Genomic DNA, 69,049 nt, shown 5'->3' with positions numbered 1-69,049 from the left:
ACACATCACCAAGAGAACCAGTTAGTACAAGTAGGATGGAGGCTCAATTCGGAAAGGATGATTTCCGATATCCTAGAGCTAAGAGTAGCATGGATGGCGCATCTAGTCCCTCTTCTTGGGAGAAAGTCCATACTGGTTCAGACAGACGACAAGGCGCCAGTGGCCCATGTTTAAAGCCAAGTCGGGGCGCACAGCAGGTCTCTGACCAGCGAGGTGCCCCAATTAGTTCATAGGCCGATAATAATTTGATCAATCTTCGGTCTGCCTACAGCCCAGCCCCCAGGATTCAGCTAGCCATTCGCCTTTTCAAGACCTTTCAACAGCAACAATGGATGATTACTAGGACCGCAGATTTTCCGTTGGATATACCAACAACGGTGTACTCCCCATTTAGATCATAGAACTTCCAAAAGGGATATGTTTTCTCTAATGATTACTCTGATACTGCTTTTTCTCCAGCTCCTGACATTGGTGAAGGTCGCTATCCTGGTAGTCATGCTATTCTGGCAAAGAAGACAATGGTTTCCACTATTAGTCAAATGGCTCAGTACAGTTCCCACATGCGGACAACCTCCTATATCAAGACGACTTCTTTCACCCACGTCCAGGGATCCTGGACTTGAAGGCTCGAAAGTTGGACAGAACAGACTGGGTGACCTCATTTGCTCACATGGTTTCACCCAGACATTATTACAGGCAAGAGAGTCATCCACCTACTAATAGGTTTGGAAGGAGGTTCACAGAACTGGAAGAATCCAGCCATTTCAATTCGCTAGGTCCTGGGGTCCAAAAGATTCTACTCTTTCTACAAACTGGTCTGAACTTAGGCTTAGGTCTTAAAGCACTCTGAAAGTTCAGCTTGGAGCCTTGTCAGCTCTGACGGGCACACACTAGGCACGGAGTCTCCTCGTAGAACGCTTCCTGAAAACAGTCAAAGCCTACGCCCTCCCGGGAGGACCCACACCCCATATGGGTGTCTGACAGTTGTCTTAACAAACCCTTCCTTTGCTCCCACTAAAGAGTGTGCATTGGAAGACATTACCTGGGAACCTACCTTGCTGATTGCCATCATGTCAGGGCATAGAGCATCAGAAACGCAGCCTCTAGGGGCACAGAAATCAATCCTACGTCAACTTTTATTCCCAGACAGGGTAGTCCTACAGCCTATGCACCGGTATGTCCCTAAAGTGCCTGCAGTCTACCATCTCAGCCAGGAATGGGTTCTCCTGACCTTCAGAGGAGACCCAATCTCCTCAAACTACACGATTTGGATATAGCCAGATCCCTGAGGCGTTACTTAGAAATAACACAACAGTTTCGCAAGGATCAATGTTCATTCGTTATTCCCAAGGGCGAAAAGAAAGCAATGTCGCCTTCCAAGCTAGTTGTCAGGGAAGGTTCCCCCCGCTGGTGTTACTGCCTGGTATTTGGCGTGCAGTACTGTGGCCCACCACCAGGTGTCTCCCGACAGTCTTGGACTGTCGGGGGAGTTCTTCCCTGGTGGTGCTATGTTATCCTTGGGCTGCAGTACTGGCGTCCACCAGCGGGGGATTCTTGGCAGTGTGGAGCATAAAGCCCTTCCTGCGTTCAGGTGTGACCTGAACGCAATTAGCAAGCATATATATACCCGGCGTGTGCAATCAGTCCTCGGCCTGGTATCTGTCTATTTACCTTGATCCTGAATCCTGACCCTGATTTTTGGACCCTGATCCTTGATCCTGATCCCTGCCTGGACTTTCCTCCCTGTTTCCTGATTCCCGCTTCCCTTGGATTTCCTACCTCGCAGCCCATCCATCCGTCCGCTCCCTGCTCTGTTCTGTCCCCATCCTCACCCATCTGCTGACATCCCACGTGTATGACCTTGGCCTGGCTTTGTTTATGGATACGGTACCTCCCTTTGTTTGTATATACTGCTTGCTGTTTATTGTGCACTGGTTGTCCCACATGTTTTGTTCACTTATTTGTAAATAAACACCTTTATTTCACTGCATACAGTCTTGGTCTCCTCTGTGTAGGCACACAGTACTGGTCTACTAAACTCTCCTGACAGTATACCAGGGCCCTCCCTGACCAGACGTGCCTGCATTGAGGAACCATCCTGTTGCGGTGCGTTTTTGAAGATGGATTTCAATGAAATCACTTACCTTTCTCTGCTGGCAGAGGAGGATGAGGAGTATTGTCGCCAGGTTTTTGAGGGATGGACAAGTGACCAGCTGATGGAAGCCATCCGATCAGCCCATTCCATGGTGGATCAGGGTTATATGTCTTATGATGATATTCAGCCATTAATCCATTTATGTGTTAAACCGGCCCTGTCGTTCATCCCAGATGGTAGTGATGATTTCTCTCCTCCCTTCAGTCGTGACCAAGTTGAATCCTTGATATGGTTATTAGAGGATGATCCAGTTTCTTTTGATGAACATTATTCCTCTTGTTCACAGCAGAAGTTGTCTGAGTGCATTAGTTCAGTGCAGTCTCTGATTAAACAGGGTGTGTGTGAATCTGCTTTTGTTCAACCTGTGCTGCAGGCATGGTCAGATCTCCTGATTTCAGCCAAACCACTACATTCCAGCCCTGCCATTAATCACCTGCCTTTCCAAAAATCTATCCACCCATCACCAATAGCAACCCCAGTCGCAGCTCAGTATACACTGCTTCCCACCAGATACCAATACCCAGTCTCTGCTCCCTGTACCTATCCTGCATTCAACCCACCTGTCTCTTCTCAGCTGCCTACAAACCCACAGCAAGCCACTTCTACCATCAGACACCTACCTGTTCAGGAGTCTTTTCTCCCATCACCCATGGCAACCCCAGTCGCAGCTCAGTATACACTGCTTCCCACCAGATACCAATATCCAGTCTCTGCTCCCTGTACCTATCCTGCATACAACCAACCTGTCTCTTCTCAGCCGCCTACAAACCCACAAAAACTTCCTCCAGCTACTGTTCCCTCTTCTCTGCCATATCCCAATCCTCCTTTCCAGTCCGCTGCACCCCTTACCTACAGAGCTTCTGTGGCTAAGCCCAAGAAAAAACGAAAGTTTTTCCCAACCAAGACGATCCTGCCAGTAACCCAACCTGTCTCCACACCAACCAACCTGCTCCAGTCTGCTTGCATGCCAGCTGAACCTGATAACCAGCCTGATTCTGCCAAACCTCTACCTGCTATCCGGCCAGTGCCTCCGCCTGAAGTTCCCGTATGCCAGCCTGATGTTCCAGTGCCATCTGTTCAGCCTGTTCCAGTGCCATCTGTTCAGCCTGTTCCAGTGCCATCTGCCCAGCCTGTTCCAGTGCCATCTGTTCAGCCTGTTCCAGTGCCATCTGTTCAGCCTGTTCCAGTGCCGCCTGCCCAGCCTGTTCCAGTGCCGCCTGCCCAGCCTGTTCCAGTGCCATCTGCCCAGCCTGTTCCAGTGCCATCTGCCCAGCCTGTTCCAGTGCCATCTGCCCAGCCTGTTCCAGTGCCATCTGTTCAGTCTGTTCCAGTGCCATCTGTTCAGCCTGTTCCAGTGCCATCTGTTCAGCCTGTTCCAGTGCCATCTGCTCAGCCTGTTCCAGTGCCATCTGCTCAGCCTGTTCCAGTGCCATCTGTTCAGCCTGTTCCAGTGCCATCTGTTCAGCCTGTTCCAGTGCCATCTGCCCAGCCTGTTCCAGTGCCATCTGTTCTGCCTGTTCCAGTGCCATCTGCCCAGCCTGTTCCAGTGCCATCTGCTCAGCCTGTTCCAGTGCCATCTGCTCAGCCTGTTCCAGTGCCATCTGCTCAGCCTGTTCCAGTGCCATCTGCCCAGTCTGTTCCTGTACCAGCTGCCCAGTCTGTTCCTGTACCAGCTGCCCAGCCTGTTCCTGTACCAGCTGCCCAGCCTGTTCCTGTACCAGCTGCGCAGCCTGTTCCTGTACCAGCTGCCCAGCCTGTTCCTGTACCAGCTGCCCAGCCTGTTCTAGTGCCAGTTGCCTAGCTTGTTGCTTCCATGCCAGTTACCCAGCCTCTTGTTCCAGCTGCTCTACCTGTTCCGGTGCCAGCTGCTCGGCCTGTCGTGCCAGTTACCCCGCCTGACGTTTTGGTGCCAGTTACCCCGCCTGACGTTTCGGTGCCAGTTACCCCGCCTGACATTTCGGTGTCAGTTACCCCGCCTGACGTTGCAGTGCCAACCGCCCAACTTCTTGAGCCACTGCCTGCTGCCCAGCTCGACGACCCGGAGCCTGCTGCCCAGCTCGACGACCCGGAGCCTGCTGCCCAGCCCGATGACCCGGAGCCTGCTGCCCAGCTTGACGACCCGGAGCCTGCTGCCCAGCTCGACGACCCGGAGCCTGCTGCCCAGCCCGACGACCCGGAGCCTGCTGCCCAGCCCGACGACCCGGAGCCTGCTGCCCAGCCAGACGACCCGGAGCCTGCTGCCCAGCTTGAAGACCCAGAGCCTGCTGCCCAGCTCGACAACCCGGAGCCTGCTGCCCAGCTCGACGACCCGGAGCCTGCTGCCCAGCTCGACGACCCGGAGCCTGCTGCCCAGCCCGATGACCCGGAGTCTGCTGCCCAGCTTGATTTGCCCCTGTCTACTTCCCAGCTTGATGTACTTTTTGTCCTGCCTAAGATTTCTGTACCCGCTGCCCAATTTGAGCAGCACTTTGCCCTGTTAAAAGTCATGGACCAACTTGATGTGACTTTATCTGCTGCCCAGCTTGACATCACGGACTTCCCCCAGCAACATCTAATTGGAGCGTCCGGAGGCCGCTCCTTTGGGGGGGGGGGGGGTACTGTCAGGGAAGGTTCCCCCCGCTGGTGTTACTGCCTGGTATTTGGCGTGCAGTACTGTGGCCCACCACCAGGTGTCTCCCGACAGTCTTGGACTGTCGGGGGAGTTCTTCCCTGGTGGTGCTGTTATCCTTGGGCTGCAGTACTGGCGTCCACCAGCGGGGGATTCTTGGCAGTGTGGAGCATAAAGCCCTTCCTGCGTTCAGGTGTGACCTGAACGCAATTAGCAAGCATATATATACCCGGCGTGTGCAATCAGTCCTCGGCCTGGTATCTGTCTATTTACCTTGATCCTGAGCCTGTATCCTGACCCTGATTCTGATCCTTGATCCTGATCCCTGCCTGGACTTTCCTCCCTGTTTCCCTTGGATTTCCTACCTCGCAGCCCGTCCATCCGTCCGCTCCCTGCTCTGTCCCCATCCTCACCCATCTGCTGACATCCCACGTGTATGACCTTGGCCTGGCTTTGTTTATGGATACGGTACCTCCCTTTGTTTGTATATACTGCTTGCTGTTTATTGTGCACTGGTTGTCCCACATGTTTTGTTCACTTATTTGTAAATAAACACCTTTATTTCACTGCATACAGTCTTGGTCTCCTCTGTGTTGGCACACAGTACTGGTCTACTAAACTCTCCTGACACTAGTCCAAGGACGTATCGGGCTAGTGGTCTCCCAGCCTAAGTACGCTGAATGCTCACGAGGAATCCTCGGCAGCATTAGGGCTAAGGTCTCTCCTGAGACAATTTGCAGGACGACTAGTTAGGGCTCTTTCACACGTCCGTTCCGTTCGTCCGTTTTTTGGACATCCGTTAACGGACCGCAATGCTTCCCTATGGGCTAGCGTCCGTTAGCGGATGAGCATCCGCTAACGTCCGTTAGCATCCGTCTGCGATCAGTTCCGTTTTTTTGGACGGAAGAAAACCCTATTTTTCTTCCGTCTAAAAAACGGAACGGACGAAAAACGGACGTTAACGGATGATCCGTTTATCATCCGTTCCGCTAACATCCGTTTTTCTATGTAAAAAGCCCCCCCCCCAAAAAAAAAAAAAAACGGATGAAAAAACGGATGCAAAAACTGATGGAAAAACGGATCAACTGATGAAAAAAAAACTGATCTGAAAAACTGAACGGACGTGTGAAAGAGCCCTTAGTCATCCTTCATTACCTTCATTTCGTACTATAGCCTAGATGCGGCAGTCCTCATCTCTCGAGACTTTGGGAGGAGATTTTGAACTATCAGTTCTGTAAACTCATTTGATTATATTATTGCAGTACCCTCCCTGTAAGCAAGTTAATTACCATTGGTATGCTGCCATGGAGGCACCAGGAAAACGGAAAATTTAATACTTACCTTTCTGTAATTTTCCTTTCCTGGTGCCTACCCATGGCAGCATACACCCTCCCTTTTGTAATCCTTAAAGACTAGTTACAAGAATGCCTGAGGGGGGGGGGGGGAGTAACTCTTTCTTTTATAGAGTTACATGGTCCTGTGGGTTGGACGAGGGCGGAGCCACCAACCATTGGTATGCTGCCATGGGTAGGCACCAGGAAAGGAAAAGTACAGAAAGGCAAGTATTTAATTTTCTGTTTTTTCCTGTAGATTCATTTTTTCTGTTCCCACAGATGTCTGGAGGTTAAGATATACATCCACCGAGGACCCTTTCAGCTTTATTGGTTTAACCATTCATGCCTGTTCAGTGGTCAGTGAGACGTAAGTTCCCCTGAGTCCATTCTCTCTGGTAAGCTCACACTTTTACCGGTGGTGGGTGTGCATATATCACACATGGTGTCATGTTTTTTTTTGCCTGCAAGAGTTACTTGGAAGTCATTGATGTTTTTTCTCCTTGATTATTATATCGGCACTTGGTGGACTTTATATTCATTTACGGACTTTATGTTTTTCACTTTCAATTTTATATGTATTTAATGTTGTAATCATTGTTATTGGGGTTGTCACAGTAAGCACACCACTATAGTGGTATATCCACTCACCATCACATTATTTGGGTTCACTTCTCATTTTTTGTATAAGCGCTACACATAAAATCTCCTTTTTGTTTTAGCTTTTTTTCAATCAGCTGTGTTAGCAGCTAATTTGTATATTGGCAGTGCAGGGTCACATACACCATTTCCAAACATGTTATACTTACCTGCTCTGTTCAAGGGTTTTGTACAGAGCAGCCCCGATCCTACTCTTCTGGGGTGCCCCATTGGCGCTCCTTCTCTTCATTGGGTGCCCCCACGGAGACCTGCATTCCCTGGGGGGCAGCACTGTGTCTTGGCCTAGGCTGACAAGGCCCAGGCCTGGGGCAGCACTTTGCGGGGGGGCTGCTGTGTTTCTCTCATAAAGCGTGTGATGACAGTTCCCTCTCCCCTCCACACAGACGGGAAAGCAGAGACAGCTGGTCAGTTTCTCCTCCTGTGTTGTGACCCCAGGTGCACAAGGATTGCGGCTTCAGAAGTGGACCCAGCTACTGTACATTCTGAATATCTGACTTGGAAAGGGTGACAGTAAGATACAGATCCTCACTGTCTCTCCTTGCAAACCTCATGCTATTGCTTATCTGTGCTACAGCTTTCCCACTTTGTTTCACCTATCCTGTTATCTGAAATAGGACTCTCTGGTAATTAACCCTCTGTGTCCTTGGTGCTAGGGGAGGACTGTGCTTCTCTACTCTGCTTAAATGCACACATGTACACTGCTGCTTACCTAAATAGTTAACTCTTTACAGCTTAATATCTGGTGCTTCTGGTATAAGCCTAGGTTTGGATTTGTGCAATCTCAGAAATAGCATGTAAATTTGCAGCCGCACTGCAGGTGCCGATCACATGCAATGTCTGAGCAATGCGAGTTCAGCCATACAGTTGTATGGCTGAACTCGCATTGGATTCGTACAGAAAAAGATGCAGGGACATGTTTTTCCCTGCACTGGAATCAGATTGCATGGGTGTTCTCACCCCTGCGATCCGATTCCTGTATGAATCCACAGTTCGCACTGGGATCTGTAAACCGAACTGAGGGTGTCATTAACTTTGTAATGACACCAGCAGCAGTTCGCAGAAGGCAGTGTGACCAGCCTGCGAGAGGGATGCGGCAATTGACAGGCAGCGATATGCTGCTTCCTCACCACCTGTATGGGCACTTATGAGGCTGCGCTTATGGGCACTGGTAACGCTGCACAGATAGGCACTAATGGGGCTGCATTGATGGGCACTGGTAAAGCTGCATTGATGGGAACTGGTGAGGCTGCTTTGATGGGCACAGGTGAAGCTGCATTTAAGAGGACTGGTGAGGCTGCACTTAGTACCCACTTTAAGCCCATGTTCACATTGGACCAATTGACATGTCAAATTGGCGGCTATGGCACAGTTCAAATCTGTGTGACGCCGCACTAATTCCCTAAAGTAGTTCCTGTACTACTTTTGGCGACTTCCGGAGCAATTTGAATAGACATCTGTGCATGAACCCGCACAGATGTCTGTTAAATCACCCCCGAAGTTGGACTGTATTGTGTATGAGGCTTTATACTTACCCAAGTCCTCAATCCAGTGCTGTAACCATGTGTAGTGGCTCTCCCAAGCTTCGCTGAGGCAGAGAGAGCCATTGGCTCCTGCTGATGTCACAGTCAAATCCTTTGAATAGAGATTGTGAAGCGGTCGGCCAAGCGCCATGAAGCCCCAGGATTTAATGGTGCAGACAATGTGAAGGGTTCCGTGTCTGGACCCATCCATTCCAGATGCATCTATTATACGTAACCTGACACAATCTTCTCCCTAAATCCTTCACAAGGAGGTATTTTCTAGGTCACAGAGCAGTGTATAGTCAGTCAGACTATTCCAGCTCTCACAAGGTCTAACAGTGAAATTCTCAAGCCTTACACATAGCCTTGCCTAACTGATCATAGGATAACACTGTCTAATTTTCTCACAAAAGAACACTTTCCCTTCATCCCACAAACACAGAAGCCAACTCCTAAGGGGTTCCCCAGCCATCAGTTTGTAATGTTTTGCCATGTCATGAAGTTCAGTTTGTGTAACTTTCCTTAATTCTTCAAATTCTACAGCTCTGGGGTTTCAGTAATTCACTTCCACTTGCTTCAATTCATGTCACCTGTTCCTATGCTCAGTAATAAGAGGTCTGGTACACTTTATTTTCCATTGGGTGATCATCATCAGTAATACCACGTTCCATGTCCTCATCCAATCCGCCTGAAAATGAAAAATATTATTCTTACACTCAGACTTGCATCAGATAAAGGCTCCAAAGAATCTTGAAAAGGTGCTTGAGCCCAGTGCAGGTGCATCTTCTCGCACAATTTGGTTTCCTCAGCCTTCCCAGGATATGGCCAGAAGGCCCATGATGTCACCCTCACCAAGGGTGTAAGTTGAGTAGGATCTTTAAGATATTTTTATTAGGTTTAAGACAAACCAACAAACAGAAAAACTTAAAAAAAAACACCAGACAACCTGGTAATAAACGTTAGGCAATACACTCAACATAGAAAAATAAACTGACATCAGTGCAAAATATAAAGTAGGCACAGTGGTAAAAGGCTCAGGTATAATACCTGGATATAGAAAAAGTGGAGGTCCAGACATTAGAGATCCGTGAGGCACGGCCCATCAATGGTCAAGCAAGAGTAGTACAAATCAGCGCTGGGAGAGAGTTAGCGGACTAGCCAACCATCTACCCCAAATTTTGTGGAAGGTTTTGTTCCGTTTCCGGAGTTCAAAAGTAAGTTTATACAGTGGCATAGCGTCTGCCGATTTTTTTTATTTTTTTAAAAAGCAAGCAGCTACTGATTTTTAAAAAATTGACACTTACCTGTCCAGCGCGCCCGCAATGTCAGCAGCCAAGGCTGAGCAATCGCTCAGTCCTCGGCTGCTTCCGACGCCATCCTCGGTGAGGGAATCGGGAAGTGAAGCCTTGCGGCTTCACTGCACGACTCCCTACTGCGCATGCGCGAGAATTGCGGCGCGCTGTCACTGGTCCCCGCTCTCTCCTGGGAACAGTGTTTCCCAGAAGACAAGGGGGGGGGGGGGTGACGCAACAAGGCTCAATTCCCCGCTGGATTCAGAGCCCGGAAGTGGGTGCAAATACCTGTCTCAGGGATCCAAAAAGTGGAGGTTCACTTTTTGTGTGAACCTCCGCTTTAATAACAGTCTTCCATTCAGGTATTGCTGGCTGTTGCTGTCCCAGGCAGAGTGCATCTGGTATCACTCTGCCTGTGGACAGGAGCTGACACTATACAGGAAGCATTGGCCGCCTGCTTCATTTACAAGAATGATGCTCTGGAATACAGGCTCGGAAACCCGAGATCTGGGCTTGCCAACCAGCCACCCCAGAGCAGGAGGTTGTGGGCTAGGTCTGAGGACTTCCCCCCCGGGCCACTGGGTGGGCACCCCTGATTTTAAGGGGGCTGGGTGGGAGTGGTGGTAAAATCTGTGACGTTTGCAATAAGAAAAAAAAAAAAAAAAAATTATATATATATATATATATATATATATATATATAGGGTTATTTAGTTAACACGTATTACATCAAGTTTTTTTACTGCAAAGTTTGCTTGAAAGGGCAGTGTGCAGAGGGTTCATGCAGTATTTTTAGTGTTGTGGCCACACCTCTTTTGCACCTGGTAGATCATTTGCACATACAAGCTATTGGGATTTGAGCACGGTATACCTTGTTTCTTCTGTGGTGTGATGCATCACCTGGTCAACATTAGAAAAAAAAATAAGACTCTGAGATGAGTTTTAATGGCAAAACTTAAAAAAAAATTACACTGTAGTAAATAAAACATTGTACTGGTCTTTTAATGCAACAGTCAAAAGATACAGGGTGACCCTGTCTTACCCGGCCACAATGCTGGACAGTACATAGAAGTCCAGGCTTTGCCTGTCTTGTGGTTTAGTATTTCATAGGGATGGACTACGGCCCTGGGACCTATATAGCACCGTGGCTGACCTCATGTATTGCACAAGGCGAGCACCAATGCACAGGACCGTCTTTAATGTTGATTGGACCCTTTGGGGGGCCAATCTCTTCACTGCAGAGGAGCATGATATACATATGTCACCTTTATTTACATATGAATGTTGCCAGCCTCAGCTATTTACATATGAATCCTGTCACTATTTACATATGAATGACAGTTATTTCCATGTAAACACAGGGTCTGCAGGTGCGTCACCTGTACACAACAATAACTCAGAGCTGGGCAGCATTGTAACCAGCACTTTACACTGAGATATTAGGACACAGCACAGGACTAAAACTTCAAGGGACAAGGGAATTTAAACTGGGATAGTTGGCAAGTATCAGGCAGCTGCTTTGGGCCCCACAACAATAACAGGGCCCAGGGCATCTTCCCCTATTGCCCTGCCTTAAAGACGGCCATGCCAATACAGAATCCTGTGCCTGCAGCAATATAAAAGGCCATCTCCAGAGTGTGGGGTCCAGGTACGGCTCCCAATATTTACCAATCCAGATACATTTATTTATATATATATATATATAAATAAATAAAAATGAAAGCTATGATGAACACCACAAGAACTCAACTGAAAAGCAGAAGAACCCAAACAAGGGCCACATCATACTAATGGTGAATTATGTCCCTTGTGCAGGTGCTTCTTTTTAGATTTGGCAAAAAAAAAAAAAAAAAAAACACACCACACACAATTTAGGCTGACCCTCACTGTAATCTATAATCTCTAGACTGAGTGTTTGGATATTTTCTAAATTGGTGGAAAAGCATCAGACAGAAAGAATTTAATGGAAGACCATTGCTATAAATAATATATTTTACTATGTTATTTTGCTTGTAAAAAATGTACATTTTAAAAACAAAAGCAAACATTCAATATATTATATGACCGTTTTACATTCATTGGCCACATAACATTGCAAGCAAAAACAAAAATATACAACACTATCTCACACTCCCCCCCCCATGAATTTTACTGTGAAGAGTTTAGAACATTAATAACCCATATTAACCACTTAAGCCCCGGACCAATATGCTGGCTAAAGACCCAAGGGGTTTTTACAGTTCGGGACTGCGTCGCTTTGACAATTGCGCGGTCGTGCGACGTGGCTCCCAAACAAAATTGGCGTCCTTTTTTTCCCCACAAATAGAGCTTTCTTTTGGTGGTATTTGATCACCTCTGCGGTTTAAATTTTTTGCGCTATAAACAAAAATAGAGCGACAATTTTGAAAAAAAATTCAATATTTTTTACTTTTTGCTGTAATAAATATCCCCCAAAAACATAAAACAACATTTTTTTTTCCCTCAGTTTAGGTCGATACGTATTCTTCTACCTATTTTTGGTAAAAAAAAAAAAAAAAAAAAAAAAAAAAAAAATCGCAATAATCGTTTATCGTTTGGTTTGCGCAAAATTTGTAGCGTTTACAAAATAGGGGGATATTTTTTTTGCATTTTTTTACTAGTAATGGCGGCGATCAGCGATTTTTTTCGTGACTGTGACATTATGGCGGCCACTTCGGACAATTTTGACACATTTTTGGGACCATTGTCATTTTCACAGCAAAAAATGCATTTAAATTGCATTGTTTATTGTGAAAATGACCGTTGCAGTTTGGGAGTTAAACACCGGTGCGCTTTAACATTTAGGGATCACTGTGTATGTGTTTACTAGTGTAGGGGGTGTGGCTGTAGGACGGACACAATCGATCGAGTCTCCCTAATAAAAAGGGATCACTCGATCGATGCGCCGCCACAGTGAAGCACGGGGAAGCTGTGTTTACACACGGCTCTCCCCGTTCTTCAGCTCCGGGGAGCTATAAACAAATAGCCGCGCCGTCGTCCCAGATCGCTCCCCGAGCGGACCCGACCTCCGCATGTACCGGGGGGGTCCCGATCGGACCCCCCACCCACGTCTAGGCAGGCACGTACAGGTACGTTGATGTGCCTGTCCGTGCCATTCTGCCGACGTAAATGTACATGAGGAGGTCGGGAAGTGGTTAATGTGCCTAAGCAGTAACAAAAAAAAAAAAAAAAAAAAAAAAAAAAAAAAAGTACCCTTTGTCTTCAATTCCCATTGACAAATAGCAGTGCACTTCATGTTGTAGGCTCTCCCGTGTTTTGCGCTACATAATTGTAAAGGGATGTACACATGGGCCGAAAATCAGGCGGCATCGGCAGGTTCAATATAAACCGGCTGACATGCTGTCGAAGGGGCATGACTGACATAGGTCTGCCGGTCGGTGCCCGATCAGCACTCCTCTCAGCCGATGACACGATCAATCTGCTGGAGCTCCCGCTGAGGTCACTTTTTTTGTCAGGAAAACTTGTCAAAAGTAACTCATGCATATAGAAGAATGAGGCAACAGACAAAATTACCCTTAGTGCTCTGGATAGAGACACATACACACACTATAGGAGGGATACGCTTTGTTCATATCTTATATGTCTGAGGTTTACAACCACTTTAAGTGCTTTACTGAACATAAAACCAACAACTAATCCTTGCATTGTGGATGCAGCACCACTGGAAGGGAGGATTGTTAGGTTTCCTGGAGTTTAGCTTTAAATTATTACCAATGCATAGCAATCTAGTGTTTATTCAACTGAATAGCCCATTATTATGTATTCATCCCTAGTAAGGCTTTGATGGCTCATTTAAAAAAAGAGGAAGCTCAGTCAAAAAACATTTTGTATTGGGTAGTTAGGAAGTTTTAAAGTAAAACATGGCATGGATGAAATATGGAGGGCCGACAATGCCAACTTCTGCTAGATGTTAGGCTAATACATGGTCTTCAATACTTGGAACCCCTGGTCTAAAACAGGTATGCAGGTTTGGAAATTAGTCCTTGCCAGCGATGCAGAGTTGTCCAACATAATAGCCAGGCAACTAGCATTTAGGAGATTAGATGGCTGCTATGCTGTCTGCCCTTGTTGTAGAGATCGCCCCTTAGTGACCAAAGAACTTTCTCACTGTGCACATAAAAAACCTTCCCATTGACCCAAAACAGGTGGTTTTGGCTAGAGTACCACTTTAAGGCTTTCAGTTAAGGCCACCCACCCAAGTCCTCCTAGACTAGTAATTGATGCAATTTCTAGGCAGGAAATAGAAGAAAACTTCTAGGCAGTATATGTTTGTTGCTAATCTCTATGAACAGAGACATGCACACGGTGCCAAGCATTGTTTAGTACACCACGCAAGTTCCATATTGGTGCCACTGTATCAGGCTGCACATTGTAACTGCTGTCAACAGCTTTGCAAATAATTGTTACTTCTTTGTCTTCAGTGGGTAGAGAGGCCTCCAGCTTCCATAGTTTCCATGCCCATGACTGTCCTTCCTTCTGCTTCTCCCCATATAACTCTGCCACGTTCCAGGTCTTCCCTCCATCAAGAGACACATCTACTCGCACAATCTCTCTCCCATCTCCACTCCAGGCATAACCCTTAACAGTCACTTTATTATCAGAATCTGGAGTAACTGTTTGCCCAGCCTTTGGCTCTGTAATTGCAGACTGCACAGGCAGCTCTTGTATGGAAGGGGAAGATTTAAAATCCACTGTATCCCAGTCTATAGATGGGTTAAATCCCTTGTAATCATTCTGCTGCCAATGGCTAGAACTCTCTTCTGTGCTCACCAATATTCGACCCAGCCACTTTACATTGCGAGCACCCACTACTCCTGGAACAATAACCCGTAAAGGAAAGCCATGGTCTTTGGGAATTGGCTCCCCATTCATTTCGTAAGCAAGCAGCACTTCATTTTGCTTGTTCATTGCACGTTGAAAGGAGATGGAAGCTCCATATTTTGTCCCCGTTAAGTCTTTATCCAATCCTTCAAAGTGCACATGTAGAGCTCCAGGTGTGTCCTCTGTGTATCCAGCATCTAATAATACATCTCTTAGCAGTGCACCTGCCCATCCAGCATTACTAATAGCTGCTATACCCCAGTCTAGTCCTTTGACTGGTTTTACTGCACTCATCTCAGAGCGTCTGTTTCCAGCACACTGCAGGGTAACAATAACCTCATGTCGAGGAAATTTTGTTTTCAGATCATTAAGGGACAATTTCAGTGGCGTTTCCCGATTTGTTCCATGGGGTCCATCTATAGTCAATTGGTATTCATCAGGATTTAGGTTAGGCACGGGTAAATGGTTCCTCTTGAAGAATAGCTCATTTGGAGTGATATAATGCTCAGTGAGAATTTCTGGAGGAGGTTCAGCATTAAATGGTTTTGCACTGTTGATCTTTAGAACAGGATGTCGAGATGGATCTTGGGAATAGGGATCAGATAAGTCTGACACCTCTTCCTTGTCATTTGAATCAAGTACTCCCACTTTGTACTCCTGCAGAATTTCCAGAACATGCTCACTTTTGTGCACACCATAAAGAGCCCAGAAAGGTTCTAAAGCTCCTCCACCTGCCAATAGGATTCGGTCTCCTCCAGGATGCAACTCTACAAAATCAGTGATGTCAAACACTTCTCCTGCATATGTCACCCACACCCTGTCAGCCAGCGCTTTGTGTTTCTTTACATCTTCTCTTGTATATGTGGGGAAAGAGTGACCAGCTACAGGGTGCTCCTCAAAATCAGCTTGAGCAACCTAAGAAAATACAAAGTCAAGTTAAAAATGAATTCATGTTGATTATAAAAACAGCTGTAAGGGTAAAGAATGCAGAGGTAGTTGGTTGCATGATCTCCAGGCAGCAGAGTAACGGTAACATCTATTTAAGTTGTTATTGAACAACCGGTTACAGCAAGCAGGGAAAAAATAAAAAAAAAATAAAAGAAGGACAGCCAGCCAATGTGTTTCAGGGATATTGCAATCCCCCTTCATCAGGGCTAGGTACAATGACAGAATGTTAAATGGACTCAAAAAATATTCCCAAGCAGACTGCTATGCAGGCAGAGGATGTTCTCAATAAAGTGGCAAGCTTGCAAGCAGAAATACAGCCATGAGTACAATGAATCCAAGGTAGGTTGAATTACTGATATAGTTAGTTAGCTAGCAAGGAGCCTGGGAAGTAGCCTAGTTCTTTCCTATGGCCAGCTGCAATATTGGCTGCAAAAAAGGCAGAGGTACTGTCAGATTAACCCTGGGCCTGTAAAGCAGCTGCATATGGGCCAGGAGAAGAGCAAAAAACAAACACACAAGCCAAGTTTACTGCAGGGGGTCTGAAAACCTCCTAGACACCAAAACAAGAGCCGTCACTAGACAAAGCAATATAGGCTGCAGCACACTGGGATCTTGGGATCGTTCTCTGGTTCCCCCTTTACTTTTGCCACTGTTCAGATGAGAGAACAGGTGATGGATTAAAACTCCTATAAATTCAAACTTTGTCTTGCACCACGTGATCCTAGAATTAATGTTTTATGCAAGTAGTGTTTCAATTAACACACACACACACACACACACAACACACTATTATACCTGTCCTGGAATGAGTGTGCCTGTGTATACTATATAGTTATGAATGGTACTTACTCTTCTTTGCTGTGTCTCATAAATCAAGAAGCTGCCCAATCCCACAAGTGCCCCAGCTGTGATGACACCCTTTTTCCAGTTATTTGCTCTAGGTGTTGCTCCTGTGCTCTTATATCTTCTCTCTTGTGAGCATATCTGTACCCAAACCACCATCTGCTTCTGCAACCTAGGAAACAATGCAAAGGACAGTAAAATACAATGGTGCGAACTTGCAAAAGCTGAGCAGATAAAGTCTGGAGCAACTGTGCCAAGCAACGTCTAAATTTCAGCTTGTTCAAGTTATGGGTTGATTTACTAAAACTTGAGCACACAATCTGGTAAAGCTGTGCATAGTAGCCAATAGGGGTGCAACGGATCAAAAAACTCACGGATCGGAACGATCCTCGGATCAGGAGTCACGGATCGGATCATTTTCGGATCAGCAACAAACATGAAAATGATTCAGCAGAATCTATTTTGCGGATACATTTTTCCCCTTCACACATTTTCTTTCCTTTGAAATCGGAGGAACACTTGATCAGAAACTACCTGACAGCAGACCAATTGTTTTTTGTGTGACATTTTTGTCATTTTGTACACTACACTTTAAAAGGGGGGGGGGGACATTGGGAAGGAGTGGAAAAATGAAAAGGATTTGTATCTGGTAGTATAAATACCCGTAGACCCCAATGTTTTATTTTTGGAAAGCGCAATTGTCAGTTAAAGCAACGCAGTGCCCAATCGCAAAAAGGGGCAAGGTCCTTAACCTGCATATTGGTCCGGGTCTTAAGTGGTTAAGAAGTACAAAAGTTTAGCCCTAGCAACCAGATTCTACTTTGTTTGCACTGCAGTTTGGGAAAATCTGGTTAGCTCTGGTGAATAAAAATGTATAGCCATTTTATATGCCAGTGTAGTAAAATACAACAAAAAAGCAGTTCAATAGAAATTCTGACCACCATTCATATTTGTATACAAGGATTTTTCCCCCCCACACAACGCCTTGCTGTCCCTTTGAAAAAAAATAAAAAAATAATATAAACCAACAAAGGATAGCACTTTCCCTGAGGAGGAGTTTACTGTTGGGAGTGCAAATCAGCACCTGATAAGATAAAGGCCATAAAACAAATTGCCCTGGCATATTGTGGAAATAGAGGAGATAAGGAGTTGCCTCTAAATAGAGAGGAGAAAGTATTATCTAACCTTAAGCAACTGTAAGGTTCATTGATACCATAGCATGAGCACCCAGGCTTTATTCTGACTTGAGAATATATTTATGAAAGCTAACCAAAAATGTATAGCACAGTAAGGGCTATAAATACTGCGACTTTTCTGCTTCCTTTCTTGTTGCTGAATTTTCTACTGTGGAACAGTCAGAGTCAAGTCAAACAGTTACCGGTACTTGCGTATGAATGCAGCAGCCATCTTTAAAAGCAGAGGTCTGCCCACCGCTGCTGGCTTTTAATAATAGGACACTTACCTGTCCTGGAGTCCAGCGACGTTGGCACTGCAGCTGATGTTCCCATCAGCCATCGGTTGCTGCCGCCTCCATTGTGAGTAAGGAAACCCGGCAGTGTAGCCTTACGGCTTCACGCCAGGAACCCTACGGAGACGTCAATACCTGCGGCTGAGGCTCCTAGAAGTGGGAACAGGATAACTGTTAAAGACAGGTATTCGGTCGTCGTTTCTAGTCTCTGGACTGTGGCGAGCATCTCCATTTTGAACCTTTCTAATGAAGCGGTTCAGATCCATGACCGGCCTCCATGCACCGTACTTTTAAACCATAGATAGAGGGGAGTAAATCCCCATGCCTTGCTGATTGTCTGGGATGGGAATAGCATTGGCTTGTTCCAACACAGTCTACGTAGGCTAATAGGGTCGGCCTTTTTTCTTCTGGAAGAGATGTGGGATCAAACCTGAGCCTGGAAGTACTGCTGAAGGACCAGGCATGGCCTGAAGAGAACGTTTTGACGGTCCAGAAGTCTTGGATTGAGGCCGCCCAGACATGCCGATAGGGGAGAATATGAGCCCCCACCTGGCCTGTCTGAGCAGGCTCAATCTCAAAAAGACTTGGTCAGTTCCCTCTCTCCTGTCGAATAGCTCTTGGCGGATTGCTTGAAGAAAAACTGCCTTGACCTCCAAGATCTGGAGGATTCACGGCCAGGTTTACAAGTAGAAAGGCAGATGCCAATTTCAGCTCCTGAGCGAACTCCTGGTTAATTCAACCGAGACGTTCCCAAGCGTCTCATCCATGTTATCTGTCCAAACTTCCATAGCTTTTGACATTGCGGCCAGGGCTAAGGCTGGCTTGCAGGCCATACCTGCCGTTAGGTAGAATCGATCCGGCTATCCAAGGTATCCCTGAAAGAGACCATGCCTTCCAGGAGAAGGGTCACATGTTTGGCCAGCATCAACACGGCTGCATTCACTAGAGGAGCGGATTCCAAATGCTTGACCTGTTTGGAAGGGGCAGCCACTGGATCTTCCCAATTTAAAAGCTTCTCTGATGGCTTTAACCAAGGGGAACAAGCAGGGCAAAAACAAACCCCACGCAGGGATCTTCCCCATTCGAGTCACTATCCGAGGAAGCGGCATATAGGTGGCTTGGTTAAGAGGACTCCCATGGGCCCTGAACCTGTGTCTCCCTCACTGTGAGTGAAGAGGCTCTCTAGGAGGTTCCTTGGTCTGGCTAGTCTCCCATCTTTTTCAAAGACTCTTTAAACAACCCTTTTGACAAGAGACTTTAGCTGCTGGTCCATACCACCATTCTCGCCTGCTGCTTTGGCATAACATAGAAACAATCTTCGGGTAGGAAGATCAACTAGGTCCTTCGAGGAGGACCAAAAAAAAAAAAACCCCTCGGAGCAAAGATTAGAGTGGAGTCCTATAGGGTAGTAGAGGCGGGGGTAAATCCACATGTATTCTGCCATGGAATCTGTCAGGAAATTACATTTTCTGTCAGAGATCTGTACACCATCTGTGTACAGAATTTCTCCAGGTAGCCTTATTTCCTTTTCAAACTGTAGAGCTGCAATTTTCAACATTTCATTTACAATACGACTGGAGTCATAATTGTATACACCATTTGCCAATTCCTACAAAACGAGGGAGTGTTGTCCAACAGAGGGATGAAGGAGGTACCGCTGAGGACAACAAAAGAGGGCTACTATGGCATGAACGGACGCAGATATTATATAAAAATATAATTTTATTGAATAATTACTGATTGTACAAAATAGACTGGGATATCAAAGAAACATAAATACCAATAAAGCTAATGCGCTTAGTAAAGCAACCTACCAAGAAGGCCGGTCAATGCCACACTTGAGAACAAAGTTCATAGAGGTGTGACACAGGTACCACATGTAAACACAAACAATAGACAAACATAAAAACAACAATAAAGGCGATCCGGACGCCAAATGGAGCGTTTCTGCTGAGGATTCTGGCTAAAAGCAGCCAAGTGAATTACCAAGAGATTAGGTTGTAATGAATGATCAGCAGAAATGGCCCTGCAGGGGGGAACTAGATGAACCTAATAATGGCTGCACCATGTGCAAGTCCTGTCACACAAATGAGGACCCAATGGGGGTCAAATTGAAGGGAACCATCCAGTGAGGAAGACAGTTCCTATGGGTTTGACAGCCTATGAGGAAAACATTGGAATAAACAAAAAAGGGGAAAAAACCGGTATAGTCCCTTTGTGTTTCCCTATAATTTCCTGTATGAGGGAATAGAAGGAGGGAGCTTTGATAGGGCACTGTAGATCGTTCCTACGATAATGCTTTAATCATCAAGATATTTTCCTTGCTCGAGTACAGGGCATGAATGTGCCCCCTAGTTCCTATTGGATATGCAAGTATAAATAGAAAAGGAACGATCTTACCAGCTGCTTGATGAATGTATGTTCAGGGCTACCCTGTGTTGGAAGGTCCTCCCGTTACTGCATAGTATGGTTGTAACTGCTGCTGGCGGTATCGGCGATCCTCCAGATACGTCTGCCGACTTAGATGCAGGAAAGATCAGCTGTTTGGGAAACCGCCTGTTGTTTTGAGGTAAGTTGCGGTTTAACTTCTTCCACAAGGGGTAGCAGGTCTGGATACTTTGACGAAGCTACGCACCCACGTTGCGAAACGCGTTGACGTCATTGGGCGACGGACGCCACCATAGCAACGCCCCTAGCATCGCGGGAACCGATGCGCCTTCGAATCTTGAGGAATCATAGGAGGAGGAACTGGCACGCACGGACCAACACACATGGTTGTGTCCACCGGCCTAACCATCACTGCTACAAAGCTACGAGGCACCTGTACTCCCTGCAAAGTATCCAGACCTGCTACCCCTTGTGGAAGAAGTTAAACCGCAACTTACCTCAAAACAACAGGCGGTTTCCCAAACAGCTGATCTTTCCTGCATCTAAGTCGGCAGACGTATCTGGAGGATCGCCGATACCGCCAGCAGCAGTTACAACCATACTATGCAGTAACGGGAGGACCTTCCAACACAGGGTAGCCCTGAACATACATTCATCAAGCAGCTGGCAAGATCGTTCCTTTTCTATTTATACTTGCATATCCAATAGGAACTAGGGGGCACATTCATGTCCTGTACTCGAGCAAGGAAAATATCTTGATGATTAAAGCATTATCGTAGGAACGATCTACAGTGCCCTATCAAAGCTCCCTCCTTCTATTCCCTCATACAGGAAATTATAGGGAAACACAAAGGGACTATACCGGTTTTTTCCCCTTTTTTGTTTATTCCAATGTTTTCCTCATAGGCTGTCAAACCCATAGGAACTGTCTTCCTCACTGGACGGTTCCCTTCAATTTGACCCCCATTGGGTCCTCATTTGTGTGACAGGACTTGCACATGGTGCAGCCATTATTAGGTTCATCTAGTTCCCCCCTGCAGGGCCATTTCTGCTGATCATTCATTACAACCTAATCTCTTGGTAATTCACTTGGCTGCTTTTAGCCAGAATCCTCAGCAGAAACGCTCCATTTGGCGTCCGGATCGCCTTTATTGTTGTTTTTATGTTTGTCTATTGTTTGTGTTTACATGTGGTACCTGTGTCACACCTCTATGAACTTTGTTCTCAAGTGTGGCATTGACCGGCCTTCTTGGTAGGTTGCTTTACTAAGCGCATTAGCTTTATTGGTATTTATGTTTCTTTGATATCCCAGTCTATTTTGTACAATCAGTAATTATTCAATAAAATTATATTTTTATATAATATCTGCGTCCGTTCATGCCATAGTAGCCCTCTTTTGTTGTCCTCAGCGGTACCTCCTTCATCCCTCTGTTGGACAACACTCCCTCGTTTTGTATGCATTGTATTGGCTACGGCAGTGACTCCTCCAATGGGGGAAGTGACTAATTGAGTACATATGTGATATCATCATAGGTAGCGGGCGGGCACATGCTCAAATCCCCTTTTTTCTTATATGCATTTGCCAATTCCCCCCACGAGGAGCGGTGGTGTCTGGAAAAAAGTAGCCCGTTATGTGACACTTACCTGCAGAAAAAGTCCGAAATGACCCCGTCTTCCAGCGAGTGTCCATTCTTCACCCCTCTTCCTTTCCGGGGCTGTAAACTCCAATTCTGACTGGCCAGAGTTGTGTGATGTCACTCCCGCGCATGGGAGCCACCTGTCAGTGCTTGAAACGGCACAGTGTGCCCTTTCAAGTCAGCGCATGCGCAGAAGAGGCCTTTGTTTGGGGATATTGCAAATATCTCCTAAACCATGGAGGTTTAGGAGATATTTCAAGCACCTACAGGTAAGTCTTAAGCTAGGCTTACCTGTAGGTTAAAGTTGTCCCTGAGGGTTTACAACCACTAACAGAAGCTGACATCTGTAGTGCCCGATTATCGATTACAGATGTTTAACAAACAGCAGATTTACATTATAGCATTTTAAATAAGAACCTTAAAAAAAACATACCCATTAATAAACCCAGTTATCAGGCCTTACCTTTGTGGCCTAGTAAGGCTGCGTAGCACCAATGATGTCATCCCATAAAGTATCTTCATATCTGCAGAGACAAAGCAAATAGAGGCTCAAAAAGGTTATTTTAGTAAAAACAGAATGAAAACAAAAGCTTAATAAGCTCTACGAGATTGTACTGTGCTGCCTACCCAACTTGCTTGTTAACAGAAGTGAGACAAAAAGTAGAAATATTGATGGCTTCATCAGTTTGGGGGGGGGGGGGGTGTCCTCTATTGTTCATTATTAGGTATAATACAGTGAAAGTAAAGTAAGGGGAGTCCCTAGCATTAAACAGAATTACAGGTCTTCCATCAGGTAAGGCAGTTTTGTTCAGGGGTTCAGTTTTAAAGCAAACCTTTTCTGGGAGCACATGCAGGCTGCCATCGCTGCATATGCCATTTGCCCATCCGTCATGTTGCCCCTCGTTGGTCGGTGACCCTTTTCCTTTGTAAATATTTTGTACATCACCGAGATGCACCCCCTCAGATACAATTAACGCACCCCTCAGACATGGTATGTAAACGAATTGAGCATTTTTAAATTTTTCATTTTAACTACTTAAAGCGGAGGTTCACCCTAAAAACATGTATATAACATTACATTCTGCATACTGCCAACATTTACAGTATGCAGTTTTTTTTTTTTTTGCTGTACATACCGTATTATTGCCATTTTCTAACTGGCTTCCGGGTACACACTCCCGCCGGAGTAGGCGTTCCTATGCAGAGGCGCAGTGTCATGTGGGACTTCGCCCAGATGATTGACGTCTTGAGAAAAACTTCCCCTCGGCGGATAAGGCGCGTCACGAGTTTCCAAAAGTAGTGGAACTGCGAGTCGGCTCTATACGGCGCCTGCGCAATCAGCTCTACACGGCTCCTAGTCGGTGCGCAATTCGGCTACTTTCGGAAACTCGTGACGCGCCTTATCCGCCGAGGGTACGTTTTTCTCAAGACGTCAATCATCTGGGCGAAGTCCCACATGACACTGCGCCTCTGCATAGGAACGCCTACTCCCGCGGGAGTGTGTACCCGGAAGCCGGGTGGAAAATAGCAATAATACGGTATGTACAAAAAAAACAAAAACAAAAAAAAAACAAACACACACACACAATTACTTAGAACCTCCAAACATTATATGACTATAACTTAAACCTTGAGGCCCTAGAGCAGTGGTTCTCAACCTGGGGGTCAAATGGACAATTTGCCAGGGGTCACCAAATCCTGGGCTGTTTTTGAAGCCTGCAGCACTCTCAGCCTTTTCACAGCCATCCAGCAGGGCTGTCCCTGGAGCCTGTGGCCACCCAGCTGGGCTGCTCCTGGAGCCCTTGCCTGCCCATTCAGTTCACAGCATGGCTGTGGGGCAGAGACTAGAGGTCAGCTGACTGGTGAGAAATGTGAAGTGGGAAGGGCTGGAGGAGACCCCATCTCCTGATTTCGGCAAAGGTGTCACTGCTGCGAGACACCACAGAGCTGGCGACACATTGAGTAACACTACCTGTGATTAGAGTTGCCATTTAAAGTCCCCACTACAGTTCTCAGATCAGCAGATCTTGATCAAGAGCATCTAAGCTGGCTGATCAGAACTTGCCACCAGCACCCCCCCCCCCCCCCCCCAAGGAGTAAGAGAAGGAATAAAAGTAGAGAATACATGGAAGGTTGAGGAAAAGAGGGAGAGGCACAAATAAAAAAAAGGGAGAGAAAGAATAAGAGAAAGAACAGGAAAGATGACTAGAGGGATGGGGGGGGGGGGGGGGGCAAGAAATTAAGATAGAGATAAAAGTGAAAGAAAGGAGAACATGGAGAGAGTGGTACATCCTAAAATGTACCAGAAGGGGTTTTAATACTGTACAAGTGGAAGGGACCTAGGGATCTCTAAATGTCCGTGGGCTAGGGGCGCAAATTACTTGTCTGGCCTTAGGTGCTGAAAACCCACGCTACAAAAATTCTACTGTTAGGGGTCCCCACAACTTGGGAAATGTTATCAAGGGGTCACGGCACTAGAAAGGTTGAGAACCACTGCCCTAGAGGATTCTGGAGAAGAACAGGTAGATCTGGCTTCAGCCTCAGAGTCTTCACTCTCCACACTCTGTTGCGGAGTGCGACCAACTGAAGCCTTTCTATTTGAAGAAGAAACCTTTGTGGGAGCCTGAAATGTATCAATTCAAGTTTTGAAAGAGCTAAAAGTAGACTTAAGCTCATCACTAACTGAAGTCAGTATTCTGACATGAGGCTACCGGGTCATCTTTTACTAGGCCTGAAATACAGGCGCGGCAAACTGGTTTACTCCATGAGGAGCTCAGTTTACTTTTGCAAACCACACATCTTTTTGGTGGCTGCGCTTGGGCTTTGTCCTGAGTCTTGGCCTGCAAGAGAACAAATGACCCTGTAAATTTTTCCCAACATACCCTCCATTACACCCCGTGCAGGAGAAAAAGAAAATGTGCTCCCTTCACCTAGTCTCTACTAGTTACAAGGGGAAAGACACTCGCAGGCTGTGCAAGAAAGTACCTCCACTTTAGGCTTACCTGTGAGGAGCTGGTGTTGGGGCTTAATTCCGCTGCCTGTGCAGGTATCTCAAAAAAGTCCATCCTGCCCCTGTAGTGGTCCACAGCCTTTGCTGGGTTTCACTTTTCAAACGACCAGCCTCCCAGAGTCCCTGTTCGCGCCGTTCTGAGACCGGAACTTACGTCTCCGGTGCCCGTCGATGACGTCACACGCCCCAGAAGTGACCACTCCGGGAACTTCCTGTGAGCCAGCTTGGAACGCAAAATCCGCCCATCACTGCGCACAGCTTCCTCCTTTCCCTGCATGCTCCAGCCTGGCTGTTTGACAGGCAAAAAGCCGACACTGCCGCTGCTTATGCAGGAACCATGCGGTTTTGCAGGAGGGGGCTCAGATGACATCACGGTGCCGACATTCCCCATGTACTGAGAAGCAGGGACAGCAGCCACAAACCAACTCCCCCGGTGGATGTGCCGATCTGGGACCAAGGAAGAGGTAGGGAAAAAAAACTCATCCCATCGCTCAGGAAGCCATGCTCTTGAGACCTAGGGGAACCAGTTCCAGGAAACATGTTACCCCCTGTCCAGAGGAAACACCAATACTGACATGGGGCCTGGAGGGCCGCAGTTTTATCTGGTGGGGGTAACGTGTTTCCTGTCCTGGTAGGAGGAGCCCTAGGTCTCATGGGCTGTCCTGGAAGATGCTTAGGAGAAAAATATTTACAAACATGTGAGGGGTGTACTCACTTTTGTAAGATACTATATGTGGGCAACAAATACAGCGATTAATCACTCTTGTATGCCACTCCCACTGCTGTACACTATCAGGCCTTGTCCACTGTTTGCCATGGCATGCATAGCAGAACTTGTTTATCAACTATCCCTGGTGGCTCAAATTTTGTCATGCTGTTTTGACGTTTTAATTGTAGAGTCAGGCAGATTACTTTTTATGGGCATTGTCAATATTTACATAGTGTTTATGCTGTTTAAATATTGATTGGCTCAGTTTCTAATAGGAATTTGTAATTTTTCCATTAAAAAGGTGTTCCGTCAGTAAATTTTCCATGTTTTGTTGGCAACAAGTCACAGGGGGTTGGTAACCCTGATCGGAACACAGAGGAGTTTCCTTGTATTTGACAGAAAAAGTGAACTTACGATTTAAAGGCAGTAAAGTTCAACAATAAACTTCTCTCGTTTGCCTTATTTTGGTTTGTCAAATATAGCATTGAAAACCTTGCTATATTTAAAAAACACACACAGAATTTCAGAGCTGTGCACACCTCCTGTGTTATCTTGGGAAGTCCAATTAGCCCTCGTACAGGCAATATTTTGGATTATCAAGTAGGTAGAAGTTATACCCACAATAGTATTTTTACTGATGTCCAAAGCTGCCAGGAAGATTTTTCTTCGCTTTGTCATTTCTGCAATCTGGAAAAAAGAAATCTGAAACCAGATCAGAGACAGCAATAAAGAGTTCATGGACGTGCCATCTTTCCCCTACTGTAAGAAAAAAAACAAAAACAAAAAACCATATATATGTGCTTTTGGAGAATTTACCTTTACTTCCCTTCTGGTGCAGGTACAGTGCCTTGCGAAAGTATTCGGCCCCCTTGAACTTTGCAACCTTTTGCCACATTTCAGGCTTCAAATAAAGATATAAAACACAATTTTCTTTGAAAGAATCAACAAGTGGGACACAATCACGAAGTGGAACGAAATTTATTGGATATTTCAAACTTTAACAAATAAAAAACTGAAAAATTGGGCGTCCAAAATTATTCAGCCCCCTTAAGTTAATACTTTGTAGCGCCACCTTTTGCTGCGATTACAGCTGTAAGTCGCTTGGGGTAGGTCTCTATCAGTTTTGCACATCGAGAGACTGAGATTTTTGCCCATTCCTCCTTGCAAAACAGCTCAAGCTCAGTGAGGTTGGATGGAGAGCGTTTGTGAACAGCAGTTTTCAGTTCTTTCCACAGATTCTCGATTGGATTCAGGTCTGGACTTTGACTTGGCCATTCTAACACCTGGATATGTTTATTTGTGAACCATTCCATTGTAGATTTTTCTTTATGTTTTGGATCATTGTCTTGTTGGAAGACAAATCTCCGTCTCAGTTTTTTTTGCAGACTCCATCAGGTTTTCTTCCAGAATGGTCCTGTATTTGGCTCCATCCATCTTCCCATCGATTTTAACCATCTTCCCTGTCCCTGCTGAAGAAGAGCAGGCCCAAACCATGATGCTGCCACCACCATGTTTCACAGTGGGGATGGCGTGTTCAGGGCGATGAGCTGTGTTGCTTTTACGCCAAACATAACATTTTGCATTGATGCTAAAAAGTTTGATTTTGGTTTCATCTGACCAGCTAAAAAGTTTGATTTTATCTGACCAGAGCACCTTCTTCCACATGTTTGGTGTGTCTCCCTGGTGGCTTGTGGCAAACTTTAATCAACACTTTTTATGGATATCTTTAGGGAATTACTTTCTTCTTGCCACTCTTCCATAAAGGCCAGATTCGTGCAGTATACGACTGATTGTTGTCCTATGGACAGAGTCTCCCACCTCAGCTGTAGATCTCTGCAGTTCATCCAGAGTGATCATGGGCCTCTTGGCTGCATCTCTGATCAGGCTTCTCCTTGTATGAGCTGAAAGTTTAAAGGGACGGCCAGGTCTTCGTAGATTTGCAGTGGCCTGATACTCCTTCCATTTCAATATTATGGCTTGCACAGTGCTCCTTGGGATGTTTAAAGCTTGGGAAATCTTTTTGTATCCAAATCCAGCTTTACAACTTCTCCACAACAGTATCTTGGACCTGCCTGGTGTGTTCCTTGTTCTTCATGATGCTCTCTGCGCTTTAAACAGACCTCTGAGACTATCACAGTGCAGGTGCATTTATACAGAGACTTGATTACACACAGGTGGATTCTATTTATCATCATTAGTCATTTAGGTCACCATTGGATCATTCAGAGATCCTCACTGAACTTCTGGAGAGAGTTTGCTGCACTGAAAGTAAAGGGGCTGAATAATTTTGCACGGCCAATTTTTCAGTTTTTTTTTTTGTTAAAAAAGTTTGAAATATCCAATAAATTTCGTTCCACTTCATGATTGTGTCCCAGTTTTATATCTTTATGTTTGAAGCCTGAAATGTGGCAAAAGGTTGCAAAGTTCAAGAGGGCTGAATACTTTCGCAAGGCACTGTATTGTCAACAGGACAGTAAAGGAGGGGGTGCTCCATCTGATGGAACTCAGGAGAGCAATAAAAACCTGACAATAGTTCTAGCCCTTTCCCACTTTATCAATTAAAAAAAAAAAAAAGGCCTGGGCATTAGCTTTTAAAGTAAATATACAACTTGTCAAGAAAAGGGGTTGCTGAATATATTGCAATAATATAGACCTTGCATGAATTTGCAGTAAAAATGTAACAATGTAATGGACATAGCACTGCTCTCTGCAGTATTCGCCTGTAAGCTCAGGGCAGCTGGATGATGTCCACCTGCCCTCAATCTATCCATCAGAATGCATGTGCCTCCATTGTGGGAACACTCATAGTTTAGTGTTAGGACCACAGATTACAGGGTGCCTTGGCGTGGCTCTGTGGCTTACGCATGCGTTTGCAAATGCGTGCAGACAAAACCCGTTTATAATGCATAGACAGGTTAATTGGTTGTTCTGCGAGCTGGTCGCAAGTAGGCTTGGTTTTTCCCCCGGGCATTCCCCAGGCTTTGTTGTCGGCTGGATGATGTACTTTCAAAAAGGCATGTCCTTGTTGCCCAGGGCTCATAGGAAGTGGGTAGAACACTGGGCACCATTATCCACTTAAGCTCCGAGCCCCTTTATGAGATTTGGCGTTTACAAGTTAAAAACACATATTTTTTGCTAGAAAATTACTTAGAACCCCCAAACATTGTGGATTGCTTTTTTGTAACACCCTAGAGAATAAAATGGCGGCTGTTGCAATACTTTGTCACACCGTATTTGCGTAGCAATCTTACAAGCGCACTTTTTTTGGAATAAAATTACCTTTTTTTTTTATTATTAAAAAAAAACAGTAAAGTTAGCCGATTTTTTTTTTTTTTTTATATTGTGAAACAAATGTTACACTGACTAAATTGATACCCAACATGTCACACTTCAAAGCTGCGCCCACTCGTGGAATGGAGACAAACTTTTACCCTTAAAAATCTCCATAGGCAACGTAAAAAAAAAAAAAAATTAAAAAAATTCAACAGGTTGCATGTTTTGAGTTACAAAGGAGGTCTAGGGCTAGAATTATTGCTCTCGCTCCAACAATTGTGGCGATACCTCACATGTGTAGTTTCCAACACTGTTTTCATATGCGGGTGCTGCTCATATATTTTTTCACCTATCCATTTAGGGCCCTTTTACACGGGCGGATCAGTAATGATCCGCTCCGTGTGTCCGCATTTGCTCAGCGGGGATTCTTCGTAAAATCCCTGCTGAGCTGGCAGCTGACAGGGTAGTCCCCGCACACTGTGCAGGGACCGCCCTGTCTTTCCTCCGCTCTCCCCTATGGGGGATCGGATGAACACGGACCGTATGTCAGTGTTCATCCAACCCGATCCGGCAGACGGAAGAAAAATAGGATTTTCTTCCTTCCGCAAATACGGATCTTTGCGGAGGCGGACAATTACGGGTGTCAGCGGATGGTCATCCGCGGACACCCGTAATCACATAGGGACTCATGTATGTCCCGTTTTCATCCGCAACGGACAGATGAAAATGCAGACATACGGTCCGTACGTGTGAAAGGGCCCTTAAGGTGAAAAAACACCTGTCAGTGACCTTAAAGCGGAAAAAAAACCCTCCTTATCCTTTACAGTCAAGGAAGCCGCTTATGTTTCAACTGCAACGGTGCTCCACATGTGAGTGAGTGAAAAACTTGTAAAGCGCAACTGAATCACCTCTGGGCGCGGTTTCCATTCCATGGGAAAGGAACCCTATTTGACCTCAGAAGAGATGGGTTTTAATCTTTCTCCTGAAGGCCAAGTGGTCCGACTCCAGTCGGATGGTAGTTGGTAGCGCATTCCATAGCCGAGGTCCTTGGACTGCAAATCTTCGATCTCCTTTGGACTTGTATTTGGCTTTGGGTATTTGGAGTAGGTTTTGATTTGTGGATCGCAGAATGCGATTTGGGTTATGGGCTTTTATTTTTTCGCATTGGTATTGGGGGGCGTTTCTGTGAATACACTTATGCGTTAGGCAGAGTGCCTTGAAAGTGATTCTGTCTTTTACTGGCAGCCAATGAAGGGATCTCAGCGAAGGTGAGATTGATTCCCATGTTTTTTTTCCCAGTCACTAATCGAGCGGCCGTGTTTTGAACGACTTGCAGACGAGTGATTTGGTATTTGGGGAGTCCTAGATAAAGCGGGAGTTCACCTATAAAACATTTTTTACCCTTAGATTCCTGATCATTTTGTCTAGGGGAATCGGCTAGTTGTTTTAAAATCGAAGCTGTACTTACCGTTGTAGAGAGCGTTCTTCTCCGCCGCTTCCGGGTATGGGCTGCGGCACTGGGCGTTCCTATTTTGATTGACAGTCTTCCAACAGGCTTCCGACGGTCGCATCCATCGCGTTACGATTTTCCGAAAGTAGCCGCACCGACGTTCGGCTACTCGTGACGCGATGGATGTGACCGTCAGAAGCCTGTCAATCAAAATAGGAACGCCCAGTCCCGAAGACCATACCCGGAAGCGGCAAAGAAGATCGCTCTCTACAACGGTAAGTACTGCTTCGATTTTAAAACTAGCCGATTCCCCTAGACAAAATGAGCATCAATCTAAGGGTAAAAAATGTTTTATGGGTGAACTCCCGCTTTAAAGTGGTTGTAAACCTTTTTTTTTTTTTTTACCTTTTACCTATAGGTAAGCCTTATTTTAGGCTTGCCTATAGGTAGTGGAAGTATCTCCTAAACGTGCACCATTTAGGAGATATTTCCCTTCTAGTCTGCCGAAAATCTTAACTGCGCGGGGAAGAAACAAAACCAAGTGCCGTTTCTTCCCTAGCCTGTGCCGTTAATGGTGGCTCCCGTGCGCGGCAGTGACGTCAAGCAGCTCCCGCGAATCACAGAGCCGGAATCCGCGGCCCGGAAGCAAGAGGGGCCAGAAGATGGACGGTGCCTACACAGGGGACATCGCTGGATTCTTTTGCAGGTAAGTGTCACATAATGCGATGCATAATAGCCCATTATGCTTTTCATTTGCAGGGAGCAAAAGAGGAAGTAAAACCCATCAAGGTTTACTTCCTCTTTAATGTGGCATGTATGTTCCTAGCCAAGAACATTATTTTTTTTTTATCAAGTAATGGGTCAAGTTCCACTTTAACAGAGTGACAACACCATTTGTTCTGTAGTGAAGTTGCACGCCAGTACGATTACCTGTGGAGAGGTGTACATGTAGTTTTAAAATGTTCTTTAAGTTAAGGAATAAACAAAAATTAAGGTCCAACTCCAGCTAAAACCTTTAAAGCAGTTACAGCGAGGGCTTGGACCATTATCCTTATCTTAGTTCTACAGCTTTCTCACCACACCCAAAGCACTATACCCGGATAATAAACACTTCAAAACTAGGTTATGAAGATTAGTCAGTGCAGTTCACAAAACTATTTTACAATTATTCATAATACACGTCAGGAGTTATTTTGTGGTTAGAGCAAGTGCTGTTTAATGTATAGATAAAAGGCATTTTTTGTATTGGACAGAGTGGAAACAGATTAGAACACCTGTCAGGTTTTTAAGACAGCCCCCCCCCCCCTGTTAGAAATACCTCACCCCATTTGTCCCGTTTTCCTTTGTCACCAGAAAAAGTAATAGGGAAAAAACAAATTCTGGTGATAGCCAGGGATCCTCTCACTTCCTGTTTCGGCTATGGCACAGGAAGTAAAGGGAAAGCTCCCCTATGGGACGCAGATGAAATAAGAAACCAACAGGGTTTATAATCCTCCCTTACTCTATTGAAAAAGAAAAAAAATGCTTTTAGTTGCAATTTACTGCTGCTTGAGCAATTCAATGTACAAGCATTAACCAAAAGCTAAATATTTACTAGAATAACCTTTTGGATTCTGCGTTATACCTAAAAAATTCCAACTGAATTGGGGTTAACATATTTTGCAGTTTAGCGCAGAGCAAAGTCCCTATGTTTCTTAGCTCAAACTATGGTTTTAATATGTGGTGCAGTTTCTAAAAAAAATAAATATATATATATATATATATATAACAAGTTCATTAGAAGGCAAGTATTTTCCAATATAATTTAGGACCCATTCACTTCATATTTAATACAGGCTCAATTCATAGGCACATACAGGGGTTGGACAAAAAGATGGAAACCTATGAAGTGACGACATGCTTCCCCTTGAAACCTGAAGTGATGCAACATTCTTTTGCTTCTGCTGTGATGAGACACCTAGCAAACAGGTAAAAAGCTTCACTTTCTTCAATGCTACTAATACATAGTCATGTCAGAGCTTACCGAGTTTCAAAGAGGGCAAATTGTTGATGCCCGCTTAGCTGGTGCCTCAGACTGAAGTTGGCAATTTGTGGTGTCGCAAGAAACAAAGGATATGAAGGCATATGCAGTTTCCAGGAAAACTTAGTCTAAAGAGCATAAGCACGGTCGACATGGTCAACTGACCGAAAGCGACAAAAAAGGACATTGGGGTTGATTTACTGAAGGCAAAGCTACTTGTAGATCTGAGGGAGAGATCTGGAATGAGGGGAAGCTCTGCTGATTTTATTATCCAATCGTTTACAGACAAAATGCAGGTTTTTTCCTTGCCTGTCCCTCTCAGATTTACAGCGATTGCACTTCCATGTGCACTTGTAGTGCAAAGTGGATTTACCTTTAACCACTTGCCGACCTCCTCATGTAGATATACGTCAGCAGAATGGCACGGACAGGCACATGTACGTACCTGTACGTCCTCTGCTTGACGTGGGTGGGGGGTCCGATCGGGACCCCCCCCCGCTACATGCGGCGGTCGGTAAGCCTCGGGGAGCGATCCGGGACGACGGCGCGGCTATTCGTTTATAGCCGCCCCGTCGCGATCGCTCCCCGGAGCTGAAGAACGGGGAGAGCCGTATGTAAACACGGCTTTCCCGTGCTTCACTATGGCGGCGCATCGATCGAGTGATCCCTTTTATTAGGGAGACTCGATCGATGATGTCAGTCCTACAGCCACACCCCCCTACAGTAGTAAACACACACTAAGTGAACACTAAATGTTACAGCGCCCCCTGTGTTTAACTCCCAAACTGCAACTGTCATTTTCACAATAAAGAATGCAATTTAAATGCATTTTTTGCTGTGAAAATGACAATGGTCCCAAAAATGTGTCAAAATTGTCTGAAGTGTCCGCCATAATGTGGCAGTCACGAAAAATAAATAAATAAATAGCTGATCGCCGCCATTAGTAGTAAAAAAATAAAAATGCAATAAAACTATCCCCTATTTTGTAAACGCTATAAATTTGGCGCAAACCAACCGATAAACGATTATTGCGATATTTTTTTATCAAAAATAGGTAGAAGAATACGTATCGGCCTAAACTGAGGGAAAACATTTTTTTTTATATACATGTTTTTGGGGGATATTTATTATAGCAAAAAGTAAAAAATATTGAATTTTTTTCAAAATTGTCGCTCTATTTTTGTTTATAGCGCAAAAAATAAAAACCGCAGAGGTGATCAAATACCACCAAAAGAAAACTCTATTTGTGGGGAAAAAAGGACGCCAATTTTGTTTGGGAGCCACGTCGCACGACCGCGCAATTGTCTGTTAAATCGACGCAGTCCCGAACTGTAAAAACCCCTTGGGTCTTTAGGCAGCATATTGGTCCGGGGCTTAAGTGGTTAATAAATCAACCCCATTGTGCAGAAGTATGGCCTGGAAAAGAAAACAACTGCCGCAAAAGTGACTGCAGAGCTCAATCTCTTCAAAAAAAAAGGGGATTGGGAACATTAATGAACAAGCTGCAATTGCCAAACCACTAGTGACTGATATTAATGCTCAGAAGAGGAGAGAGTGGTGCAACACTCAAATAGTGGACTATCAATCAATGCAATACTGTAATAAGGTCCAATGAAATCGAGCTTCACACTGTTCCCAACCACTGGACAAGTGCACGGGTGGCGAACACATTACCCCAAGCTTACAAACCAGGACGGTCTCGTGCCACCGGTAACGCATGGTGGCGGCACAATCATGGTTTGGGCAGCCATGTCTTGGTATTCTGCAGGCCCAATCACCTTGAAAGTTAGAATACTGCCAGCGACTATTATACAAATTTTGGATAACCACGTGCATTCCATGGTGCAGACATTGTTTCCCAAAGACAGCGCCATTTACCATGAGGATAATGCTTGGAGTCACATGGCTGTTGTCATATCATGGTTTGACAAGCATGCAAACAGTCTCGCACCTTCCCTGGGTGCCACAATTGCCAGACCTCAACATCATAGAGCCACTATAGTCAATTTTGAGAACAAGGTTCGGGCTCGTTTTCCGCCTTTGGCATCTCTGCAAGAACTTGAATGATTTTTTGCATTGAGAGTGGTATCAGCTTCCATTACCTACCATCTAAGACATACATTTGCCAATTTCCATGGGAATTCAGGCCATCTTAAATGCCAAAACGTGGTCTAACTCCATACTAGGAAACAATTTTGTTTTTAACTTGCGTTTCCATATTTTTGTTCAAACCTTGTATAGAAAACAATAGTTTTCTACATGTACTGTTCACACCACAATGCTGTTTTGCAGACATGTAACAATTTTATACAGCGCAACGCACCACATGTCACCACACGGTTTCAATTAGCTGTGGCGCAAACAGTTGAATGGAAGAAATGTAATTGTGACACTTCCGTAAAAAAAAAAATTATATTATATTATATATTAATATATACACATACATACATATATATATATATATATATATATATATATATATATATATATATATACACACACACACACACACACACACATACACATATATACACACACACACACACATACCTGTCCAGGGTGCCCGCGATGTTGGCAGCCACCAACATCGTATTTGCACCCCCCTGAAAAAGGTGCCAAATGTGACACCGGAGGTTCAGTTTGTGTGGACCTCCGCTTTAAGGCTGCTATCACATTCCTTCACCACCCCAAGGATGCTGCTTGCCCTTGCATGAAAGAAAAATGGACGCTGTATCATCGCCACCCATTATCCCATTCTTCGTGTTAGCCCACACTCCAACCCCGAGATGTGCTGCAAAATCATGCACCAATTCTTTGTGAGATTACCCAGGCCTGACAACCTTTGAAACTGTGCCAGGCTCATGCTTACCAAAGTATTTACCCATTCTGAACAAGTAAAAAAAAAAAAAAAACATGACATTATCTAGAAGCATTGCGGAGATTTCTCTCCTCCCCAAACACAGGTCCTGAAAGCTCAGATATTTTTTTTTTTTTAAAAGAGAACAGAATATGGTCAGCCTGCCATCCCCGCTATATGAACACACACAGCCAATGCTTCCAGATTGTTATAAACCCACAGGAAACCCCCTGTTGTGGTCGTTCAAGTCGTTACCATCGTTTTAGCAGAAGTATTCGGCCACTAGCGGGGTGTATTTTTAACCCCCGCTAGCTGCCAAAAAGGGTTAAAACCACAGTGGTTCGGCCACGCTGCCAATTTCAAGAGTGTGCACAAAGCTCCTTCACTGCAACAACGATGCTGCTTGCAGGAGTTTTTTTAACGTCCTGCCAGCGCATTGCTTTGGGCTTTCACACAGACTGTAGAGGAGCCGTTTTTCAGGTGCTATTTTTAGCCCGAAAGCGCCTGAAAAACACCCCAGCGTGAAAGGGGTCTAAAGTGTAGTTCCATCCAAAAATGTAACTTCTGCTTATCCGGATTTGTAGCTGCGGACTTTAAAAAAAAAAAAAATTTGGCAGAACACGTTAATGCAGATAATGAGCATTTAAAGTGGAGGTTCACCCAAAAAATAAATTTTTAACATTACATTCAGTCGAGTGGTCCTAATGACAATCGGCTGTTTTTTTTTCCGTACATACCGTATTTTCACCGCCGCTTCCGGGTATGTCTTCTGCGGGACTGGGCGTGCCCATCTGATTGACAGGCTTTCGACCGCCGCATACTGCGCATCACGAGTTGCCGAACGTCGGTGCGCAGGCGCCGTATAGAGCCGCACCGACTTTCGGCAACTCGTGACGCGCTGTATGCGACGGTCGGGAGCCTGTCAATCAGATAGGAACGCCCGCAAAATGGTTGAAGAAGATGATGACAGCCGCACTCCAAAAAAGTGTTTCTTTTTAATAAAATAGGTCACAAAACTGACATGTCACAGCAAAAATCAGAAAAACACAGCTGACGCGTTTCACACTGTCATACAGTGCTTAATCATAGCCAGATAGGAACGCCCAGTCCCGCAGAAGACATACCCGGAAGCGGCGGTGAAAATAAGGTATGTACGGAAAAGAAAAAAAAAGCCGATTGTCATTAGCAGGGCTGTGGAGTCGGTAGATAAATGTTTCGACTCCTAAATTTTCCGACAATCTAAATTTAAGAGTTGGAGTCGGTGCATTGTTTGCAGACTCCAACTCCAGGTACCCAAAATTTCCTCCGACTCCACAGCCCTGGTCATTAGGACAACTCGGCTGAATGTAATATTTTTGGGTGAACCCCCGCTTTAAACTTTAGAATCACTTTCTATGAAATGATTTGTTACATTGTATGCGTTTTGGATTGCTGGACTTTACCAGTTAATGCAGATGTACAGTATATCTCCATCTAGAGGCAAAATTGAAAAATGCTCATTGTGTAACATCTTTTTATAAATGATCTTTTCTAATTGTACATAGTTTGCAGACATGTTGAGGCTGGTCTGTGCAATTTGTGATATTAGTCGCCTTTATTTTTCATTTTTATTCCCCAGTATTTAATATACCACAGTTTGTTTAGTTAGCATGACCGCTATAAAATATAAAGCCCCTTGTATAGCAAGATATGCTTCAGGGTAGGGGCCCCTTTCTCAAGCCTGTCACTACTATAACAACGAACATGAAGCAGTAACACCTCCTCTCCCGGGGTCTGTCCAGGACTAGGTAATGGAGGATGCCGCTTATTATACACCACTGAGTGAGTCTATCTAGGCTGCTGTACTTCTTGACCCTAGATGTGCTGCTCCAATAGTAACTTGTGTGTTTATTACCATATTATATTCCCTTCTAGATTGTAAGCTCTAACGAGCAGGGCCCTCTGATCATTCCTGTATTAAATTGTATTGTAACTATAATGTCTTCCCTGATGTTGTAAAGCGCTGCGTAAACTGTTGGCGCTATATAAATCCTGTATAATAATATAATAATAATAATACATCATCAAATACATCTTTTAATGCCCTAGGTCTGTGTGTATTAGTTTTTCCTCTTGCTGTATGTGCACAGCTGACAGCTCTCCAATATCTATGACTAACTTTCTAACAACTGTACATTTTGATCTCCTACAGAACTGGTTAAAACGGGTATGAACTGACAGTGCATACATTGTTTAGGTATACTGCCACATTTGTAACACGTTGATAAGACAGATCAAATCTAATATACTGACCTTTAGCAATGACAGGGGCCCTGAGGCCTGTACACTGAATTGGCGTCATCTTTATGTGGCTGGAGCGGTCAGGTACTGTGCACAGGCAGCCTGCACAAGTCTATGGGGATGCAGTAATTGTACATAAACAGCCCCTGATCCTAACAGGTGTGCAGGTGAGCCTGGATGCCCACCCCCTGCCAGACAGTGTACATGAGCATCCAGGCCCTCCATAAATACCTCCCTTGGACCAACAGCTGCTATGTACTGCCCCATAGACATCAATTACAAGAGGCAGCAGTCTGCCTTTTGGGGGGGGGGGGGGGGGGGATACATACAGTATGTGCTTTAGGTACTGGCACAAACCTGAAGCTAATTGGCGTCTATGGGTGGCTGTACGTTGTAGATATGGGTCCAAGGGAAGTTATTACAGTGGATGTTCAAGCACACTGTACCGCCCCCCTGTGGCTGTGTGCATGAGCCCAATGTGGGTGACATTTGGAAAAAAAAAAAAAAAGTGGTTGTTTACCTTTAAAAAAATTTTTTATAAATAAATGAATGACCACAGAATAATCACACTGGTCTACCAAAAAAAGTCACATGTACTGAAAAACACATACATAACAGCAACAGGGGAGTGGAGCGTGCACCTTGTACAGAAAACAGTAACGCTATGCAGGAATGTGCCTCAGGCCCTTCAGTGTAAGGTACAAGGGGGGTCACGCCACATGCTGGCTGCAACCCTCCCATTTGCCAAGATAGAACTCACCTATTTCTATGGCTTTGCTCCCTCGCTGGTTAATTAATGCGATTTCGTCCAGTGAGGAAGCAGCACAGCAAGAGCAGATGGGTGTTCCCAATGTGCTGCCAGTGATAGGATCACTACTGTGACATTGGTTCCCTTTCCGCTTCCCGGGCGTGAGCCCCTTTCACCTCTTTGCAATGGCTGGGGATCCACACACACTATTAAAGCAGAACTTCAGCCAAATTCCAGAAGGTTCTGCTTGTTTGCCTTCCTCTATACCACTTGGCACTGTTATTTTTGGGAGTGGGTACTCGGATATGACAGGTTCCCACTTCCACCCCGGATAGCCGCCACGATCTGAGTGGAAGTGCAATCGCCCCTTTCACCCTCTGGGACACATCACATCCCAGCAGACTACAGGACCATTCACAAACCGCAGTGTGGCTCCTGCATGCTTTAGTGAAAATGCCAGCGCTAGGAATTTGAAACGCAGTGAAGAACGGGCTCGAGTGAGGACAGCGCTGGATCCCTGGACATTTCTGTGCTTATTAATAGTCATACACTACAAAAACCATAGCTGCTGACTGTTAATACACAGGCACTCACCTGTCCCAGGATCCGTGCTCATCCGAGCCGTCCCTTCTCTTGAGCTTCTGTCTCCGGCATCTCAAATGTGGGTACCCAGCTGTGACAGCTTGTGGTTTCACAGCCGTGTGCCCACTGTGCATGCATTGGGAATGGCCCTGTAGTCTTCTGGGACCTGTGACGTGTCCTAGAAGACTGTGCTGAGGCAAATTACTGACCAAAACTGCAGATTTTTCTATAATTTTTACTGAAGAACACACAGAGCTTGTTTACACGCCTGTGTGCATAGGCACATTACAGTTAATGGGCTGTATTTTAACTCAGAAAAAAAAAAAAAAAAAAGCTTTCCTTGGAATTTTTAAGCTGCAGTATGCGAAAGGCCTAAAAGCATTTTTTATGTTGTGCCAGTAAATACCTTATACAGCCCACTTCTTGTTTGTCTGGTAAAAAGCCTAGGCTCATGACATCATGCACAGCTAGGGTTGCCACCTCATCCCTTTAAAACAGAACACATTAATTACACAGGTTCTGGGGCTAATTTAATGCAGATAAGGCAACAAGTGAGTTTAATTACCACCTTAATCAGCCACAGAACCTGTGTAATTAATATGTGTTCTGTTTTAAAGGGATGAGGTGGCAACCCTATGCACAGCTCTCGCACTCTCCTGAGAGCTTGCCAGGAAGGGGAGTCATAAGAGGGCCAACGAGAGCTGGAGGTGTGCCTCTGTAAATCCAGGAAGTGAACAGTTAAAATGGTTGCAGCCAGACTCAGTGGAGGGAGATTTCTGCAGCACATTTGGAAAGAATCACAGTATATATAAAATAACATGCAAAATGGCTGGAGGGAAGCTTCAGAATGACAAAGATATTTTGATAACAAAATGATGTGAGCAGACTGCAGTTCCTCTTTAAATGACAGCCTTGCAATGCATCATGGGACTTGTAGTTCCACAACAGCTGGAGCCCCCATGCCTTAGATTAGACTTTATAAAATGCAAGCAGGCTCTTTATTACAGCTGATACATGAACGCACCTGCTTGCCCATAGCCCTCCTCTTTATCATGTACACTGATCTGCCATGTGTTATGTAACCCTGTGTTGGCCAAAGACTGGCACCTGGAAGATGGCATAGGAGCTGGCAGGCATTGAGGCGAGTATGGCAGCCTTTAGATACCCAGGTGAGTGATGACAATGCCATATGGAGGTAGGAGCAGAGCGGTGACCCCAGCATTCTATAGAAGTATACACGTAGTCACAGTACTGAGCGGACACACGTGTATCTCCCTGCACTGACACCCGCTCAGCACAGACACACAGCGCCACAGGAATGTCCTTCTTATATAACCGCCACTCTCCGCCCTGGGCGCTCTATCCCGGGATAACTTACCTCACTGTACCGACTGACCGTCCTCACCGAGCTCCCCGGCTTCCCTCTCTGCTCCTCCAATTATACGAACCGAGCCGTGACGTCGGTGGGCGGGCTCTCGCACCCGCCCCCATGCGTGTCCAGTCAGTCTGCGGAGGAGATACAAGTGGTGTGAGGGGCCCCGGGCCAAAGAGGGAGGGGGAGGGGTACAAGTTTTCTCTCAGTTCCCAAGCACTTAGCTAGTCTTCTGAACATTGTGAGAGGGATGGAGCAGAACACGGGGGACCTCTGTTTTCATTCCTCCTCATTTGTTTGAAATGTACGAAAAAGCAATAATGTAATGTAAAGTAAAGTATACCTAAAAGGCAAAACCACTTTTGAGAGGCCCAGAAGACCCGCCAGGTTTGTATTGCTGATGGCGCCCCCATAAGCCCAGGCTGTGTCAGGACCAGTGGTGGCTGTTTTTTTGGGGGGGGGGGTCCTAAACAACCACCCACCCCCCACTGTTTGCACTTACCCCCATCGGTAGCAGGCAGCGTCTCCGTGTTCGCTCCTCCTAGGCATCCAATAGGATCGCCTGTCCTTTCAGGCAAACGGGTGACCGGTGTGGAAAACCCACTTCCTGATTGGCCAGGAGGAGGATCAGTGTTTCAACAGCGAATAATCCCTTGTGCCGCTGTGTCCTCGTTTATCAGAAATCTTCCTCCGCCAATGCCATCCCACCCCCATAATCTTACAATGTGGTTTTATAGGACTAGGGTCATGTGATGGGGACACATCAGCTATGCCTAGCTTTTCCATTCATAGAAGTTATACTACACAATCTATACATGAAGGGGGCTGGACCTTTCAATCATCCACCCAACCTCCTTTCATAGGCGGGGGTCGTGCAGGGATTTTTGACACCCTAGGGCAAGGGATGTCAAACTCAATTTCCATGTGGGCCACATCAGCATTATGATTGCTCTCAAAAGGGCCGAGTTGTATCTGTAAGATTAGATGTCCAGCGCATCCCCTCCCCTTTACATTAGATGTCAAGAGCCACCCCACCATCAGAAGTTGAGTCCCCTTACATCACAGTGCATCCCCCTTTCCTTATACTGCTGCTGGAAAGAAGATGGATGCATTGATTAAAAGCAAGGGTCTGGAGTAAGACCAGAGGAGGGCTGGAGCTTTTCTGCAGCTGCAGAAGGGGTGTGAGGGCCACATGAAATGGCCTGGAGGGCCGGATTCAGCCCGCGCCTTGTATTTGACCCCTGTGCCCTAGGTAAAACTTAATTTTGCAGCCTCCCCCCCCCCCCCTGGCCCCACCTTTTTCTTTTATAAAGGGTTTTATTAATATCCATAGCAACTATACAAGTCAACAAGTCACACTGGATACATTATAGATAGACATAACAGAGAAACAACAAAAAAAGCATTTTACAAAGAAGATAAATATGATAGTAATAATAAAATAAAAAAGCAAAACAAAACAATACAACAAAAAGTAAATGAAAACCAGATACATAAAGGCATGTAAATAGGTGTAGGTCCCAGAAAGTCACAAAAGCATTATCCACAATTCAACAGATAATTATAGGTTCCTACTGCACAGCAGGTATAAACAATACTATGTAGCTATCCATGTACCCAACTCAACAAGACCTATGCCCTGTGGCCTGCTAAGTTTGAGAGAAAAAACAAAACAAAAAAGAAATAAATACAAATACCAGAAAAAGAGGAAAGAATAATAAGGGACAGAAATGGGAAGGATTGAGGAAGGGGGGGTTCCCGCGGCAGGGAGGCAAAGTATTTCAGATCTGTAGTAGTGTGGTGTCAAATCTCAAGGGTTTAGAATAAGCAACCCAAGGCTGCCAGACCCTGAGAAACTTATCATGGGTGTCTGAGAGAATAGCCGTCAGTTTTTCATTGACCATATCATCCATACGGTTTTTAACTGCCTCAAAACCAAGTATTGGAGTCTTCCATGCCCTTGCTCTGGTTAGTTTAGTTGCAGTAAAGAGGTGCATAGCCAACTGGCGTTCTGGCCGGAGCAAATCCACTATCGGTTTACAGAGAAGAGCCTCGTATGGGTCTCTTTTAAGATCGGCATGGAGCACGATCCGAAGGAGAGAGTAGACTCTGATCCACAGTCTGCACACCCTCGGGCAAGTCCACCAAACGTGCGCCATGGTACCCTCCTGGGAGCACCCTCTGAAACACAAAGAAGAATAGGCCGGAATAAAACGGGCCAGCCTAGCTGGCATGTAATACCCAGACCCCACCTTTTTAATAAAGCCCCCATCAAATGCAGCCCACAGGCGCCCATCAATGTTTGCTTGCTTCTATTCATTTGGGAGTCGGGACACAGTCCTCCGCCGCCACGTCTCTGATTCTATGTGGGAACGGAGCGGCGGCTGCCTGCTGATGCTGAGACTTAGTTGCTTGCTGAGAGAGTAGGGGCAGCAGGGCACAGGGCACCTTAGGCGGCTTCCTAGTTTGCCTAGTAGTAGCAGCAGCCCTGTTCATAGGTCACTTTCATCTATAGAAGCTACATTTTAGTGCTTTTTTTTTGTGAACTTGGGCTTTACTAGTACATATTTGTAATAGTGAACAAATGACAAAATGTAAAAGAAATCTAAAAAGTGTATAATAACCATGTACTGCCAATGAAGTCCAAAATGCTCTTGTGCTCCAATCTTCATAAAAGTGCTCCAAACATCAGTCTGTGACCCCCCCCCCTCCTCCCTACTCACCAGAAATCATGGACTCCCAGCTTTTCAGTCTGGGGGTCAAACAGTCTTGTAATCTGGTGATGGGCAATGGCGGACACAGTCCAATAGGAATCTCCCCCCCAACGTGATTCGCCAGGACTCAAGATGTTCACCAAAATTAGAACAAGAAAGGGGACCAATAGTGAAGGGGACCATCCGCATGGAAGAAAACCATTGGGCCGTCAGAAAAAAAACCTTAAGACCCACGTCTTCTGAAGGATTAGGACGACACTGGATGCAAAGTGCCTTGAGGCGATTTAGTTCGCATTTGTAGCGCTATATAAGTCACTCACTCACACTCACTCTGAAGTATTGCAAAGCTGGATAAAATATTGTACTTACAGGACATCAGTAAAATCAGGCATGGAGAAAGCAAGTAATCTAATCTGGGACCGCCGTAACCAGCGTGCGTTCCACCACTACCAGAAGGAGCATCATTCAGACTCCGGACCAGGAAATTACATCAACACGTTTCGCCCTCCCACAGGGCGTCATCAAGGATATCATTTCCGGTACACAAAGACTATACTTTTATATCAGAGGGAAGCAGCCTTCCTCACAGATAGCCAAAAAACATTTAGATAACGCCCATCACATATACATATATTACGTATACCTGAGGAGGGAGGCTCTAACCTCTGGCAACCAATACAATTAGAGTAACAGCCATCACAATACAAATATGTTAAAAGGAGAGCCAACAACGTCACTTCATTAACCTCACACATTTAAAAACAAATGAATACAATACTTCCTAAATTTTATTTCAATTAAAACTCCACATAAAATGAGAAATTAATAGTAGTTAAAAAAAAAAATGCGGGAAGAACCACTAGAAAGTTAGGGATAAGGCTTTGTGAACATCAAGAAAGATTATAAACATCACAGCCTATCCAGCCACTTTAGGCTGTACCACAGGAGGGACCCTAGTGGTCTGACCTTTTGTGGGATAGACAGAATGGAGGCCCACTGGAGGGGGGGGGGGGGTAATCTAAAAGGTCTATATCTTAGAATGAAACACAGTTGATCCATCGCCTAGAGCAGGGGTCTCCAAACTATCTAAACAAAAGGGCCGGTTTACTGTTATTCTGACTTTATGGGGGCCGGACTGTGGCTAGTGGGAGCAAACAATGCCCCATCATTGGTTTTAGTGGAAGGAATAGTGCCCTATTAATATCGGTGGGAGGAATAGAACCCCATCCTTGGTGTCAGTGGGAAGAACAGCGCCCCATGTTTGGTGTCAGTTGTGGATGCAATAGTGCCCCAAGGGCCTGATCGAGGCAAGGAAAGGGCCACATCCGGCCCCAGGGCCGCAGTTTGGAGACCACTGGTCTAGAGACTATAAGTCCCCTAGGATTGAATATTGAGCTAGATTTAAATTGTTTTCTTTCCAATTGGTGAGTTCTTTTACATCTAGTTCTGATTTCTATTTGTATTTACATTTTTAGTTTATTCTTTTTATTATTTAAACATTTTTTCATTTTTTTTCCATTTTTTCATTTTTTATGGAGCTTTAATTCAAATCTAATTTAGGAAGTATTGTCTTTAATGTTTTTAAATGTGTGGGGTCCAATGAAGTGACACTGTTGGCTCTTCTTTTAACAAAAAAAAATAAAAATTATAATAAATAAAAAAATAATAATATATAAAAAAAAATCGAAAATAATAAAAAAGAATAAAAACTAAAAATGTAAATACAAATAGAAAATCAGAACCAATACAGTTAGAGTAACAGCCATAACGATACAAATATTTGTACTCCTCGGGTATACATATGTAATGGCCGATACGACATTCCCTCCGGTGGCAGTGGAACGCACGCTGGGTGCGGCATTCCCAGATTAAATTACTTGCTTTCTACATGCCTGATTTTTACTGATGTCCTGTAAGTACAATATTTTATGCACAATAAATAATCCAGTTTTGCAATACTTGACTATTGGTCCCCTTTCTTGTTCTAATTTTGGTGAACATCTTGAGTCCTGGTGAATCACATTCAGGGGAGATCCCTATTGGACTGTGTCATCCATTGCCCATGATCAGATTAAAGTCTGTTTGATCCCCAGACTGGGAGTCCATGATTTCTGGTGAGTAGGGATATGAGGGGGGGGGGGGGGTGTCACATCCCAGAGTGAAGTTTGGAACTCTTCAGCACGTTTATGAAGATTGGAACACACGAGCACTTTATTTTGGACTTTATTTGGGACTTCATTGGCAGTACATAGTTATTATACACTTTTACATTTTGTCATCTGTAGCGCTGTTATTATATTTGACTGTTTTTGGTGATTAGCACTTTGTGTACAACAGCTGCATTCATGTTTTGCATCTCATTATATTATATCTTAGCTTCATAGCGCAAGTTATTTATCATTGTTCGCTATTACAAATATGTAATAAATATTTTTTATATATTTTTATATAATAAATTTATTTTTTAATTTATTTGGGACTTCATTGGTAGTAGTGTACATAGATATTATACACTTTGGCCCAGATTCTCAAAAAAGCGCCTATCTTTAGGTGGGCGTAGCGTATCTCAGATACACTACGCCGCCGTAACTTAGAGCGGCAGGTCCCGTATTCAGAAACATCTTCCGCTCTAAGTTACGGCGGCGTAGTGTATCTGATATGGCGTAAGCCCGCCTAATTCAAACTAGGCTGGTAGGGGGCGTCTTGTATGTAAATGTTTTGTGACCCCCACGTAAATGACGCTTTTATCGAACGGCGCATGCGCGCACATGCTCAGTATCACGTCGAATTTTCAAATTAAATTACGCCCGCTTAATGCCTAGTCGACATTAACGTAACTTACGTCCAGCCCCATTCACGGACGACTTACGCAAACGACGTAAAACACGACGCTGTTCCGACGTCCATACCTAACATGACTTACCCCTGCTTTATGAGGGGTAACACAACGCCGGCGTATGTCTTACGTAAACGACGTATCTTGATACGCCGGGCGCACGTACGTTCGTGAATCGGCGTATCTAGCTCATTAGCATATTCAACGCGGAAATCTACGGAAGCGCCACCTAGCGGCCAGCGTAAATATGCACCCTAAGATACTACGTGTAAGAGACTTACGCCGCTCGTATCTTAGCCGAATTTATGCGTAACTGATTCTAAGAATCAGCCGCATAGATACGACGGCTCTCATTTGGACTTACGACGGCATACATGGCGCTACGCCGTCGTAAGTCCTTTGAGAATCTGGGCCTTTTAGATTTCTTTTACATTTTTTTATTTGCAAGTGCTGTTATTATATTTTACATATTTGTAATACTTGCTCATTCTTCCCGTTTATCCCCTTAAACAGGTACAGAAAAAGAAGTATTGATGTGTCTGAAATATAGTGTGTTCTTACCTTCCTCTTTGAGATGACAACAGATCTGAAATTCTTGGCATGTGTTTTCCACCCTGCCTACGTCAATAGAGATGGATTCCAAAGAACACAAATCTCTCCTCATCTCCACAATGACTTCATGTGCAGAAACAAGAGGACAGCACAGCATCAGCTCACAAGGTTTTTTGCAAAATCAACAGAATATTTTATGAAACAGATATAACAAAATGCTTTCAATGGTTATTTACAGAGGAGCGGAAAAAACAAACCGATTTTGAGGGATTACGTATATTTTGAACTCCAGAGTAAATCTGGATCTCATTTGCTGGAATCATTTAGGAGCCTGTGCTAGCAAACGTGGAACACTGCCAACCCTATTCATGCCCCATAAGTATAACAGCTGTAGATTTTCTACACCCCAATGAGTCTATACTACTTTGCCTACCAGCCAAGAAAGCAAGGGGTGTCAACAGGTGGACAGAGCCAGGGTTTTATAATATTTTAAACCTCATGTAAGCAGATGGATAGTTTGCTAAAGCTCTGTATATACTAAACACTTCTATTTTTTTCTCAAACTAAATCTATGGTAACAGCATATATTTTCATTTTAAAACATCAGCATTGTAAAAATACAAACAATAGTTATTTTTAACAATCCAATATAAGTTTTCTTAAAAAATCTCCTTTCATCTTGTAAGTGCTGTTCATCTACTGGCCATCTCTTTCCACAACTTCCTAGATTCCCTGCATGCTTTGCAGCTTCTCCTCTGCCCATTCATTTGGTTTCATTTTGATTTCTAAGGACTACATATCCCATGGTACCTTGCTACCTTCAAGCAGTGATTCCTGTACTGACTCTGGCTCCTGAATCTCCTCCTCTGAATGCCTCTGTATTTCAGAAGGCAGGCTCTTTGAAATGTGTGACACATTAACCACAAGTCACAGAATTCAAGAAAGTAAATGTGTGGGGGATCTTCACAAATTTTAAGATTGTTCAAAAAAAGGGTAGGCTATAAATAATTGAAATTCAATGTGGAATGAATCAATGACATTTTTACCATAAATACACTTTTTAGATTTTTTTGTATGCACTCCAGTGTTGCCTGCACAACAATACTCTGGACCAGCTTCCTGACATTTACAATGGTGGGCCATGCTTGTGCAATGTCTACCCCAGGGGTTCATGTGACAGGGTGACAACACAGCTGAGAGTCAGTTGTCATCCCATAACAGAAGCGTCTACGACAGGGGTCTCAAACTGGCGGCCCTCCAGCTGTTGCAAAACTACACGTCCCATCATGCCTTTGGAAGTCATGCTTGTAATGGTCAGCCTTGCAATGTCTCATGGTACTTTAGTTTGAGACCCCTGGTCTAAGACCTTCATGGCAGAATTACCAGGTATTCATTCAAAGAAACCTGAAAAATTATAAAACAACTTTTGAAATTAAAAAAAGTTACAGGATCTTTAATTTCAGTCATTTTTTGTAATTTTCATATTTATTGTCTCCAACCTGGAAATACTGCCACTAGGCTTATTTTTCAAAAGTTAAGGCACTTTGGGGGTAATCCACAAAGATCCGGCGTAACATAAATTTTCCCATTTAAGTTACACTGCCTTAATTTCTACCTAAGTGCCCGATCCACAAAGCACTTACCTAGAAATTTTTGGCTGTGTAACTTAAATTCCGCCGGCGCAAGGCGTTCCTCTTTTCATGGGGGCGATTCCCATTTAAATTAGGCGCGCTCCCGCGCCGGCCGTACTGTGCATGCTCGTAACGTAATTTTCCCGACGTGCATAGCGCAAAATTACGTTATGCCGAGCTTTGTGGATCGCGACGGGTCAATAAAGTTGCGTCGGGGAAAAAAAAAAGATACGGCGAAAAAAAAAAATTCAAAACAAAAAAAAAATCGCGTCGCTGGACAGAAAGGTCTGCTTTTACATGGTGTAAACAGTTTACACTTTGTAAAAGCAGCCCTAATTTTGCGTTTGCAAACTAAAACTTACGGAGAAAAAACGAAGCTGAAAAGCTTTGTGGATCTCCGTAAGTGCTAATTTGCATACCCGAGGCGGCATTTCGACATGAAATGCCCCCAGCGGCGGATGCGGTACTGCATCCTAAGATCCGGCAGTGTAAGTCCCTTACACATGTCGGATCTTCTGCCTAACTATGGGAAACTGATTCTGTGGATCAGTTCCATAGTTAGAAACAGGGATACGACGGCGTAACAGCAGTTACGCCGGCGTATCCCTTTTGAGGATCTGGCCCTTTGTCTTAGCCATGTGACTACAATTTAGAAATCTTAATGGATTTTTAAAAATAAGTATACTAAGAGCCTTTTTTTGATGGACTTTGGGATTGTGTTAATGGCATGATACTGAGATCATCTAGAATTCATTGACTGGTGTATATGACCTGCAACAAAGAAACTGGCCCCACGCCAATAACATCAGACTTCACCAAACTTTATTGATCCAGGACACAAAATGCCATCCAGACCAAGCCTCACTCAGTGTGGACTCCCTGTGATCTTGCCAATGTCATTGGAGTGTGGCCAGTTTCTTTGTTCCTTGTGGGAGTGTGGACCAGCTCCATCAGCCAGCAGCTATAGCCAGAGAGATGGATAGACTGCTGGCCTGTAAGTATCTTCTTTTGGTGTTTTGACCTACAGGTAAGCCTATAATAAGGTTTACCTGTAGGTAAAAAAAAAAAAAAAACTCTGAAACCTGTACGGTTTAGGAGATATTCCCCTTGCATGCAACCGCTGACTTCAACTGTGCATACGCTCTGAGTTCCCCTGGCTGAAAGTCCGGCAGACACCGGACTTTGCCAGAAAGAAGTCTCCTGTGCGCATGCGTAGGAGTGACGACATTGCTGTTCCGGCCACTCACAATGCCGGAGCCGCGATACCTCGGCGTGACCGAGATCATCTACCGACGCCTCATTCTAAAGGTAAGTCTTTCATAATGAGTTAGTATGTACTCATTATGCCTTTTGCCTTACAGGTTTAAACAAAAAAAAATGCAGGTATACAACCTCTTTGAGATAAGAATTTAGATTTTTTTAAACTCCCAAAACAAATGCATTTTCTCTGTTATGGTATAAGCTGGCACCCTTGGCAGCACCTTAAAACTAGAATAAACAGGATGTCCTATTCTGCTTCATGCACTTGGCTGAAGAAAACTAGCAAGTCTAACAGAGGCCTCACCTCCACATCCACAGGCAGACTGTAGAATAGTAGTGTACATGCAGTTTTGTCACATGCTTTTATCATCCTTTCCTCCACCGTCTATGGCCATCATGTAGTCCATGGCACAGGTCCTGTTGCAAACACGACCAGAAAAAGATTCCAGGTTTACCTTTTAACACCTGTGTTACTTTGGCCATGGTGCTTAAAGTGGTTGTAAACCCTAAAAATAAAATAAAAAAACCCTGCAAGACAAAGGCATAATGAGCTAGTATGCATAACATACTAGCTCATTATGTATTACTTACCTCAGATCGACCCCTCCTCCGGCAGCAGACATCTCTCCCAAAGCTTACTTCCGGGTATTGTGGCTCTGGCACGGTTATTGGTTAGAGCCGCAATGACATCACTGGTAATGGCACGTCTATCTGAAGCAACAGCACAACGATAACTTCAGCACATGCAGGGGACAGGGGATATCTCCTAAACCATGCATGTTTAGGAGATATCCAGGGTAGCTACAGGTAAGCCTTAATATAGGCTTACCTGTAGCATATAGTGTGTTGTAAGGGTTTACAACCACTTTAAGTTAAGCCTGGTACACACAATTAGGTAGATTCAGTAAGAGTTAGGCCGACTTATCAGTAGATAAGCCGACCTAACTCAGAATCTACGCCGACTTATGTTTAAGCGTATGCTCAAACAGAGATACGCTTAAACATATCTAAGATACGACGGCTTGAGCCGTCCTATCTTAGATTGCAATATTTTGGATGGCCGCTAGGTGGCGCTTCCATTGCGGTCGGCGTAGAATATGTAGATGAGGAGATACGCCAATTCACGAACGTACGCCCGGCCGATGCAGTACTTTTACGCCGTTTACGTAAGAGATAGGCCGCGTAAAGTTAGAGCTAGGCCCTATTGGAATAGTAATGTCAAGTATGGCCGCCGTTCCCGCGTCGAAATTCAAATTTTTTACGCCGTTTGCGTAAGTCGTCCGTGAATCGGGGTTTACGTTGTTTACGTCCACGTCTAAATCAATAGGCCCGTGCGGCGTACTTAGCCGCAATGCACACTGGGAAATGTAGGCGCCCGGCGCATGCGCAGTAGAATAAAAGGAAAAAAAGTGAGGTCAAACGCCATTAACATAAAACACGCCCCCCTCAAACACATTTGAATTAGGCGCCCTTACGCCCGCCGATTCAGGCTACGCCGACGTAACTTAGCAGGCAAGTACATTGTGAATCATGTACTTGCCTCGCTAACTTACGGCGGCGTAGCTTAAATTCCTTAAGCTACGTCGCCGCAAAGTTACGCCAACGTACCTGAATCTACCTAAATGAGATTATCGGAGAAATGATTGTCCTTTTTTTTATTTATTTTTTGCATGCTAGTCTCCAGTTAGAAAATGAAGAGGTTACTAAAGTAAGAAAATTCTCATACTACAGACTAAAAATTTGCAAGTGATATAATGTATTGTATTTGCGAACAAAATCGTACAATCTGGTATCATACGAGAAACATTTTCGTGTTTGTCCCTTCGGATAATTTTCGGACAAAATGATTTTGTATTTTTTGTACTAGTTTCTGATCGTGTGTTAAGGGCCTTTAGTTAGTCTACCTTCAAAGCTCTTTTATCAGGACGGGTAACTGGATGGTGGTTCAAAAGAACATTGAACAATGCTCAATACAAGGAGTAGGAGGTCTTTCCTTCAAACATGTGGGAAAGGATTTATTGAAGCTATCTTTCTAGCAGTGAATACTAAAATTGTGGTTTAACTAGTAGTAGTTTGTCACATTGAGCTGGATTTGTTCTGTAATATTGATAACATTTTGTTCCTTATTCAAGCCACTGCTTGTACCTTATCTAATCATTTACACACACACACACCATTATCAGACACCTTCAATCAATCACCACAGACAGGTAGATGTTTACTGTCCAAGAACAGGATGGGTGGTGCGAGAGTTTCTGGAACCACAGCGTTCTAGTTACATAATCCCATTCTTGATGTCGGGAAGTTTGCATAGGTGTTAAACATTCACATGGCTGAAGATATGAACCAAAAAGCCAGTGTAGAGAATTGTGTCTGTTTCGGCTTGCCTGGTCTCACAATCTATGGTACCGCTCGAAGGTCTAGGGAAAAAAAAAAGCTCTGAAGCAGGGGGGTTATAAAAATATTGCGAGTAGTTATTAACCACTTCAGCTCCGGAAGGTTTTACCCACTTCCTGACCAGGCCATTTTTTGCCATGCGTTGCTTTAACTGACAATTGCGTGGTCATGCGACTCTGTACCCAAATAAAATGATGTCCTTTTTTTCCCCCACAAATAGAGCTTTCTTTTGTTGGTATATGGTCACCTCTGCGGTTTAAATTTTTTGTACTGTAAACAAAAAAAAGACCAACATTTTGAATAAAGAACAATATTTTTAACTTTCTGGTATAAAACATTCCCAATAAAAAAAAAAATGTAAAAAAAATCTAATTTCTGCATCAATTTAGGCCAATATGTATTCTGCTACATATTTTTGGTAAAAAAAAACCCAATAAGGGTATATTGATTGTAAACGTTATAACTTTTGCGCAAACCAACCTATGGGCTATATTTAGGGACTTTTTATTTTATAGTTTTTACTAATAATGGCGGCGATTACGGATTTTTAGCTGGACTGCGGCAGACAAATTGGACACCAAGTGACCGTTTTTGGGGACCAGTGACACAAATATAAATGACACTGGCAGGGAAGGGGCTAACACCAGGGTCGATCAAAAATTTAAGTGTGTGCCTTGGAGGTGCTTTCCAACAGTGTGGGTGGCGGATACACTGGAGGAAAAGAGAGATTGCGTTTCAGCTTAGCTGAAACACAAGATCTCTCTTTTGCTACCTGACAAATCAGCAGTTTGCCTTGTTTACATAGGCACACGCTGCTCCGTCTCTCCAGAGAAAGATCAGCGGGTCGCTGCAGCCATCACGACAACTGATTGGTGCCCGCTGCGTCCAATCACAGCAAGAGTGCCGTACGTGCGCGCCCCCTACACAAAATCACGTACAGGTACGTGATTTCGCGCAGCCAGCTACCCTGCCGCAGTATATATGCGATGGGATGTCTGGAATCGGTTAATCAATGGAACGTCTTAGTAAGTGCAATAAGTAGAAAATAAATGTAATCCAAACGTTGGTGGGACCATGCCTTGCCATTCACAAAGCCAAAATTCTCTGAGGTATGCATGTATGGAAGCTACTTGCAAAGTAATTCTGTGGTAACTTATTCCAAACACCCTGGAGATCTTGACACAGTTCCACTGCACACTTAAGCTGTTATTTGCTTTTGCATCTGCAAGTAATCGAATAGCTTGCGGATATTGGGCCATACCATCTATTGCAGGATTCACCTCATTTTGTACCAAATAGTATTTTGTTATGATTTTGTCCATGGGTTTGGGGTCATTATGCTGCAGAATGTAGTAGAGGCCAATCAAACTTTGGCACACACACTGCTTCTGTTAAAGCATGTGTCAAACACAAAGCCTGTAGGCCGAATCCAGCCCTTCAGTCCATTTCATGTGGCCCTCACACCTTTCCTACAGCACCCCCTTGTCTCCACCCCACCTTGTCTCAGAAGTCGGCAGCAGAGAGGACAGATGTCCTCTGCGGAATCCTGCGCTTCTCTACGCAGTCACAGAGAGGCTTATCCCTGCCCCCCTCCCCCGTTTAGCAGTCGGCAGCAGAGGATGACAGAACTCCTACAGATCCTGCTCCTCTCTGTGCAGCCGTAGCACCCCCTCGTCTCTGCCACCAGTGGTCTGAGCATTCTGTAGACTCAGGCAGCTGACTCCTGCCCTCCCTTCAGACCCTGCACTTTCTGCTTCCCAGCTTTGCCATTAGCTTCGTCTCGGCAGCAGCACAAGGTTTAGGCTGCATTCACACCTGAACACGGCATACTGTACCGTGATTTGCCGTGACAAAACGCGTCGTTTTTTTAAGCCTAACATACGCCGGAGGGGTGATTAACATTGTCGGCTATGCCGAACGCCGCCTGAAAAAAAGGGTCCGGGACTTGTTTTGAGCTTCAGGTGTACAGCGTGAAGATGTGAACCATCTCCATAGCCGACAATGTTAAATCACCCCTCCAGCGTATTGCAGGCTGCAATAGCATCGGGCTTCAGGCGTTAAAACGCCTAGGTGTGAATGGAGCCTAAGGGGATGCACTGTGATGTAAGGCAGGCTGGGGTACTCATGACTTCTGATGAATAATACAATTCTTTGCCAGTTGAAAAGGAGGCTCACACACGGACCAATAAAGTTTCTTGTGGATGATACCAGCGCTGTGCTTTTCAGACTTGCATAATCAGGAGTGTGAGTGAGCTCTGCCAGTCTGTACCAAACCGGCACAGCTTAAGTCTTAAAGAGGAAGTAAACCCTGAGTTTCTTCTTCTATGCAAAGTAAAGGCAAAATGTACTAGTATGCACCACATACCACCAACACATTATGTGACATTTACCTGCAAACGAAGCCTGTGCCATCCCCGCTGGAGGCAACATCCATCTTTAGCCCGTCTTCCTTCTGGGGCTCGCGGACTCCAGCTGTTTGACTGGCCAGAGGCACGTGACGTCACTCCGGCACATGCCTGGGAGTTTAGGAGATATCCCCTGTATGTGCCGATGTCATCGGAAAATGCGCAGTAAAGCAAACTGAAGCAACAGCACATATTCTGGAAGGCTGTCCACAAAGTTTAGGAGTGTGTCTATGGGAATGTATTTCCATTTTTCCAGAAGCGTATTTGTGTGGTCAGGTTAGTCAAGTTCCTCCACCCCAAACTCGCTCATCTGTGTCTTTATGGACCTTGCTTTGTGCACTGGTCCAAATCATTTGGTGGGGGGGGGGGGGGGGGATATGATGTGGGGATGTTTTTCAGGTGTTGGGCTTGGCCCCTTAGTTCCAGTGAAGGGAACTCTTAAGGCCCGCACACACGATCGGATTTCCCAACAACAAATGTGTGATGACAGGGTTTTGTCAGAAAATCCAACCGTTTGACAACAAATGTTGTATAGCATGCTTTAAAACTGCCCGACAACAAATGTGTCTTGTCAGATTATCTGATCGTGTGTACACAAGTCTGTCGGAAAAAAAAAAAGGACAAACACGCATGCTCAGAAGCAATGCTAAACATAGCACAACATTAGCAGAAGTTACCCAAAGGCTGGCGCTAAAGAGCTGAAAAGGCCACGTAGTTTTGTGTATATTGGCTGAAAATATTCTGCCGTCTGTATGCATACCAAGTTCATGGCCAACTCCCTTCGTACAAAATTCGACAGATTTGTTTGACGGAAATCCAATCGTGTGTCAGCATACCAAGATATTTTGGACAATTTCATGCTCCCAACTTTGTGGGAACAGTTTGAGGATGGCCTGTCACAACATGACTGCGCACCAGTGCTCAAAGCAAGGTCCATAAAAGACATGGATGAGTGAGTTTGGGGTGGAGGAACTTGACTGGCCTGCACAGAGCCCTGACCTCAAGTCGACAGTACACCTTTGGGATGAATTACAGTGGAGACTGTGAGCCAGGCCTTCTTGTCCACACCAGTACCTGACCCCACTAAGGCTGGGTTTTCCCGTCCGTCAGCCGCATACGATTTATATGGAAAATCGTATGCGGCTGAAACGGACGGGAACGTATGGAACCGCACATAATGTCAATGGAAAACGCACATAATGTTAAAGGAAAACGTATGCATTTGCCATACTGTTTTAAAAACGGCCGCAAAACCGTGGTTGAACACGGTTTTGCGTACGTTTAAAAAACGTTTTGCCAGCAAATCGTACGCACCCGGATGCATACGATTTGCAATGCATTGTCTATCTATACGTTTTTCAATACTGAAATCGTATGCGGCTGACGGACGGGAAAACCGTAGTGTGAACCCAGCCTAAGCGCTTCTGGAAGAAAATTCAAACATTCCCATAGACACACTCCTAAACCTTGTGGACAGCCTTCCCAGAAGAGTTGAAGCTGTTATAGAGGGAAAGGGTGGGCCAGATCAATATTGAACCCTATGGACTAAGACTGGGATGCCATTAAAGTTCATGTGCGTGTAAAGGCAGGTGTCCCAATACTTTTGGTAATACAGTGTATGTTTTGGATTAATTACCTCTTACCGCCTCCTTCAATGCCTGTGCATTTCTTTGTTCATCAAAAGCCTAAATCTGTCTAAAATAGATTATCTCCTGATGCTGCCTCTAACCTTGTAATTTGCTATAAGGTTACAGTGATGCAGTCTGGCCACTAGGGGCAGAGGACAATGAACTGGAGACGGGAAGAAATGCTTCCTCTTCCTTATCTCAGCCGAGACAAAGTCACTTGACTGGAGATTGCGGAAAGCTTTAATGCTAACAAAGCCTTTCTGAATCAATATACTGTTGCTTCTTATGTCAGGATTTGTCAAACAGACTTGAAAAATGAATGAAAAGTCCATTTTTAAAAACTTACTTAAAGAGGGGGTTCACCCTATAAAAAAATTTTAAGGGCATTTTTTTTTCTAGCATTAAATTAAGCATAGTAGCGCGAGCTACAGTATGCCTTTATTTATTTTTTTTGCCCCGTACTCACTGTTTAATCCTATAGTGAAGATTCCGACTCCCCGCGGGGAATGGGCGTTCCTATCCAGAGGGAAGATGATTAACGGCCGGCTTTGGCGCGTCACGCTTCTCCAGAAATAGCCAAAATAGGACTTGGCTCTTCACGGCGCCTGCGCCTAGTCTGTGCGCAGGCGCCGTATAGCGCCGTGAAGAGCCGAGGACTACGCCGGCTATCTTCAGGGAGCGCGACGCGCCATAGCCGGCCGTCAATCATCTTCCCTCTGGATAAGAATGCCCATTCCCCGCGGGGAGTCTGAATCTTCACTATAGGATTAAACAGTGAGTACGGGGCAAAAAATAAAAAAATAAAGGCATACTGTAGCTCGCGCTACTATGCTTAATTTAATGCTAGAATGTTGTTATTGAGGGTGAACCACCGCTTTAAAAAAAAAAAATTACATTCAGTCGCTCCTTGTGGGGTGGAAATGTTCAGTTAATTCACAATATGAAGCCCCATTCAACCTTGTATTCATATCATTTGCTTACACCCTCAAATGAACAAAGATTACTACCCCCACTTCTTGATAGAAACATAAATCAAATAGTTAAAGACGAAGTTCCCTTTTACAAAAAAAATAATGCACACCGTTTTGCAGGTTAAAAAAAAAAAAGTGCATTTGTTATTTTTCAAACAGAAGCCTGGAAACATTGGTGCAAAGATTGACACCCTAGGCAAAACCTCATTTTGCCGGCCCCCGGCTCCACCCCTTTTCCATGCCAATGTAAACCCCACCTTTTTAATAAAGCGCCCAACAAATGCAGCCTCACCAGCGCCCATCAAATGCAGCCTCACCAGCGCCCATCAATGAATGTTTGCTTGCTTCCATTCATTCAGGAGTCGGGACACAGTCCCCCGCCGCTGCTGCGCCTCTGACAATATGTGCGAACAAAGCGGCGGTAGCCTGCTGATGCTGAGAACTTGTGGCTTGCTGTAGCGAGAAGAGTATGAACATCAGTGGTCGGGCGCCCTAGGCGGCTGCCTAGTTTGCCTAGTGGCAGCACCGGCCCTGCCTGAAAAGCATTGCACTTGCGATCAGCAGAGAGAGACATATTCCAAAGGTGCACTTGTCCTTTAAGCCAGTCTGACTTTTATTCCTCTTTCAATTTTTTTTTTAACTTCTCATTCTCTTTTAACCACTAGAGAGCCGAGCTATAGACGAAAGGCGTCCACAGCGCGGCTCTCAAGTGCTGGGTGGACATCCTTTTATGTGCATTACCCGGGCACGCAGCAGGTAAACACTGTGCCCGGCGCATCGCTCAGATGCCGATGCGTGTGCAAACACAGAGCTCCACTTCCTGTCAGGGAGAGAGGAGACCGATCTGTGTCCCTTGTACATGGGGACACAGCATCGGTCACCTCCCCCAGTCAGTCCCCCTCCCACACACAGTTAGAACACACCCAGGGAATACATTTAACCCCTTAGTGTGAACCCCTTCCCTGCCAGTCACATTTATACAGTAATTAGTGCATTTTTATAGTACTGATCGCTGTATAAATGTGAATGGTCCCAAAATTGTATATCGCAGGCCTGACAAAAAAAAAAAAAATCGCAGATCGCCGCCATTAATAGTAAAAAACAAAAAATAAATCATAAATCTATCCCCTATTTTGTAGGCGCTATAACTTTTGCGCAAACCAATCAATATACGATTATTGTGATTTTTTAAACAAAAATATGTAGAAGAATACGTATTGGCCTAAACCGAGGGGAAAAAAAAAAAAATTGGGATATTATAACAAAAAGTAAGAAAAAGTGTTTTTTTTTAAAAATTTCTGTGTTCTTTTGTTTATAGCGCAAAAAATAAAAAATCGCAGAGATGATCAAATACCACCAAAAGAAAGCTCTATTTGTGGGAAAAAAAATGAAAAAAAAATATAATTTGGGTACAGTGTTGTATGACTGCGCAATTGTCATTCAAAATGCGTCAGCGCTAAAAGCTGAAATTTGGTCTGGGCACGAAGGAGGTTTAAGTGCCCAGTAATAAAGTGGTTAAACAGTCATAATATAAATAATAATATTAAAAAAAAACTTCTGATCTCATCAATGGTTTTCAGATCCTGCCTCTTCTCATATCTCCTTATCCAAATTGCCTAGTTAAAACTACGTTTGCACCAATACCTTTAAGCATGAGTACTTGTGCAAATGCTCCGATACCTGAAATCGCTACCCTTGCGGTGTGATTTGAGCCCATGCAAAATGAATAGGCTCAACTCGCACTGTAAAGAAACGCATGCGATTTAAACATTAATGCGGTGCTATTCCTGTCCCAATCACATGAAGTTTCTTCCACCACTCCTGTGTGAATTCAGGCTTGTCATTGTGACTTAAAGCGGAGTTCCACCCAAAGGTGGAACTTCCGCTTTAAGGACTTCTGACCCCCCTGACATGCCATCCATTTTTTTGGGGGGAGGCGGGTACCTAGTTTTCACAGGTACCCAGCTCCCACTTCCACTCCGGCTGTTTAGGCGACTCGAGCGCATGTTCTCCTCTCCCCCTCCCTGCAATCTTCTAGGACAGGTCACAGAAGATTGCCGGGCGATACAGGACGTGCAGCGTAACTCACGCATGCGCAGTGTGCACCCAACTGTGAATGCAACAAGCTCTCACAGCCGGGTGCCCACATTAGTGATGCTGGCGCCGGGGAGAGGACCTAGGCTTCGGGTGGCTGCATCGCTGGATCATAAGACAGGTGAGTGTGTTTTTTGAAAGTCAGCAGCTACACTTGTAGATGCTGACTTTTAATAACAGAAATGGCTGGAATTCCACTTTAAGCCTAGGTTCACACATGAACGATGGGGAGAACCACATGCGATTCAGAGAGGAATCACACTACATTCCTTGTTCAAACCACATACGATTCTTTGTTTTGTATGTACTCTGTATCGGCGAGTACTTGACTGAAAGTATTGGCACTCTCAGTAAAAAAAACAGTATCGGTGCAACCCTAGTTAACACCGACTCACCTACCCCACAACTTTTTCTTGTAAAACCATCTTCCATGTAGGCTACAGTTAAATGGTTTGTAAAGGATTTTTTTTTTATCTTAATAGCTTCCTTTACCTTAATGCAGTGCTGTTTTCATGTCCTCATTGTTCGTTTTTGCTCTCAAGTTGCTGGAATTCTTCTCTGATCTCCACACTTCCTGGTTGTCTGTTTCCTGATAACCACAGTACTGGGAGCTTTCTCTCTGTGGTCACTAATCAAGGAGGTGTGATTACTGTGTGTCTAAAACCCCTCAGCACCAATTAGTTTCATTTTCCAAACCATCACTGCCCTGTATTGGCTCTGTGGCTCTGTACAGCAGAAGCAGGAAACAACATGCAAAAACTAAACTAGAAACTACAGGTACATTATATGATTGATTTTTATCTATTTTTAATCGTTTTTAAAAGGAATCAGTTTACTATTATGTCTCTATACCCTGTAAACAGTAATTTCAGCAAAAAATTCTATTTACAACTCCTTTGAACACTCTACTGAAATTGCCCATCACTAACATTCAAGCACATCCTTAACCACTTAAGACCCAGACCAATATGTACTTTTTGGGATTCGGCACTGCGTCGCTTTAACTGACAATTGTCGTGCGACGTGGCTCCCAAACAAAATTGGCGTCCTTTTTTTCCCCACAAATAGAGCTTTCTTTTGGTGGTATTTGATTACCTCTGCGGTTTTTATTTTTTGCGCTATAAACAAAAATAGTGTCAATTTAAAAAGAAATTCAATATTTTTTTACTTTTTTCTATAAAAAATATCCCCCAAAAATATATAAAAAAAAAAATTTCCCCCCTCAGTTTAGGCCGATACATATTCTTCTACATATTTTTGGTAAAAAAATAAAACGCAATAAGCGTTTGATTAATTTGTGCAAAATTTATAGCGTTTACAAAATAGGGGAGTTTTATGGCATTTTTCTTATTTTTTTACTACTAATGGCGGCGATCAGCGTTTTTTTTTCGTGACTGCGACATTATGGTGGACACATCGGACACTTTTGACACATTTTTGGGACCACTGTCATTTTCACAGCGAAAAGTTAACCAGGAGGGGGCGCTGTAGGGGTTAACTGTGTTCTAAGGGAGCGTTCTCATTGTGGGGGGACGTGGCTGTGTGTGTGACGTCACTGATCGTCGTTCCCCAACACAGGGAACAGACGATCACCGACAGCCGCACTAGGAAGAACGGGGAAGGTTTGTTTACACTCACCTCTCCCCGTTCTTCCTCTCTGTGACCCAATCGCGGGACACAGGTGGTGATTAGGTCCGCAGGTCCCGCAGGCACGGTCATGGAGGCCAGGACCGGGTCGCAAGCGCGGCCCACGGCTGGGCATCTTAAAGGGGACGTACCTGTACGTCCATGTGCCCAGCCGTGCCATTCTCCCGACGTAAATAGTCGTGCAGCGGTCCTTAAGCGGTTAAAATGCACCTTTTCAGCTTAGCGTAAAAATTTGACCTAAAATTGACCAGACATCTGCTATAATATTGTTCTTGTTTTTAGCTTTATTCATAAAGCTTCTATTGTATCTTGCTATTGTGATGAATGTTTGTACATGCGCTACAACTTGCCTTGTTCTTGGCAACATTTACTGCAATTGTAATATTAGCATTACCCACATGTTAGTCTTACTTTGTACCCAAGTGCCCAAGAAGACAACAGTGCTATAGTAAATGGTGTTAATTAAAAGAAGAAATTAACTTTCATTTTTAGAAAACAAACGTCTTTAAAAAAGAATTTCGACAACTTAAGAAGCTAAGTTCATTTATTATACACACACACAGTTTCTGTTTTTACTTACATTAAATACATTGGCAGATTGGGGTAAAAGTCCATTATGATTATAACCTAAAGTTAGAATTTTAATGCAAATAAGACAAAAAGAAAATGCATTTTAAAATAGAGGGTAAACTGTCAGAGTTGCAATGCACCAACTTGCCAGGTTCTATTCATATGTAATCAGAGAAGAAGGGTGAAGGCAGTGGGTTGCACTATGGCCTTCCTGTGGACAGTGGTAGTTGTATGTGGCAATACAGCGTGCTTCATTACCCAAACAGTACAAACATATTTCTTCTGGTGTCCCTGAGCACCAACACCATGACTACAGCAGTAAAATGCTACTCCAAAGACGACTATGCTGAGGCTGGGCCCAGCTGCAATGCCAGGCACTTTAAAACCATGGCTACCAATACAATTTTACATCAAAGTAAAAAATACAGTTCTGTTTAAAGTCAACAATCATGTTTTTTTTTTTTTTTTTAAAACAAAGTAAATGCTCAGCAGCCAACTTACATCTTCTGGCAGCAGAAGTACACGGCGTAGGAAAACTGTTTTGTTTTATGACATTCCTTTACAGCAGTTTCTCTATGGAACTACCCTTCTCAACAGTGCACTATATAGAAACATTGGAGTGCTTACATTGTGCCTGCTAACTGAAATCACCCAGTGCCACTGTGATGAAACAGAAAAATAAACAGGCACCGACTGATCATTATTATAAATTGATTTGCTGGATAAAGCTGCAAGAGTGAAAACAGATCACCAAGAACATAAAGAAGCTGGCCATACACTGTTGGATTTTCGTTTGGGTTTTCGTAGAAAAATCGTTAGAACATTCTTTCTTGACATCAGGTAAACTAAATTAATTTGAAAATCCTTAAAATATCCAGACCTGCTTTTATTTTTTTTAATCCCAGATGTATTAAACAGGTTTCGTTCAAATATGTACGATTTTTTCCTTCATGAAAACCACATTCATGGTTAGAATTTTGTTAGAAAAAAAAATATTTCCATCCAGCTACGTCAAATTCTCTTGTTGTTACAGTTAAATTAACATTGATTTGACCTCACTAACCATTAAAAAAATAAAAATTAAACAAATGTTCCAAAAATTTTAATTTTCGGATGAGATTCTACCAGTGTATGACCAACTTAATGTTCCAGTCCCTACACAAAATGCATGCTCTTAAGAACAATGACAATGTTCTCCCAACCTTGGGTCAAGAAAGATGTGGCCCATGTACCACGAGAGCTTCATCCTTTTTCTCTACATGTAATTGTGCACAGATTTTACAATATTAAAAAGAAAATTCTGGGTGTGAGTCCTCAGAAGCCATTGTTAGCAGTTAGCATTTAGCTGTTGACCTCTACACAGCCCGATCACAAATGATGCTCTAATTTGCAACTTTATTTTCTTTTGAGTATTCATAGACATGTTGTGACAGTTGTCTGATATGGCATTGATGGAGAGCAGACCGAGCCTGACTTGATGGTGTCAGGGAGAACACCAATCAGTTGTGTTAAAAAACCTACCTCACCTTCTGATGCAAATGAACCCAAGGTTGAATGATGGTCAACATGTTTTGGCCAACGGACGTTCCATTTAATAACCAGAAAAAAGGATAGGAATCACCCAGCCCATAACTGTCAAATGTGGCCCCCTCAGCAGATGGTAAGTGCATGTTAATAAAATGGCTATTAGAGCAAGATTTTATAGTACACAGATATCAACCATTAAATATTGACACAAATAACAGGCACAGGTTTGTTGGCTGATTAAACCTAGATAAGTCGCTAACTAAATACAATCAGCCAAAGAACCTGGATCATTTAGATATGTCAATAATCAAAAGCATGAGCCAAGTTCCTGGATAACTAACTAGAAATAAAAAATGATTACACATAATAGTGTCAAAAGTATGTTGCCAAATACAAAGTATACCACATAAAAGTTAAAAGGAAAATGAACAATCCTATTCTCATCCATAATGTAGTGTGAACCCAGACATTCATCATTTTTAACACTGCAGCAATATTTAGGAGTAGCAAGTCTTCCAAGATACCATAAAACATGTAAGAACGATTTTCTTTGTTCAGAAAAAAAAAGATGATATAAGCAGGCTTATATAATAGAGTGGTTTTAATTTTGCATTTCAGTGATTTCAGACTACTAAAATACATGATGAGTTTATCAAAGTGTTTGAATGAATAACTGTCTGTGTTGCACACTCTCGTTTTCCAACCTGCACTGCAATGGAAAAATGAAATGCAACTTTAAAAATGGCAGCTAGGAACCACAAAGCTCTTTCACTTTAATAAATTAAAAATTTTAATCACTGCTAAAATTCACCCATAGCTTTGCCATTTGGGTGACCGTTAGATCTTGGTAATAAGTGCTCTTGGACACTAGCTAAAACTAGCTAACCAGATATTTTTTTTTCTGTCGTGTCCTGCTTATAATATACAAGATGTATTTAAAACTGTCCCACACACAAACATCCCAGCCTAGCTATGGAAGGAAGGCACATTTCATGGCAATCCATAAAGCCACCGACATCAGTAAGACACTTTCAACACACAGAAAGGCACATACCTGCCATGTCACCTGATGTAAGACTAAAGAGAACCTCGTGCCTTGGACCCGGTAGAGTGTGGCCCAGCGTTTCTCACTTAGATGTTCTTACAATAAATATGTGTTGTGATGGGTTAAGGAAAGACAATCCTAACCCACAGGAATGCTGATAAACACTAGTAAATGGTGTGCGGTTGTTCATTTGCTACGGATAGGAAAGCGGGCTTTGAAAATCGTTTTTTAAAGTAAAATGAAGCAGACAATCTGAATATATATGAACATCCCAACTATCTTTCAATGACTTTCGAAATAAAGTGCATGCTGCCCAAAGCAGATATTGCTGTAAGCAATACTTAACACACAGGTTTGCAAGATTTTTTTTTTTTTAAACAATAAGCAAAGAAAATCAGTAACTAGAATCAGTTAAAAAAAATGAGAACATTAACATCTATACCGTGTTTACATTACTTGTAGAGATGACTGCTAAATACAAAATGTGAGTTTAGCCCTCCTTAACAGTGCCTTTGCCAGGTATTGCAGGCAACTAGTTACAGTTGTGTCTCCATATTGACCCAACAGTGTCAACTCTGGTGCTCAACCTTTTTTATGCACCATTTGACAATTTTCCCAAGACTCCGAGAATTTGTTTTCCATTGTTAGAACCCCAAAGAGGTTGCCAGCATTTTTTAGATATGACAGACTGGGGTACTTGAAAACAATAAGCAACCCCTCGGAGTCCCCGATATCCATTTTGATGGCATTGTACATTCATACACAAAGCAGCAAACGCATATTGTACACAGAAGGCTTTACAGAGATGTAGCTTCTAGAGAGCCGAGATGTAGTGCTTCTAGAAATGCTAAAATCCAATCTGAACTCCTAAACTGCTAAAGGCATATTAAGTATTGCAAAACACAGAACGATTTCCCTCTTCAGGTTCTTGTAAACCATTGTATGTGCTTTATATTCCAGACACAAATGTGTGTTTTTCCATTCACAATAGAAAATGAATAAATGTTATTACTTCAATAAAAAGGTCCAACCTGCTGCCTATAAAATCTGACAGAGATAAAAAGATACAGAACATAAACATCACTGTCGGAAGATGTACTCACCCATTCCATTGCTTACAATAAATCACAAGCTTGTCTCACATTCCCTGTTCCACACCAACTCTGCCTCTGTGTATCTACAATCATTTAACTTTTCAAGCTAAAGCAAATAAAAGCTCACCATGAACAGATCATTTACCACATACAGCTGTCAAACGTTTAGGCACACAAATTACGTATTTGACAGAAGATGCGGGCAAGAAATCAATTGTTTACAAGTGGAAGTATGAGGCTCCTGGAAGTTCTACTGAATGATGTAATAAGCTGCAAAACAGAAAGAAACTTGAGAAGGTGGTAGATGGAAGCAAAGAAACTTACATGAAAATCAAAACAAAAATCAATATTAAAGTCACTATATGCATCTATTATACAAAGTAGTATCAGTTTCTTATTTTGTTTTTTCTTCTTTACTCTGTTCTGAAGGCGAGATCTCCAGATGCTTTCAACTGCTGTGTCACCAAGAGTAGTCTGTGTGTATTTGTCGGAAGCGTTAAAAAAAATAAAAAATTAAAACCCACAATAGTGCAGTTATAGCAGGGAGGTCTCTGAGGGCTGCAGAGGTGTGGGAGGTGGAAGGGACAGGTTCAAGCCGGCTGCTTTGTTTCCATGGGTGTGCTGTTATCCGTTGGTGAAGGGAAAGGAAGGAAGTGCAAAAGGGAAAGTCCTGGCAGAAGAGTGAGGTGCTGGAAAGTTGTTTAGTTGTAGTTCTGGAGGGTAGCAGGGCAGGTGCAAGAAGAGAGGTTATAATCTTATCTTGGTTCCCCATTGCTCTCTTGTCTCCTCCGTTAATTGCTGCAGCACTGGCTCTTGTTCTGCTGTGTCTGCTCATGTAGATCCACACCTCGGCTCCGGCCGGCAGCCCCGCTTGTGTTCTGAGGCTCATTTTTTGGCAGTTTCTTAGCTGTTGAATGAAAAACAAGACATTTGGTAAAAAATCGACACACAACCATTTTCTAATTTATTACATGCAACAAGCTTTCTTTGTTATACTTGCATGCCAAACATAACAAAGCCAAATAATAAAGTTATACAGGAACTTTGTGGTACCAATAAGGAATGTCAAGCCAACGTCTGTTGAATTGTGTGGGATGTTAGTCTGAAAATTAAGTCCTGCTAGATCACTTCAGGCCTGCCCCTTTTGCAGGTATAGAAATATAAAAAAATAAAAAATAAGTGCCTATACTGTTTAGAATTCATTAATACACTGTCTCACCCCGCTCTGCACATGCTCAGTTGCTCTCCATTTTTAGGCACTGCTGAGTTTGTATAAGCCGATCTGACAGCCTTAAGCCCCGTACACATGATCGGAATTTCCAATGGTAAAAGTCTGACGTGTGTATGTCCCATCGGAAATTCCGATTAATTCCATCGGAGTTTAGATAGAGAACATGTTATCTTTTACTCCGATGGAATTCCGTCAGAATTTCGATGTGATTTTGGTCGGAAAAAGGTCCGACCGTGTGTACAGGGCTTAAAAGTTGAATTAAGCCCTCCTATTCTTTACTGCCAAAGAAGTTGCACATGTAATCAGTTATTACACAAGCCATTTGATGGTTAGACAGTTTGGTTGAGGACACAATCAAATGTGACAGTTGGCAATCCCAGCATTCTGGGATTGTAACACTTTTTTGAAACCATCAATGGGTTTAGTTCCGCTTTATCATTTACTGCTGTTCAGGGGCTCTGGGCTTCACCAAAATGACAGTCTCCAGCAAGAAGAAACAGGAGCAATGTTGGAGGCATAATATATTTACAGCATAATATATTTTGATAGCATAATTTTTAATGTGTAATGTATGATCCTTGCTAAAGAATATTTTTTTTATCAAGTTGTTATGGGTTAAGTTCTGCTTTAAGTTGGTCTAAATTTTGGCTGATCCAATCAGCGACATCTGTTTCTGTATGTTGACAGCAGACGGGGCCACCTGTCAGAATACAATAGCCACAGCAGGAGAGATTTGTCCATTTGCGCTGTAAAGCATTGATGGAGGAATCTGTCTTAGTGAATTGGAACAAGCATGTAAATCAAGAAGGCCACACTGAAGTCGGAGCAGTTTTTAGTAGCAGGGACCCGTTTGTGCCTTTGCCTGCGTTTATTGTTGCCTGGGTCTTCTTTAGAATATCTACCCTCACTTCTTATACTGGTGAAATTGTGTACGATACAAGAGGTAGTGAAAAGAAATACTGCCAAGGGAAACACATAGCCCTTAATCCTGTCAAAAATTATAACATTCCCCCACTCAATCCAAATTCTTGCTACCTCCAAAAATGGATTTACACTTTGGAGCCGTTCACACTTTTAACCACTTCCCGCCCGGTCAATAGTATATTGACGTCCGGGAAGTGGTTGTGTTATACTGACTGGACGTCTATTGATGTCCAGCAGGATAACGTGGGGGCGCGCAGTGATCGGTGATGCGGGGTGTCAGTCTGACACCCCGAATCTCCAATCTCAGTAAAGAGCCTCCGGCAGAGGCTCTTTACCACGTGATCAGCCGTGTCCAATCACGGCTGATCACAATGTAAACAGGAAGAGCCGTTGATCGGCTCTTCCTCACTCGCGTCTGACAGACGCAAGTAGAGGAGAGCCGATCGGTGGCTCTCCTGACAGGGGGGGCACAATACTGGCACAATATGGGATAAACAAGTGATGCCCAGCAATGCCACCCCTCAGTGTCCATCAGTGCCACCTCTGTGCCCATCCGTGCCCACCTATCAGTGCCCATCTGTGCCACCCATGTGTGCCCATCAGTCCTGCCTATGAGTGCCCATCAGTGCCGCATACCAGCGCCGCATATCAGTGCCGCCTCATCTGTGCCCGTAATTGAAGAAGAAAACTTACTTATTTACAAAAATAATTTAACAGAAAAAAATAAAAATCGCAGAGGTGATCAAATACCACCAAAAGAAATCTCCATTTGTGGGAACAAAATTATAAAAAAAATTGTTTGGGTACAGTGTAGCATGACCGCGCAATTGTCAAAGTGCGACAGCGCTGAAAGCTGGCTTGGGCAGGAAGGTGCATAAGTGCCTGGTATGGAAGTGGTTAATGTCATATAGGTTTTTAGCAGTTAATGATTTAGAAGAAACTTAGTAATGGTCTTTCTTTATGTAATTAACTATGGAAGTTTATACTGTGTATATAATATTATATATAGCTATTTCTGTTCACTGTGGCCCCTGACCTTGCCAGATGTGTCATCACATTCCTTTCAGTTTTCACCCTCCTTTGGCGAAAACTGGTTTAACTAGTCAAATACACCAATATATATATATACCTATCTTATTGTAGGGTAAGAAAGATGAGCTCACTCAGGACTTCGAGGGACAAAGTGCTCGAGGAATTTCAAAATGAAATTACGAACTTCCATGAACTTGAATATTGCTGCATTTATCTATTTTATTATCTGTAATACATCTTTAAACCAAGCAGGTAAATTCCTTTTATTATTGTACTTTTGAGTTGTTTGAATTATTGCACCACATTCACATACCTGAAAGGTTAAACACTGAAACTTGGAAATAATAAAATGTAAACCTTTATTCCAAAATTGTGCAGCCTTAGGGCCCTTTCACACTGATGCACTTTTCATGTGTTCCCGTTAACTTGCAATGGAAGGTACCTTTTTGGTGCAAGTTTGAAAAACTCCTAATTCTAAACCTTAAAAGGGTTTTAAAAGTGGACCTCCCTTTGCTATCCTATAGGGAACATCTAGAAATGTCAAAGTATAACTAAAGTCAAAACTCCCCCTCCCCCTAGATTTGGAGAGTGGCGAGGGGCTTAGATCCACTGTCAGGTTTTTATTGCCGTTTGTGTTCCCATTAGGTAGATTTATCTGCTCTAATTGTCCTGATCACCAATGTCACTGGGAATAAAAGTGGGGTAAATCCAAAATTTTGAGTTGCCAACAGAACAGGATGCTAGTGGGATTTATTCCTACTTTGAGTGCCGTATTGGTCCAATTAGGCTGTCCACTATCCCGTTTGTGCGGCACATGATTGGGTGGGGTGCTTTTCTACTGGTGCAGAACATTGCCCCTCCCCTTTATTATGCCTTATTACGGCGCATAGATCAGTGCAAGACAAACTGTTGAACTCTCTACCACGCTTACAATCCAAGAAACCCTTTTGTCTATTTCTTGGCAAGCAACCTATTTTCTCTTTAACATGTTATCTTAGTTGATTCATGGTTATTGGCTTTAACATTCATTCACCCTCATTTTTGGTTTATATAGGTATTATAGACGTTCCTTGGAGAACTTCTTGGTCATCTTACAAGTTACTACAATTCTACATTACTGCTAGGATAAGCAATATAAGGGAGGCTCTTAGGGGCTCTTTCTATGGCCATGTGCGTTTGATCCATCCCCCCACTCTGTGCTGTGCAATGGTGGTAATCCCCATCATCTATTCGATTACAGTCAAATTTAAAATATATTAATGTACAATATTTAAATCTACAAAATTCCACCATTTACTGAGCCCTCATTATTCATTAGGTCCCTTTATTATAATTAAACATTTTTTTTATAGTGCCAACAGTTTACGCAGCACTTTACAATGCTGAAAGGGAGACAATACAGTTATAATAAAATACAAGAGGATTAAGAGGGCCCTGCTCAGAAGAGTTTACAATGTAATAGGGTGGGGCAGGTGGTACAA

The 69,049-nt window shown here is 44.0% G+C and overlaps 2 protein-coding genes across 3 annotated transcripts in view; both read right to left on the bottom strand.

Annotated features, from left to right (window-relative positions):
* Positions 1-13,322: 13,322 nt before the first annotated feature.
* Positions 13,323-40,117, bottom strand: SUOX (sulfite oxidase). The gene is made up of 4 exons (XM_040341080.1): positions 40,017-40,117; positions 22,173-22,233; positions 16,223-16,388; positions 13,323-15,340 (listed from the first exon to the last, which is right to left on the bottom strand). Exons 2-4 carry the CDS (start codon positions 22,229-22,231, stop codon positions 13,880-13,882), a joined length of 1,686 nt encoding a protein of 561 aa, XP_040197014.1. The 5' UTR covers positions 22,232-22,233; positions 40,017-40,117; the 3' UTR covers positions 13,323-13,879.
* A 20,554-nt stretch (positions 40,118-60,671) lies between these two features.
* The window catches only part of RAB5B (RAB5B, member RAS oncogene family), an 85,031-nt gene continuing 76,653 nt past the window's right edge, over positions 60,672-69,049 (bottom strand). For both annotated transcript variants that reach the window (XM_040341078.1, XM_040341079.1), the window contains exon 6: positions 60,672-65,288. In XM_040341078.1, the coding sequence (XP_040197012.1) occupies positions 65,173-65,288 (116 nt within the window). In that variant the 3' untranslated portion in view covers positions 60,672-65,172. The remainder of the gene's footprint in view (positions 65,289-69,049) is intronic.

Source organism: Rana temporaria, chromosome 2 (genome assembly GCF_905171775.1).
Source record: "Rana temporaria chromosome 2, aRanTem1.1, whole genome shotgun sequence".
Lineage (NCBI taxonomy): Eukaryota > Metazoa > Chordata > Amphibia > Anura > Ranidae > Rana > Rana temporaria.
This window is presented reverse-complemented; position numbering and strand designations above follow the sequence as displayed.

What these genes read in the sequence shown, in the direction of transcription:
- SUOX (XM_040341080.1), bottom strand. Translation starts at nt 22,231, where the DNA reads ATGAAGATACTTTATGGGATGACATCATTGGTGCTACGCAGCCTTACT. An exon ending in AGCCTTACTAGGCCACAAAG is followed by an intron (nt 16,389 to 22,172) that starts GTAAGGCCTGAT and finishes ATTGTTTCCTAG; the next exon opens with GTTGCAGAAGCAGATGGTGG. An exon ending in ATGAGACACAGCAAAGAAGA is followed by an intron (nt 15,341 to 16,222) that starts GTAAGTACCATT and finishes GTATTTTCTTAG; the next exon opens with GTTGCTCAAGCTGATTTTGA.